Source organism: Lupinus angustifolius, chromosome LG08 (genome assembly GCF_001865875.1).
Source record: "Lupinus angustifolius cultivar Tanjil chromosome LG08, LupAngTanjil_v1.0, whole genome shotgun sequence".
NCBI classification, from domain to species: domain Eukaryota; kingdom Viridiplantae; phylum Streptophyta; class Magnoliopsida; order Fabales; family Fabaceae; genus Lupinus; species Lupinus angustifolius.
Genome location: NC_032016.1, coordinates 12,907,867 through 12,970,949, shown reverse-complemented (window position 1 = coordinate 12,970,949; position 63,083 = coordinate 12,907,867). Strand labels below are relative to the sequence as shown.

The window sequence follows — 63,083 nt, the reverse complement described above, 5'->3', positions numbered from 1 at the left end:
GTGTATGTCAAGCAGCCACCAGGATTTGAAGTAAAAGGCAAAGAGGATAAGGTGTACAGAATGAAAAAAGCATTGTATGGATTGAGACAAGCTCCAAGAGCTTGGAACAAAAGAATAGATGCATTCTTTTTGAATTTTGGGTTCAAGAAGTGTGAGGTAGAGCATGGTGTATATGTGAAGAATCTGAGTAAGCATGACACTCTAATCATCTGTCTTTATGTGGATGATTTACTAATTACAGGTAGCAACTCAGATAGGATTGAAGAGATAAAGTTAGGCCTCAAATCTGAATTCGAAATGTCTGACTTAGGCAAGCTATCTTACTTCCTTGGAATCGAATTCAGGCAAGTCAAGGAAGGAATCTTCATGCATCAAAGGAAGTACACTCAAGATGTACTAAGAAAATTCAATATGTTGAATTGCAACCCTGCTGAGACACCTGCAGAGACCAATCTGAAGCTAGGCAAGCAGGAAGATGAATCTGAGATTGATAGCACACTATTTAGACAGATTGTTGGTTGTCTAAGGTTCCTTTGTCACACAAGACCAGAGGTTGCACACAGTGTTGGTGTTGTGAGTAGATTCATGAATGATCCAAGGAAATCACATCTCATTGCTGCCAAGAGAATTCTAAGATACCTAAGAGGTATTCCTGAGTTTGGAATTCTGTTCCATAAGCAAACAGAGAACAAAGTTCAACTAGTTGCCTACTCTGATTCGGATTGGAGTGGAGATCCACTAGAAAGTAAGAGCACCATGGGCTATGTGTTCTTCCTATCTGGTTCACCAACATCTTGATGCTCCAAGAAGCAAGAGGTAATGGCATTATCTACCTGTGAAGCAGAGTATATTGCAGCATGCCATGCTGCGTGTCAAGCTCTATGGATGACCTCCTTGCTTGATGAATTGGGAGTTGATTTTGATGATAAGGTAGAGATGTTGGTTGATAATAAATCTATTATCAATTTGGCTAAGAATCCTGTATGCCATGGACGCAACAAGCATATAGAAAGGAAATACCATTTCCTTAGAAATCAAGTTGAGAAAGGCAAGATACAATTGAAGCATTGTGGGACAGCTTTGCAAATTGCAGATATTATGACCAAATTATTGAATATAGATAGGTTCAAAGAGCTAAGGAAGATGTTAAATGTAGTTTGCTTGTAGTTGATTTTGAATTAAGGGAGAGTATTGGAAGTTTGTAATTCAATAGGCTATTTTTAGATGGTTGTTATAGTTGGTTATGGTTGTTAAGACTATAAATAGAAACAATGCCTTGTATTCAAAGTAAGTGAATAACAAGCTCATGCATTCTTTGATTCTTTCATTCTTATCTTCATACTTCTTCTCAAACAATTCTTCCATAGTGTGAAGAGTGAGGTGTGTGCAATTCATCTTCTTCCAACAAAATGTAAATGAGAAAAATAATTATTTAAAGTTAATTGATTTTGTATAGGAATCAATAATTATTTTGGGAATCAAATAATATCGTTTGACTAATGTTTATGCATAGGTTAGAAATGGTGTGTGTGGCTTGTATAGCATGGGAAAATTATTGGGATATTTTAAGTAAGGATATTTTTAAAAATAAATATGTTGATTGGGTAATAATTAATGAGAATATTTATACTAATTAAAGAAGGTAGAAAATAATGTATCCAATGCAATGTTTTACATGTGTTAGAAAACTCCATTAAGTAAATGGAGATTAGAAATTGCGTTAATGGAGGGGGAATCATCATTCTAATTCATTTTTAGAAACCTTATAATCTAATTATCAATCAATGGAAAACAATTTTGTTTATTAATGATTTTATAACTCAATTTTATTTTTTTATTATACAAATGGAGAGGGTACTATTATTATTTCAATTTAATATACATGAACTATTAGCATAGAAGTTTTTTTATTCTATAAGCATACTATTCATCATCTATGCATTAAGTATCACTCACTCTCAAATAAAAAAGTAGTATACAAAAAATATATCATTTCATAGATATTAAATTCTCTCTTTTTCAATAAAAAAACATGTCAAATCTTATTTGCTATACTAAATCATATTCATGATAGCAAATCATTAATCTGATCCTAAGATAGAAATTGGCTTGTATTGTTAAAATACAAAAAATGGGTGTACAATAGCTCTCTTATTTTAGAAGAATTATCTTACAATTGAAACTAATGAAAATGGTGTAGCACATTCAAAATCTAATCTTTATATTTTCACTCTTATGTTTCAACCTCATTTTATCTCCAACAAGAGCAAGAATTATATATACTCTACAACAACCAAGGGAATCAAGAAGATTTCAAGGCTCATTTGTATCACAAAACCCCATCAAGTATATATTATGAGATATCCGCATGTTTTATAGACATTGCTAGTATTCAAGGTAGTGTTGAGAATATAAAGTAAATATTTTAATGAAGAAAAAATGTACGCACTAATAGTGTAAAAATTTTATATATTGTCAGACTATTATTCATCATTAACTCTTCAAGAAAGTAATATAAATCAATGATGAATGCCGTACTTTCTGTGTATAAATTTTTGTATTGACAATACATAAAGATTTATGTACAGTGTATTGTCACCCTTTATTTGGATTATTATTTTTTCAAAAGTCAATGTCAATGATGATTGAAAATGAATGATGGATCAGTATAAAAACTCTTACATTATTAGTGTATACATTTTTTTCTCTTACCATATATACTAATACACAAATATACTATACTAATATATATAGAGTAAATTACACTGACACCCGTGAGTTTTAATAAAATTACACAAACTACCCCTCACTTTTTTACACCTACACAAATCTCCCCTGATTTTTATACTTTCATTACACTGACCACCCCTGCATAAGAAATGAGTATAATATTTTAAACAAAAAATGTGATAAACACAATTAAGTTAAACAAAACATGATATATTGTGGAGACAAGTCCAAATAATATATGAGTCAATATTTCTTTATTATTTTTAGTTCATTTCACTATATTATAAGAGCAATTTAAACAATATTTCTTTAGAATTGTTGATGCATTTTGTAACAAAAAACAATATTATTTAGACTTGTATACATAATATATCATGTTTTGTTTAAGTTAATTGCATTTATCACATTTTTTGTTTAAAAGATTACACTTATTTCTTATGGAGGGGTGGTAAGTGTAATGAAAATATAAAATTAGGGGAGGTTTGTGTACGTGTAGAAAAGTGAGAAATGGTTTTGTAATTTCACTAAAACTCAGGGGGTATCAGTGTAATTTACTCATATATATATATATATATATATATATATATATATTATACTAATAAAACTATGAGTATAGTATTTCTAGATTCTAGGTGTGAGCCTTACCCATTGGTCATCATTTTTTCTTTGCCTTCTCAAAGCATCTTTATCTCATTTTGACAGTTAGTGTAAAGTGTAAACTATTTATTCTTCTTACTAAATCTTACTCAACCAAAAGCTAGCTTGAAGCTTCTTTAAGCCTTATTTAAGCATTGGATATCACATTTTTCTTAGAAGTGAAACTTATCTTAACACACTTCTCACGCCTAAGACTGGACTTCTATATGTGACCATCAGAAGGGTCAGATTCTTATTTTCAACTCCAAAAATTAACTCGTAACTTAGTATTGTCTAAATCTTATAAATCTCACACGATATCCTCATGTAGTATTTATTTTTAAAACATGTATAAATCACAACATATTTGAAGATAACTTTGTTTTTAAAGATGCTAGTATTCAAGGTAGTGTTGTGATTTATAAATACTACATGAGGATAAATATGTTGTGATTTATAAATCAAAAGAGAGTTGTGCAAGTTCAAATTTGTTTTTAAAGATGCCACGTGACAATAACTTTGTTTTTTAAACAAGCATATTTGAAATTTTGCATTATAAACAATTCAAATAAGGAAATTTCCAATAATTTTGCAAAATTTAAATCATCTGTGCAATTACGTCGTTAAATCACATTTCCTTTTACTAAAGTATTATACACTAACAAAAATAAACTCACTGAACATAGACATAATTACTAAAAAAACCAATAGAACATAAAACAATTTTATCTTAAACAATATCTTTAAGACACTGAATAGCCGCACACAAAAACGTCTCTCCTAACAAGTGTTACTTTCAGGAATTGAACCAATAATTTTTTAGTATTTCTAGAGTTTTAACAAAACCTTAAACCACTAGATCACTACCTTAAATCCACATCTTGAATGGTCTATTTTGTAATGAAAGTATGCAATATGCACAAACAATATAAGGTTGACCATAATTCAAACTTCAAAGTCCAATGCAAATTAGACCCATGAACTTTGAAGAATGATTAAATTCAACACATTTCTAAACTCAAATTAATCATCCAAAAAAAGAGCACAACATAAATTTCTATTAATTAAAAAAAACATAGATAATGGACAAGTCTCAAGTAAAGGTATACTAATAAATTCTCTCAGCTGTAGATACAGGACATAAAAATACAACAATAACTGTAATGTTATCTTTGCTTCCACGTTCTACTGCTTCAGTAGCTAACCTCTTAGAGCACATTCCAGGCTCTTTAACTGTGTCTTTTATTATATTTATGACTTCTATGCTGCTTAGGACATCCCAAAGTCCATCACTAGCCATAACCTTCAACAATTTTTATTACAAGCTTAATAATAAGGGTAAGAAATTGTTTTGACATAGAAAGAGTTTAATATCTACACATTGGCGTTGTGATTTTTTTACATAGTCAGTGTATCATTAATGTGTATTACTAATATTTAAGAGTAAATGAGAATTAATACATAATGTGTTGACAGTGTAAAAAACTCTTACTTTGTAGGTGCATAAACTATTCTGTCCTACAGCGTATATCACTTCATGTGTCATCGTCATCAGCTATGATTGGTTAGAAAAATACTTAATAATTAAACTTTTAATTTAAATTCATTTTTCAACCAATCACAGTTAATGGCACATAGAGTGACACACATTTGAGACAAAAGATGTGCCTCCTAAATGACTAAGATAACATAAGGATGATGCAAATAACATATACCTATACCAAGTTTTAATGTATATATATATATATATATTTCTTTAAGGGCTTAATCTTTTCATTCATCAAGGAACTTCAACAAAATAGAGGTCAATTATTCAGCTACATTTAATTAGTTAAGGTTAACTTAAAGAATCAGTATTTAATAATGTCCTTCAGTCTTTGCTCACAAATGCAATTGGAAATTTCAGAGGTGTTCAATAAATAGAATTAGTAAGGTTCAATATCTAATGATCTTCTGTTAAATACTTGAAATAGCAACTTATCCAAAGATTCAATGTATGCTACAAAGTTCATGCAAATGATAGTAAACAAGTGTAGCATAAAATTTCTTACAAGATATTCATCCTCTGCAGATAAGGTCCTCTCAGTTATCTCAGGTTCTGCAGTTACAGCTGGCTTAAGATCATCGTCGCCAATAGAACGAGTAACCTGTGTAAAAAAAACTGATTGATTTACATGAATGCAACAAAAAGTAAAATATTAAATCCTCATTAATATCATAGCCAGTGCTTGATTGTGTTCTGCAAATCATTTCTGCCAGAAGTTGAAACTGTTAGAATATAATATGACATAATATTTTGTCTTAGAGTGTTTTGGAGCATCCTAGATACTAAATTCCCACTAACTTCCAGAAACTTGTTAAATGGAAATCCAGAATTATGTTGATTACTCTCTTAAACGGAAATCCAGAATTATTTTTTAATTAAGTATAATACAAACTAGTACAATTTGTGTTAGGGAATGGACTTTAGCCTTGTAATCTTGACTATTTTCTTGGCATACAGGTTAAATTCTTAACCAGTGGCTCTTCATTACTTTCTCCATATAATAAGTATATTAGAGACATGTTATAGAGGGCCAACATGAGTGAAGCCAAACCTATCAATTATCACGTCCCCTATGGTTCATACCGTAAAACTAACTAACGGAGGTTCCAATCACTTTGACAATCCTTCATTGTACAAATCTATAGTAAAAAGGATTCTAAGATACTTAAATGGCACTCGGTCCTACGGAATCCTTCAAGCTCAAAAAGCTTTCCGTGAAGCAGATCCAAGCCAACTTTCAGACTGCAGATATTCTTAAAAGTCATTGTCAAACGAGATTATGTTTTCTTACCAAGAAACAGTTTTTTTTTCATGATGTAAATTCCCACCCTGAGATTCAAGGGGGAATATTAGGGAATAGAGTTTAGTCAGGTTTTATAATTAAGTGTTGTAAACTATCTTGAAAGGATAGTTAGGTAAAGTTGTTAGTAGTTTAGCTAACTGTGTTGGTTAGCTTGTGAGTGAAGCTAACTGTGCTGGTTAGCTTGTCACCGAAGCTAATACTGTTTGTAAGTTAGTCATAGAGTTGGATCTCATTGTAATCATAAGATAATTCAATATATCAAAACAAAAAACTTCAAGTTACTCACTCTCTCTTTCTCTAGGTAGTTACTCTTACTTGTAGCAACAACACTGCTTTCTAAATACCATAGAAGATTAGTATATAGCAGGAGTTGGTATTCATGGGAGCATAAAAGACAGCTCATGGCTAAAGTCCTAGATACATGATTCTTATGTAGGCTAGATACAATTATCATGGGATACATGATTCACATGTGGTTATTCTAACAAGGCTCATGGCTAAAGTCCTTACTGATTTATACAATGGGAAACTATATAAAAATGAAAATGAGGACAGTTAAAGAAAACAGGACCAAGGTGTCAATTTCACAACATGCATGTGAAAGAAACAAGTATAATTAAGCATTTCCAAGTATATGACATACACCATAGCAACCAATTTGAACAAACCTGAAGCGCAGGAAGACCAACCCTCCAAGTATCAACTTGCCAATGTACTTGGCCCCCATGTCGAATAACGCGCTCTCTCTCTTGAGGACAGCTAGCAACATGATCCTAATAATGTTATGATTTGATTAGTCTAAATGGAAATACAAAAAAGTACAGTGTTAAGCAAGTATTTGGAGGAGCTTATTTGTGCAATGAAACAACTTATAAAAATAAACTTCAGAAATAGTTTATCCAAAAAAATCCTGTGACCTTCCTGTAAGCTTTTTTTTAATAAGCTTATCAGAGAAGCTTATGAAAATAAGCACTTTTTAAGTTTATTACGAAACATATATTCAATAAGCACGTAATTAATCTGAAAACAGAAAGGTGTCTTGAGCACCAGCCAACACAGTTTACGATATTTTTTCAGCTTACCTTACTAAGAGCGATGGGATTACCAGCACGACATAAGATTGCTCTGCAATCACCTATGTTAGCAACAAATAGCTTGTTCCTGACTACAAGAGCAGCGATTGCGGTACAACCAGGATGCCAATCCTTCTGGATATATCTGTTCGATTTGCGATGGAAATCAAGCTCTTTTCTGAAGGCAGCATCTGTCCTAATGAACGCTTCAACCAATGCATTAGCAGGACTGCATATATATATTAAACAATTAGTTTCCAAGATATGAGGAAAATGACAGAAAAAGGGTATGAGTGAGAGAAGGGAAATCTAGAGTGACACATACCTGCCTGTAAAACCTAAAGTTTGCAAAAATGCTGGTACAGCTTTTGAAGAAAACTCTGCCGCTGCTGCACCTGTATATGTCACAATCATGTTTATTCAGTTACAGCATTACCAAGAATAGTCATCAAGGTCACTTCATGTATGATGATCATAATTATCCAAGTTATAACAATACCAAGAATTGGCACCGGGATCCATTACCGTAATATGAATGAGTTGTCTAATCCACGACAACATTTTGAGTTTTAACCAAACACTTAAAGAAGTTTTCAATGTCCCATTAGGAAAGGTATTTAACTATACCACCTTCCTAAGTCAAAGAAACTGCACCTCAGATTCTCAATTACTAGTTGGCCACAGAATATTTGTTCAGACAATATTTGTCAAATATTCTGAGGACCATTTTCTCTTGTTTCTCTTCCTTCTACTTTTTATAGGTAGCCAACAATTTGAAATCTAGTTTTATGAAGTAAGATTTTAAGACAGGGTCACATATCGTCTCCCTCACACAAAATTTGAACACAACTTCAAAATAACTTCTGATTCTTCCCTCAAAGTAGGCCAATAAAGGTTCCTAGAATGTATCCTGGTTAGAAAATTGTCTATACAGTAATGTTCACATAAAACGGATTCAAGTAAATATTTGAAAGATTTGGGGGCAATACCAGATTCGGAAAAAATTATGGAAAATTTCTTTTCTTTCCAAATAGAGGCAAAATAACTTCTTTTATTTCCAAATATTCTTTTACAAGAAAAGCAGCATATCAAATCCCCATACTGTTGTACAATAACAGCAACAACCAAGCCTTAATCCCACTATGTGGGGCCGGCTTGTGAGGGTAAGGTTGCATACATCTATCCTCCCCCAACCCTACTAGGTGGGAACCTCATGTACTGGGCCGCCACATACTTAAGTTGTGTTCTATAAAAAAAACTAACTTCTCTGTGATGTTCAGAAGTAGGATAAAGATCCATATAACTAAAATCAAAAGGAGATTTGCATACTTTCCTTGCTACAATACTATTTGCAAATTCTTTTTTATTTTCAAAAACAATTCTACATATTAAGAGATGCATTTTTCTTACACTAAAAGGAAGCCCAAGCGTAGCATAAAGAAAGTCTCACAATAATCAAAATGAATTATTTCCATGCTCCAATAGTAATTATGATCTATTCTTTCTTAAATTTGGTTAAACAAAACATGGATACTTATTAAATCGATAATTCATACCTCTATGACCATCAAAAATACCAAAACCATAGAGATCCTTTTCATTGCACATATGGGGCAGAACAAAATGAGTGTCCTCCATAGTCTCTCTTCGCCCACAGGTAGCATAAGATCCCCAAGAGAGTGTTGGATGGAAGGCCACAGGCTCATCAGAAGACTCATGCCAGGTTCTCAAATCAGAGTCAGTTGCACTAGAGACACTCCTAGCCAAAAGTTCACCTTGAGAGGACCAGTTAATACTCTCTTCATAAGGCTGAAGGGTCTCGTCCTCTAGCTGATCATCACGCAAGTTACGAGTTCTGATATATGTATCTTCGGCATTGTGTATTTTCCTGTCCTCCATTATGAAATCAAGTTCCTTAACAATATCATCAAAGGAAGGCCGTTTTTCAGGATTTTCATCCCAGCACTTCTGTATTATTGATAATAACCGTGATGGTATACCCAACTCCTCAGTAGCAAGGGCTGGCCGTAATCCATCAGAAACAACAGCTGATGTCAGTTGCTGCTCAGTATAGTTCATCTCAAGCACTGTGTGAGCCTGTCCACAGTATACAGACATCAAAGTCACTTTCACAAATATGGAAAACAATTTAGTATGATACAATTATTTGACCCATGCTTCTAACATGCAAGACAAGCAAAAGTCCAACAGTACAATTACGAATCTAACAATCCAACCACAAGCTTGATATTTTATTCGAAGATGACTCTCATGACAACTACACAACATAGATGATAGAAGTCTGATCTTGTCTGACACCAAATCTTAGATAGTTGGTGATCTAAGTAAATAAAATTGTGCTAATGGCTTAATTTAGTTAAGAATAATTTGAAATTCAGAATTATCATTTATATGACAATATTAGATTTCCAGGTTGCTGAGAAAATGAAATAAAGCTGAAGAAAATGATAGAAAGAGTTGAGAAAAATATAGCTTAGAAGAAATTGGATATTATTCTTCTGAATGATAAAGTTGTAACTCTACCTATTATTAACAGAAACAGTTAAACATTATGGTTCATTATAACCGTAACTGTAATAGTACACTGAGCTGGGGGTTACTTTTCTCCATGCTCCAACAGACAAACTCTAACATTATACTTTCCCTCTATCATGTAGAATTATACTGAGCATCATTTTGTTTCTTAGGAAATTGACCCTTTCCTTACAGCTTCAGTCAGTGTAAAACATATGAAATCGATTGAAAGTAGTTCAAGTTCAGCCACAAATAAAATGTGAATATTTCCTCTCATATACAAACAGTTATAGTAGTACTCTATATGCAGTCAATAAACTCAAGCCACCTACAGACAAGATAGATGGACTGACCTGTGCTTCCGCGCGAAGATCAGTATATGGCACAACACCAGTAAGAACTTCACTGCAGCAGTGCAGCAGATTCAATAAAGGATTTTAAATCACAAAGCAAACATTAAATTACAAATTTATATATATACACACATGTATACTACAATAGCATTGAAACACTAGTTTATTTGATAAAGGTAACTAGTATGTATCTTGTGCTTCATGCAGGTTTTTCGCGGTCCAGCTAGAATCTAGGAAGGAATAAATGAAAAGAGATGTTTGACATTGAAAACGAGAATATGGTTAGTTTAAGAAGGACATGTGTCATTCATTCATTACCAAGTAAAGGACTCAAATTTAATTGACATGGGAGGATAACTAGCTTGTGAAGGATTGGTACAAACACCTAGCAAGTTGCCTTCTAGCGTAACTAGGCTTGACAAGTGTTCGATGAAGTGGGTGTCTCATGGTTGGTGTTGCAACTCAGTAAACCTATGTGAACCAAGTTTGTTTATTAGCTTTTTATAATTTATTGGCTTTTATAGTAGCATTTATTTGTTTCCTTATTTTCAGGGAAACTGCTCTTTTATATTAAAGTATTCATTTCAATGAGAAAGTGTGAAGAATATTTCACAACCTTTTCAATTCTTCGACATCCAACAGTTACTTCTAGAAAAACCTGTGTCATGAGTGTTTATGTTTGTACGTATATTCTCGACTTGATTGAAAGGGAAGAAAAAAGAACTAGATGATAATACACCCACTGATTTATCGTAATGTCAACTGCTTTCATACAGAACGACGGTAAAATGTATGTTGGTGCATTTCAAATCTAAAATACCATTTTAAAAATTGAAAACCAAGCTATCTAATGTCAGAAACCAAAAATACGGTAGATGATTAACACCATTAACTGCATAACAGCATTACCTTCATTCCAGTTAACTTTTTCTTACATAATCAAACATTTTCTAGTAAATGGAACAAAACAAATTATCACACATTCTTACTTGATTGAGACCCCAAAACTGTACACATCAGACTTTTCTGTATGTAACTGCTTTCTTAATATTTCAGGTGCCATGTAAATGAGTGTTCCAACCATATTCTTTTTGTGAAAACCACCTGTAGGCTTTCCAGAAGACTTCCAATTCACAAAAGAAACTCCCTTAAGATCACTAATGTATTCGGCCAAACCAAAATCTGTGAGGTGTGGACAAAGATTTTTGTCAAGCTGCGCCACAGATACAAAATATTAGAAAGGTAACGAATACATTGAGTATAATATATTGAATGACAATACTATAAAACTAGAAAATCAAAAGATATGGGAGAGATTTACAAGAATATTTGCTGGTTTCACATCTCTATGTACAATCCCGAGGTTATGCAGATATTGCAAAGCCTTTGCTGGAAAAGGGAATTAGAAGGAAAGGCGAAATCTGTCAATCACTTTTTTTCGTATTGGAAAACAGTCAATCACTTGATATTCTTAATTTCTATATTCCCCATCATGATTAAAGTTGTTAATGAACAATGGTCCAAAAGAAGTTAAACAAAAACATTTACAGTGAATACTTCAAATACTTATAATTTTGCAAATTCTTTCGAGGCATCTTAATTTATTCAATAATTCGCACTAGGAAAGGATTCCTTAATGCCAAAAACGACCATTCGAAATTGCAACAAATAACATTGCAAATCACAGTAAATGCCACAAAAAAAACATTCATATTTATACCTAACTGAATTGTTATCATAAGCGTGTGACTGATAGTCGGGGCCCATTCTTCCACGTGTAACTTATGCGTGAGACTCAGAGATTCATAGAACTTGAAGAAAAACATGTAGTTGGGTGGCTTTGCATGGGCAGCAATAAGTGTAGCGATTCCCGGGTGATCTAGCTTGCTACATTATTTTACAAAAAAATGAAAATTATGAACCTAAACTCTCAAGATTTCACATTTACCCTTCAGCATACTAAAAATGCCACAGAAAATATTAAATTTCATTAGATAATATGCAAAAGAAACAGCCATATTGCTATATAAACAGATAAACATAGGACAAAGAGTAAGAAAGAGACAAACCATAGCAATTGTAATTCTTTATGAAACTTATCAATGTCATCTGAAATTGACAAGATAGGTTTCTTCACAGCAACCTTCTTTCCATCCAGTGTCCCTTCATAAACAACACTCTCTGCCCCTAAGATTACAATTACCAGTAGATGTTATAATACAAATAATCATTAACATTAAAATTACCATGCCACATTAGGTTAAAAAAAAGGCCAACCCGATGCACATCGAATGTTGTAGGGTAGCTATACTCATCTTTAATTCTGCTAGCAGAAATGTTATTTCCAGGATTTGAAATCGTGTTCTTTTAGTCACTAAGAATTAATAAAGTAAAGAGTAAAGACATATTTCCGTCACTTATTGCTTGTAACAATTTGGTCTCACAAAACTTGAAAAGCCCAAAATTATCCCAAAAATATCAAAGATGAGCCAAATAGTCCTTTTAGCATTTTTTTAGCCCTCATATGGATCATTTTGACTCACATTCACCGATTTTATATAACCAAGGGTATTCCTCACATTATGGATAAGTAACGAATTAATTCGGGAGAGTAGTTGTCCCTCCCAATAAATATGGCACCGAGCAATCAAACCTTAAAACTTTTGACCTATCTAGGTATCCAGTGGGCCTAACCACTAAACCAACGAGCACTAGTTTGAATTTATACTTTTCAGAAATGTACAAGTAGAAATTTATAAGAAGCATATTCGATATTCACTCTAAATTAAATAAATAGAACAAATATGTTTAAATTTTCTGGTGCCAAAATAAGTTGTTTGGAAACGGTTATAAGAAAGAAAGAGAATAAATTGAAAAAAAGGGAAGGGTATGTTTGGGTATATGGTTACCTCGAGCAATAGGAGAGAGAAGAGTAAAAGAGGAAGGAGGGAGATGAAGAGGAATAGAGGAACTGGAGCAGCATCCTCTAATACACCTGTTTGGTTCAACAATCTCTATCCCATTCCCCATTCCCCAACAGAACTTTAATGAATATGATTGGATAATATCATGGATACAAATTTCTTCCTTAATTCCTCACAACCCTTTTTCAGTTTTGTTTTTCGCTGTCTCTTCCACACGTTCCGCAAATATGTTTTTGTTTGGTTTGGTTTGGAAAGAAAATGAAGATATTTTTTGGTTGATTGGTCGAAAGAAAATGTACACAAAGGAGACTATATATATTTATAAAGGAAAGGATACAATAAGTCTTACTATCAATGCTAGACAATCAGAATTTAATAGTAATATTATATATACTCACCATTTATTTGTATTATTTTTTTGAAATGTAATTTCTTTTTATAATAATATATGTAGCATAGTCGATAATTTAATTATGAATTTCTAATTTTTTCTCTAAAAGCAACATTTTTTCATCCACAGAAGAACATCTTTTTTTATATTATTAAGGAGATTCCATATATTATGATTAAGGAACTAATTTTTTCTACGGTGTCTAATTGCATCTTCCAACAAGTATCACTCCTAAAAAATGAATCATTGATATTTTGGTCTTTCTAGGAATTTAATGGAGTTTTATATTACCATATTAACCTCTTATTGGTTGGTAGAAAGGAAAACATTTTGGGTGTATACTATCTAATATGTTCAAGAACTTAGTTTAATTTGATCAATGGAGATAATTTGAAAATTTATATATAGAATTAGTGGGTACATGTTTATTAATAAAGACAAGATTTATATATACATCAATTTTTTAGTTTAATTTTACATTTTGAGTAATCACACATTTTGGTTCTTCTTATTTTTGGACTTTACCAAGTTAGTTTCTAATAAATTTAAATTGTTAATTTAATCTCCAACAATTTAAACGTGGATGTTTCAAATACTTAACAAATATCAACATTTGTTTTCTTCTCATGATGAAATAGATAGCAACATTTCTTTCATGGGTTTCTTTTGCATGTGTTTATTTTCATTTTGTTGTTAGTGTACCCGCACGAATTTTGATTTTGATGTTGTTAATGGTCCCAAACATTTAAAATTGTTTAATGTCGTTAACTTTTCTTGTATGTTCGGTTATGTTTTTTTATTTTGCAAACAACATAACATTAAATATCATTTCTATCATGTAGATGTTTGAATTTGTTGTTCTTATTTATCACAATGGTGGTTGTTTTATAAAAGACAATTAGGGCAATTTTCAGCACAAGTATGAAAAGATTGAAAGGTTGCCACCATCGAATATGGATTTTGTCAACATCAAATACATGAAGATATTATTCATTCAACACATGTATCATGAGTTCAAAGTTATGTATTGGCTAAACCCCAAATATTCTTATTTGGAAATTGGGTTGATGCCATTAGAAAATGATAAGGATGTCACTGCCATGGTGACTGTATTGTCAGAGCCTAAGAAAGTGAATGAATTTGGTGATTATAACATGCATATTTATTTTGAACATCCAACATTGGATGTTGAGGATAATGAACTTGTAAGTGATCGCTTATCTGTTGAAGATTCCATTGTCAAAGCTCATCCAATTATTGAAGATAATAGTGATGTTGAAATGCTTAGTATGCCTCAAGAAAATGTACCTGAAGAAAATGTATCTGAATGACATATTGTTGAAGATTCACTTCAATTTGCAGTTGAAGTAGCTGATTTAGCATATGAAGAAGCACCCGAGTAGTTGCTTCTAAAGCACCTGAAGAAGCTGCTGAAGAAGTTGCACCAACTAAAAATAAAGAAGTTGTTGAACAAGGAAGTTGTAACAAAAAAAGAACCCCAAAGAAGACGAAATCAATCAAGAAGAACAAGGCAACTGCAAGAAAAAGGGATAAAACCCCTAAGAAAAAGTCTACAAAACCAAAGAAGAAAAAGGACATAACACCACATAAGAAGGCAACTATATTGGATGAAGGACACGTTGAAACATCTTTTGAGGAACATGGATATGCATCAAACAATGAATATATGCATACTTTTGTTTCTACTAATGATGAAGGAAATGCATTAAGCGCATACCCAACTTTGTTTTGGACATGTGCATTTTGAGATCGGATGAAATTTGTGAACCTCACGTTATTTAAGAATGATGTCAAAGACTTCAATATATTTCTTGGCAGAGAAATAAAGTGGAAGAATAATGATATAGGGAGGGCAAGGGTAGTGTGTGCAAATGAAGATTGTGATTGGCTAGCATACTATTGTTGAGGACACCAAGTTGGATACATATCAAATGAAAACATATAATCTTGAACATACTTGTTGTAGGACATTCCAAAATAAGTCTACAAATAGGGATTAGGATGCAAAAAAGTTGAAAACAAGAATGGATACACAATCAGATTTAAAAAGGAACCAAACTATAAACTTGATGAAGGAGGATTACATTTTGTATTTAGAAAAGAAAAAATGAGGGATGAATATAGATGAAAGAATATCACAAGTCATGTAAGATGAAAAAAATAATGAAGGATTAATACGGATGAGAGAACAAAAGTGAGGGATGAAAAGGAATATTCTTTGTTGGTTTTAGGTGGAAGAAGACACCCCAAAACGACGTCATTTTTGGTTTTTTTATTTATTTATAAAAGACAGAAACCCAAAACGACGTCGTTGTGGGTTTCATTTTTTTTAAATTAACCCAAATGATGTCATTTAGTAACAGGATTCAAGTCAAAAAATTGTGAAAAAAATGAAAACGGTATCATTTTGTTTTAGGAAAAAAAAGACACGTGGACAGAAAACATCTCTCTAAGTTAATAGTTAACGACCAACGTAGACTAATGTGTTAAGGTTAACTAACGGGTATGGTCGGAATGACTAATGTGAGTTCATATTAACATTCTTGGAGACTAAATTGGTAATTTAAATTTATTAGGATCTAACTTCATAAGATTGGAAAATATATAAGATCAAAATGACTAATTACTCTTACATTTTTTAAGTGAGTTGAATTGTTATAGATTGCCTTAGAGTACACATTAAAATCCAAAATAAAAAGCCAAAACTTAATAGACCTCTGACTTATTTTGAAGTTTTAAATTTGTCTAGAATATTGGATAAATAAATCAATTTTGTCACATATCACTTTAATATATAATTAAGTGTATCATAATAGAATTTATATTTTCGTTAAAATTCATAAGACATATTTCTAATGAGAATAATCTTTAAGATCAATTTGAAATCAAAAAATAATTTACTAGACAAATATAGTATTTTCCCAAATAAAAATATAATTTAATATAGTAATTTGGACGGAATGGAATAAAATTATATTGGATTGTCATTAAAAAATACATGCTCTATTTTTTGGATTATCATTAAATAAATGCCATAAGAATAAATAGAAAATAAGAATGCAAGACAATTTGTTAATATGTTATTAGAGATTATGAGACTACCAATATATTATTAGAGATTATGATTATAAACTCTAGCATACTTATGGGGCCCAAATTGTTCTCAACATGTTATAATAATGAACTTGAGTCTAATATATAACATTGGTTTCTCTCCTCCATTCCAACACAAGACAATGTGAAACTTCTTATAATACTATATCCACAGCAATATTCATATTGATTGAAATAGATGAGTATCACACTCCTTATGAAATCTAAGTAGCAATCTTCATCTTAGTGGATATTCTGCTCCTTAGGCTTTGTTTCGGAGTTACGAGGGAAAGGGAAAGAGAGGGATCAAAGAATTAGAAAATGAAAGAATGAGAAATGGAAGGAAATTTTTCCCCTTATTTGGGAGTATAAAATTTAGACGAGGGAGGGTAAACTAATGATAATGTAACAATATTTTTTTATTTTTCCTTTAAAAATTTAATTAACAGTGAGAAATGAACAATAATGTATAATTATATAATATTATTAAAATTATTTAGTTATTTCGACATTTTATCTCCAAAAAACTTCAAATTGAGAGAAATTTCAAAATAGACGCATGGACAGTTTTGGAGGGTTTGAGATAGGAGTGGCAATTGGATGAGTTTGGATTTGGATCCTAGTCGATGAATAGAAAACTATCCATTAATCCATATAAATCATTACATCACATTTTTAAATCATCCAATCTATCAATATCCAATGGATTTCAATCCATCCATGCTATCCATGTATCCATTTAATGGATTAGATAGATGAATATCCAACTCATTTTTTTTTTTAATTTGAACAAAACATTTTTTAATAAAGCAATTTGAAGAAAAAAATTCTTTTAAAATTTATTATTTAATAAAGCATATTTAAATATCAATTTTAAAAAACATTTTTAAAAAGTGTTTTTAAAAAAATTACTTTTAAAAAGTTATTTTTTTTTAAAATAAAATAATTTTCTTAGCAAACACTTTTAAAAAGTGTTTTTTTGGTAAGCACTTTTAGAAAGGTGATTTGATGAAGTTTTTTTTATAAGTACTCTTATTGGCAAGAATCTCTAATGCAACATAATTGGTAGGGGTGAAAAAGTTCGACTCAGATTTTAACACAATTTAGTGACCGAACCGAACACAGAGATATGGTTCGGTTCTACTCGATTAACTGCAAATTTTGTTTAGAAATCGAACTGTACATTAATGGTTCGGTTCAGTTCGGTTCCGCGGTTTTTCAACTTATTTAAATAAAATCGTTTAAGAAATAGTTGAAGAAAATTTGCAAGTACAGAGTCAATGAATACTAAACACATCAATAATAAGATATTTAATACTATTTCCAGTAAAAAAAAAATAATTCAACATTTCAACGCACTACAAACTTGAAATTTTAGTCCACAAAATCTTCGACAATGTCCAACAAATTTTAAGAATGACAAACATGATAACAATATTTTAGTCCAATAGTAACACCTAATACTCCATATCATTAGTAATGTCTTCAAGTTCTTTCTTTATTTTCTTTTAGTTCCTTAATTTCTTTATTTAATTAATTTCATTTGTGAATAGTGACAAAATGTATACTAGTTTTTTAGTTTTCTTTTTATCTTCTCAATAGATAATAGATATTTAGGTTTGTTTACTAATTTATTTTTTCTATTTGCCTCTTATTTATACCATATATATATTAGTAATCCTAAATTCTTAATCATATTTTATCTCCTAACTTTAAAGTTTAACCATCCAAATATAAAAGAAAAATATTTTTTAATATGCGGTTTGGTTCGGTTCTAACAGTTCCAAAATTTACAAAATCATGAACCGAACTGAACTTAAATGGTTCCAACTAAAAAAATGAACCAAACCACGGAACCGAACCGAACTGCATTTTATGATTTGGTTTGATTTAGTTTCATTGGTTTCACGGTTTAAACTAGAACTGCTTACACCTCTAATAATTGGGACTTTCATAAGTTGTATGCAGTCCATCATCCTGAAATATTTCATTTTGTTATTATATTATCACAGTCAATAACCAAAATGATATATTTATACTTTGCATTAAGATGTTGGGATAAAACACTAAGGCCAAAATCGTTTATTGATAAGCACTTTTTAAAATCACAATTGCAATTTTCAACATTTGTAATGTGTGTGGGATTGTGATTAGAAATGTGAGAGATATTTTTTTATAGTAATATTGAATTAATTAGAAAAAATTGTTTTTTTATGGATTGGGTATCCATCCAAATGGATATACTCATGGATATCTATTGAATATAATGGATGAATTTGAATCCATCCATTATCAACACTATCCATTGGATTATATCAATTTAAATCCATTAGTTCTAACTGATGAATTTGGATGAATTTAATTTGGATGAATTTTGGATTTTGGATAATTTTCCACCCCTAGTTTGAGATACCCTCCAAAACCTTCTCTTCTCCTTCATCCAACTCCTAAACAAGGGGGAAACTTTCCAAAGTCATCTCTTCCCTTCCCCTTCAAAAACTCAATCCCAAACAAAGCCTTATGAGGGAAAGGGAATGAGAGGGATCAATGGGTTAGGAAGGGGGGAAGGGAAGGGAAAAGGAAGGAAATCAAAATATTTAGCTATTTTGATATTTTTAGTAATATTATATAATTATCCATTATTGTCTATTTCTCATTGTTAATTACATTTTTAAAGGAAAAATAAAAAATATATTACATTATGATTAGTTTATCATCTTCATCTAAAAATATCAAAATATTTAGCTATTTTGATATTTTATCTCCAAAGAACCCCAAATTAGGGGAACTTTAAAAATACACATATGGAGGATTTTGGAGGATTTAAGAAACCATCCAAAACCTTCCCCTCTCCTTCATCTAACTCCCAAAAAAAAGAAAGACTTTTCAAAGTCATCTCTTCCCTTCTATTCCCCTCCAAAATCCCACTCCAAAACAAAGCCTTAGGAAATATATTTTGCTCAATATGTAACTCTTGTTAACCAGCTCCTCTGTGGGGACTTCCTCCATATGAGAGTATGCTCCCCTTTAGCATACGTCAATCCACATATCATTGATAATGTTACCAAGAGTTGAGCTATCAAACATGTACTGCATCTTCATGTACCACCATCTCACAAAACATACCACATAACTCTCTATTGTTAAAAAATCTTTCGATATTATGAAACCTCTATACCAAAGTTCATCAACAAGTGTCATCTTGAATACTTAGTCAAAGTAAATCATTTAGCTTTCTTAGAAAGCCTCAATATCTATCACCATCGTTTTTATGGATAATCATAGTTCAAAGAACTATCAAAATTCACCTCCGAGAGTATATTCACATGACATACCTTGTGCCATGTAGGGATGACAACAGACGCGGGCGGGCACGAATAATGCTTTCATGTTTCCAAACTCACAATATTTGTGGGTACCTGTGCGGGTACTGGGTATTCGTGGATACCCTATTAATTTTTAATTTTAATTATATACTTATATACTTTGTAATAGTCAATATGTAAAATAATTATTGTGTAAATAATATGACATTTATATGATAAATTTATGATCAAAGTGGAATATGTGTATTTATTATGAAATAATAATGAAGTATATGATATATAATCTTAAAATAATAATAAAAAAACTACAATATATGTTAAAATTTAATTAAAAACTAAATTTATAAGTTTGTGGGTAACCACACGGCGAGTATCATAAAACTCGTCCCACCCATAAGTCATTATTGTGGGTACGTTGCAGATATTTCTACATGTACCCATGGGTTGAGTTTTTTGTCATCCCTAATGTTATGGTCAACCAATGCCCATGTGATCCTCTTGCATTTAAGTCAATGCTCGTGTCAAATCACCCTTCTATATCAATGCTTTTATTATACCCTGCAAACAAGCTAATGCTTGTGGTATACGCTGGATCAAAATCAGCATGCACAAGAATGCTCTTTTCGATCCGCTATAAATTATCACCCTTATGCATGACATCATGGAAACACCATAAGATATAACACTTCTCATCTCAAATGAGATAATCCTCTCTAATAGCTAGAGGGATATTGTGAGTACCTATCAAAGAGTCTAGTGCTATACTAGGTCCAATATGGTTATAGTCCCTACCACAGTCTTGTCATGTCTCCATCAACTAATTTGGTTTATCCTCGTCATGTAGTGCCTTAGATAAGTGTTGTTCCAACACATCATTCACCATTCTTTACAACAATCCAAAAGTTAACATTTTTATTGAACTTATCCATCTTGAATATGGTGTATGAGTTAGGATATATTTACCAATTATCTCTAATAACAATGATGAATGATCATTATCCACTGTTGGTCACAATCAACCAAATAAATGACATAATAATAAATAGAAGAGAAGTAGGCAATAGAATTTGTTAAGGAGTGCAACCAATTATACTTACATCATTAAGAGCATTGAGTAACTATCAATGTATTATTATTATATTGTAGATTAGGATACATGTTCTACCACACCCATGGGTCCAAGGCCAAAATAGTACATCTAATTTATGCAAGTAATAACAATAAACTTGAGTACAATATGACATTGATTTCTCATCTTCACTCAAACACTATGCAATATTGAATTTCTTATAATACTATATTTTAAACATCTCGACATACAAAGATTATATAAAATTTCTAGAAAAATGTGGAAGGAATTGAATATTGAACTCATACATCATATCTTTATCCTTCATACCATACTAGGGTTAATGTGTAGCCATTATAAACCCTTAGTGTATTATAAGTAGAAAATTCACATATCATCCTTCTTACCAACTCTATATTGTGTATAGATATTCCTATAGTAGTTTCTAGACAAGATTGGTTAGCCCTTCAAAGGGGTGGGTACAAACAATATTGATGTGGACTAGATATAGCTATAGGTTAGAATAAATCATGATAAATCATTCTTTTGTATTTTCTTCTTAGGTTATCGTTGATTAATTTGACATCTAACTAAACTATGCATATCCCTCATCCAAATTTCATATTGGTGTATGTTGAGACACTTAATATCTCTTAAGTCTCTATGCTTCTGTATTTAATATGCCTCTCAAGGCTCGAGAGAATTTAAAAAAAATAGAAAAAACACTACTCAACCAATGTGTACTGTATGTTTCGTCAATTTATAGGAGATTGCCCTTATAATTAATAATTATTACAATATTTTTTCATACAATAAAAAATGTAAGTAGAGGTTAGATGAAGTTAGATATATTAAATATATCAAATTGTTAATGTATTTTTTAATAATATCACAATTCATTTTTATATTTTTATCAAAAAAATTATAATATCATGTATAAAAGTAATATAATTCTCTAAGATAAATATATAAAAATTAAATATTTAATAATGAAAAAATAAAAATTCGCCAGACACTGACTACCGGCACGTTAAGTATAATAAACGCAATGAATAAAAATTCTCTATTATTTTCTCACTTCCGCCCCTCAATTTTTTTCTCACTTTAGTTTCCAAACTTTATTTATATGAAGAAGTTATATTTTATTTTCTCCTTTCGCCAGAGTTTTTTGATGTCATCATAAGTCATCCCATGCGTTAGTTAATAGTCATTTTGGCCTTAAAACCAATAATATTTTGAGTCTAACATTTTCTTCAACATGTCTAGATCTTTGTCTTCCTTATTCTCTTATGTTTACAAGATCTTAGATAAAATATATTTTATAAAGAAATTATAATAATGATGTTGACAACATATCACAAAAAACAAAAGATAGATAAATAATCTTTGTTTTTATTTTTTTGAGTGACGTATGCTGGAAAATGATATGCAATATAACATAGGTGACTGAAAATGGATTGGCCAATGCAAATTACTAATTCAAATAAGAAAAAATGATCAACTTAAAATTAAAGTATAACTCAAAAATGTTATTTTGTCAATTTAGTCATTTTGGATAATGATGTTAGTTTTTAATAGCATATTCTAAAATATTGGTTTCTTCATTAGATTTTAATTTTTTGAAATCATTTGTGGAATAATTCATTCTCCCTTTCCCATTCTCCCATCTTTTTTATCTTCTTTTTTCTTATGGTGTTATTTCACACCTACTAATATTTCATTATCTCCTTTCTCTTTTCCTATTAAGAATTATTCCTTATCTAAATCTTTTATAATTATGAAATTGATTTTATACAAGTGTTTAATATTATAGAGTATTCTAAAATTAAAAATTTATTAATAACAAACTTATTCTAGACTATTCCAAAGTAAAAAATCCACTAAAAAAAACTATTCTAAAATATTCCCAAGAAAACAATCCCTAATATGCATGAAATTAAAACAAAAAATTGTTTAAAAAATAAAATACCAAATGAATATATTAATATTTAATATATTATTATAAAGTACCAAAGATATACTATTTTTTAGGAAAAAAATACCAAAAATATAATTAAGAAGAGTAATCATATATTCTTTTATAAAATATTCTTATACCAACATCATAAAAAAGTAAGTAACATATATGATTTGTAAATGAATAAAGTATAATTCCATTTTGTGCCTCACATAATACTTTTATTTTTGAGAAAAAAAAAATGCTTATATGAGATTTATGCACTATTAATGTTTTATTCACCATTCATATTTAATTATCTAGTCAACTCTTTCAACACATAATTAAACACACTATATTTTCTCCCATGATATATGAAACATTTTTATAAAATGATAAAAATTGAAGTAGGTGGGTTAAGATCCATAGAGATATAAAATCAATATATTTTGGTTAGGGTTTAGGTTGAAAACAAGAACAACAACACTCTCGAGCTATGGCTGCAGCACATACTCAGACCCAAGAAGAGCTTCTTGCCACTCATCTCGAACAGCAAAAGATCCACGTACTCTACTTTCTCCATTCTCTCATTTTAATTTCCATTTATATAAGCTTTTCTTCTGTGCCTTTTTACTTTGTATTTGATTTTAAAAGATTAATTTTTTATTGCCTTTCAATTACTGTTTTCGGGGTTTACTGACATGAAAAGCTTGATTCCTTTAATGGATTTATCAATGTATATTTTTTAAATCAAGAGTTGTTGTATAACTAAGAACATTGATTCCCATTTTTGTGTTATGGACAGTGTACAAAAAATATTGTTTGGTTTCATATGATTTTTAATATGGCTTTGAAAATTGGAAGTATAAGTGTGTAAGGGGAAGGGGATATAGTAAAAGCTTGAATTCTCATTGAGGTTTTTGAGTAATAATCTCACTAAAGAAAGGTGATGATGTAAAAAGGGTGGCCCAGTGCACGATGATTCACCATTAGTGTTTGGAGAATATAGATGCACACAGTTTGACCCTCTTGTTTTTTGGTACTACCAATGATATTCTCTCACCTTATGGGTAAGTAATCCTTTCAGGATGTGTGATTGTCCCCTCCCAACAAGTGTCGCTCCCAGAATCTTTCTTGGGATCTAGTGAGACCTTACACCACTAGACCAACACATTGTTGGTCTTTGTGACACTCTTGTTTGGAATAAATAGGAAGTGCAATTTTGATACCTCTTCAATTTAGGATTGCTGTAGGATTTTTGCTTGGAATAAGGAAAAATGACTAGGAATAATGAACACTACTATTTAGATAAGAAAAAACAATTCTTATTGCTAGCCTTTTGACAAGTGAGTGAAAAAGATGCAACTAAGTAACCTAATTGTGAATAACTATATAATGTTCATTTCTCAAGAGATGAAATTTTAAATGTCATGAAAACATCAAGCACATAGGTGCGCGGGTTAATTTGTGTGTAAGCAATCTCCTAAAGAAGATAAATCAACATGTTTCCTGCATTTACTGAAATTGGTTATGGATACTTTTATTACGAAAGATGTAAACTTGCTATTAAGCACCAGCATTGTCTGATTTTAAGTGCATCATTTCGAACTTATGCCCGCGAGAGTAGTTTATTGTGGGCTCAATGTCTTGTCTATAAATTATTTAAACGTTTTTAATAAACCTTGGTCAATTGTTACTACTAATTTTCTCATAATTATTCATTTTTCGTAGTAGTGGGAGTGGCAGCTTAATTACTTAGTAGGTTCTTTGCCTTCTAGTTTTTTGAAATTTTAAGTACTGTCTTTTGTACAGTCTGATGAGCCTGTAATCGAGGATGATGATGAGGACGAAGATGATGATGATGATACCGAGGATGAAGATGTCGATGGTAAGATGACCAATAAAATTAACTGATTTCTGATGTAGACGTCTAGTACTTGTCTATTTTCATTTTTGCATTCGGCAAATGATTTTTAGCATTTCTTTTATAATTTGGTTGCATATATCAGATTCAATCTAATTTGTTTCTTATTAGAAAAAATGAAAATGCATGTAGACTGTTGGCCTCTGTTCTATATGAAGTTAATGCTGCTTTTTATCTTTTTTGCACGATTCAAGATAAAACGATGGATGTTTTATGGCAGGACAAGAAGGTGATGCATCTGGTAGGTCCAAGCAGAGTAGAAGTGAAAAGAAGAGTCGCAAGGCGATGTTGAAGCTTGGAATGAAACCTGTCACGGGTGTTAGCCGTGTGACAGTTAAAAAGAGCAAGAATGTTAGTGTTTCACTTTATATAGATACTCGTTTTTTCCCAAATTGTCTTGTCCATTTTATATGCTGTATATTAAATCGTTGGAGTTATGCTTTCCAGATCTTGTTTGTCATCTCAAAACCAGATGTTTTTAAGAGCCCGACGTCTGACACATACATAATATTTGGGGAGGCTAAGATTGAAGACTTGAGCTCACAGCTACAAACCCAGGCTGCAGAGCAATTCAAGGCTCCCAACATAAGCAATGAGGCATTAAAGCCCGAGTCCTCATCTTCGGCTCAAGAGGATGATGATGCAGATGTGGATGAGACTGGTGTAGATCCCAAGGATGTAGAGTTGGTGGTGACTCAAGCTGGAGTTCCAAGATCAAGAGCTGTTAAAGCTCTTAAAGCCGCCGATGGTGACATTGTTGCTGCCATTATGGAGCTAACTAATTGATGGTCAAAATTGTTAGAATGAGTTTGGAATCTGGAACTGTTTTTCTTCGTTGATCAAAATTTTTGCTGTCCCTGGATTTGAAATAGTGGCCTTTTAATATTTTTCTTTTTTGTGTGTTTTTATTCTCTTTGTTTAGTTGTGTGTTGAAGGTAAACATTTAAGACTTATTTCCTAAAGCCTGAAAAGTCCATGTTTCATGCATTGAATGAGTCATTACTTGAAATTATTTTATAGTGGTTTAATGTGTAATTTGAAGGTCCTATATTGTTGAGATTGACAATCATTTTTCACTCTTCTGAAGGTGAAGTTGGGGGCAACATTGTGTCACTCTTATATAACCTCCCCTACTACAATACTGCATGGATTCTTAGGCTCTGTTTGCGAATTGATTTTTGGAGGAGAATGAAGAGAAAAAGAAAGTTTGAGGGTCATGAAATACATTAGATATATTTTCATCCAAAATTCAATTCACAAACAGACCTTATTATAAATATATTTTGTACTTAAATGCAATGGGTTTTCGTTGCAAATAAAATTGAATGTTGAAGCTACTTCAAAGCTTGTGTCGCTAGGAATAGATACATTATTTTACCTCTCTGATATGTAGTGTTTATATTAGATTCATCAACAAGTAACACCAATAAATATCATTGTGATATGGTTTCACAATGTAATTGAGATGTGTAGTTATAATGATTATTATAACCACAATATTTCAATCATATTAAGTTATCTGGTTTGCAATTTGAAACTATAGTCTCAAACATTTAAAAAGTATTGTGATAGTAGAAACACTTGAACCTTGACATTGAGGGGCATTTGAACTATATGTTATGTTGTATGGGCACTTCAAAGAAGGTGACGTACCAGTATTAGGTATTGGTTCTATTAAGTACTAGTACTCATGTCAATAGGTAATCATTCCATATAAATTGTTTCAAAATTGTTATTCTCCCTGAAACTTACGATTTTTCTCTTTTTTTACTCATATCATAATACTAACGTGATCATTTGTACTTAATTATATTTAAAAAAAATGTTGTATTTCAAACCTGTATTGTTACCGTATCCGTAATCATGCAACATAGAAACATATAATACACTCGTACTCTAGTTTTTAAGAAAATGTCGAATGGCATACCCAGTACTCAGTGCTGGTACTTGTTTCACAACAATAAATGGGGATGAAGGGAATGGACTATTGTAGTTGTTTGAGTGAAACAAAGTATTTATTAGTGACAAAGAGGAAGTATCAATGCTTATATTTAACTGATGTCAAATAAAATGTATCTAGATAAGTAAGTAACTCTTGAATACACTCCATAAAAAGTGGGGCATGGACAACTTAGAGCATAAAAATGTACCAGCTTATAGAATCATAAATTTGACCTCTATAATATGATGCAGAAGGAAAATCAATGAAATTAAATTCATGGAAATAAATTTGTTTAGATTGATTAAGTTGTTATTATCCTAAAATTAAATCTGAAGGTGATATGCAAACAAATTTATTTAGAATTTAGAAACAATTTTTGTGTATATAAACAATGTAGTATTGAGAAATAAAACATTTGAATTCATTCCTTAACATGATATAAGAGCAAACAAAAAAAAACCTTTTAACAAAATGTGTATGGCACGCATGATGATTGAAGGTGAAGGTTCTATGATCTATTCAAGAACCGAATATGCTTAGAAGAAAAAGTCTTCACCTTGGATACTTGATAATGTATATGGCACCCCTATAATTTAATGTGTTTTAGCAATTTGTATACGTCCACAGCTGAAGAACAACAAGAATTATTTCACTATAATAAAAGAGAACTACAAGTGTTTCACTCACTTCCCAAAACCCAAGTACACCCAATCTCACTCTCACTCAAGTATTTCTCACACAATTAGAATAAGAGAACCAGAAGATGAAATATGCACTAAGCTAAGTATTTGACGTGTCTTACAATGGCATGGAGCACTCCTATTTATAGCCAAAGCTCTTAAAGATTATGTGGTCAAAAGAAAAGAACATTAATGTTAATTTCACCATAGTCACTTCCCAAAACCCAAGTATACCCAATCTCACTCTCACTCAAGTATTTCTCACACAATTAGAATAAGAGAACAAGAAAATGAAATATGCACTAAACTAAGTATTTGGTGTGTCTTACAATGGCATGGAGCACTCCTATTTATAGTCAAAGCTCTTAAAGATTATGTGGTCAAAAGAAAATAACATTAATGTTAGTTTCACCATAGCCACTTCTTTTTACTTGGCTAGAAATTCTCCCTTTCTTCAAGGTGGTCTTTAGCCACTTCATTTTTGCTTGGCTCAAGAAAGTCTTTTCATCATCTTTTTCTTTTAGGCAATATTTAATGAATCTCCACCTTGGCTAAAAGCCTATCATAGTTATTCTCCTGCTACTCTTCTTCATGCTCACAGAGATTCTGAACATTAATCAAGTCCAGACAATGTCTGAACTTGGTAGTTGGAACTGGCTTTGCCATCATGTCCGCGAATTATCTGCAATGGGTATTTTCTCCATTCAAACAACTCCTCTCTCCATTATGTTTATGATAAAGTGCATCTGAACATCAATATGCTTAGTTCTTTCATGATATATTGAATTCTTTATAACATGTATAACACTTTGACTATCACAATAGATGGTTGTTTCTTCAAGTTGTATACCCAACTCTTCAATTAGACCTTTCTACCAAATGGCTTCCTTTACAGCTTCTATTACTGCGATGTACTCTGCCTCAGTTGTAGATAAAACAACAATTGATTGTAGTATTGCTTTCCAACTAATAGTACAACCATACAATGTAAAGACATATCCGATGAGCGATCTTCGCTTATCTAGATCTCCAGCATAATCCGAGTCAACATATCCAGTGATCTTGTTTCCAACATCTTTGACTTTACCATACAAAAGCCCTATATTTGTGGTACCTTTCAGGTAGTGCATAATCCACTTCACAGTCTTCCACTGAACTTTACCAAGATTTGTCATATATTTGCTTACCACACTTTATGCATGAGCAATATCTGGTCTAGTGCACACCATGACATACATGAGACTGCCAACCACACTAGCATAATGTACGCTTGACATCTCCTCTTTTTCATTCTCAGTTTGTGGACACAAGGTAATTGAAAGTTTGAAATGAGTCGCCAATGGAGTAGTGACTGGTTTAGCATTTTGCATGCCAAAGCGTTCCAACACTTTCTAAATATACTTCTTTTGTGACAGAAAGAGTGTTCCCTCTTTTCTATCCCTCTAAATATCCATTCCCAGAATTTTATTTCCAGCTCCTAAGTCCTTCATTTCAAACTCTAAGCTCAATTGATCTTTCAAGTTTCTAATTTCTAACATGTTCTTACATGCGATCGACATGTCATCAACATATAAAAGCAAATATATGAATGACTTATTTGCAAGCTTCTTGTAGTAGACACAACTATGATGTTCACTTCTGAAATATCCATTTTCAAGCATGAATGTGTCAAATCGTCAATACCATTGTCTGGAAGATTGCTTTACGCCATATAAAGATTTCTTCAACAAGCAAACACGATCTTTTATCCCTTGAACTTCAAATCCTTCAGGTTGTTTCATGTAGATTTGTTCCTCCAACTCACCATGCAAGAATGCCGTTTTGACATCTAGTTGTTCAAGTTCTAGATCAAAGTGAGTTACAATTGCAAGTAGGATGCGAACAGAGCTATGTTTTACCACAGGAGAGAAAACTTCATTAAAATCAATGCCTTCTCTTTGTGCAAAACTTTGGCTACTAATCGCGTTTTTAATCTTGCATCAGGAATTCCTTCCTTCTTCTTGAAGACCCATTTGCATCCAACAACCTTTTGAGACTTTGGTCGTTTCTCAAGAACCCAAGTATGATTCTTATGAAGAGACTCAATTTCCTATGTCATGGCAGAAAGCCATTTGGAAGCTTCTTTGTTGTTGATAGCTTCTTCATATAATTGTGGTTAACAATTACTAATATCATCAGCAACATTTAGAGCATATAACACTAGATCAGCATAACCATACTTTTCTGGAGGTTTTATATGTCTCATTTGCATGTCCCTAGCCAACTGATAATGTTGTAATTTGGAGATATCAGTATCAGTACATGCATCATGGACTTCTTCTTATTGATCAAGTATTTTTTCTTTTGTTGGCTCCACCTCAAACTCCACCTTCTCCAAGATATTAGGATGTTCATTCTCATTTGATGACTCTGTATGAGGCTTTAGCATTTCAGCTTCATTAAAAGTAACATCTCTACTAATAATGCACTTTCTTTTCTCTGGCCACCATAACTTATATCCTTTCACACCATCAGGATATCCAAGAAAAATGCATTTCAATGCTCTTGCATCAAGTTTTCCTTCTTTGTTATGAGCATATGCAGGACAACCAAATCTCCTCAAATTTTCATAATTTGCCGGAATACTCGACCACATCTCTTCTGGAGTTTTGAAACCAATGGCCGTTGATGGACATTTGTTGATCAAGTAACAAGCTGCACTGACAGCTTCCGCCCAAAATTCTTTTGGCAATCCAGCATTTGACAACGTACATCTTGTCCTTTCAAGTAAAGTTCTGTTCATTTGTTCTGCAAGTCCATTTTGTTGTGGAGTGTGCCTCACGGTATAATGTCTGACAATACCGTGATCCTTGCAAAAATTTCCGAATTTTCTGTTGCGAAATTCTAGACCATTGTCAGTTCTCAGTCTCTTGATCTTTCTTTTGTCCTTTCAAGTAAGGTTCTGTTCATCCGTTCTGCAAGTCCATTTTGTTGAGGAGTGTGCCTCACAGTATAATGTCTGACAATACCATGATCCTTGCAAAAGTTTCCGAATTCTCTGCTACAAAACTCTAGGCCATTGTCAGTTCTCAGTCGCTTGATCTTCCTCCCAGTTTGCTTTTCGATCAAGGTTTTCCACTGCTTGAACTTCACAAATGCTTCACTTTTGTGTTTCAAAATGAAGATCCAAACCTTCCTTGAATAATCATCAATGAAAGTTAGCATATATCTCCTACCACCATGAGAAGGTACTTGGGAAGGACCCCACAAGTCAGAATGTACATAATCCAACGTGCCTCTTGTTCGATGAACTGCAGTATTGAATTTTATCCAACACTGTTTTTCGAAAACACAGTGTTCACAAAAGTCTACCTTCCCGACATGTTGACCGCATAGCAATCCTTGTTTGACCAACTCGGCCAGACCTCTTTCACTGACATGACCCATTCTTAGATGCCATAGTTTGGTGACATCAGAATCAAATGTTGAGGAGACAACAACAACACTCGTGATTGTGTTTCCTTGGAACATATAGAGACTATTCTCTTTCTTTCCTTTCATTACAACCATAGCGCCTTTAGATATTCTTATAGCTCCACCTTCACCTTTGTAGCTATAACCTTTTGAATGTAGTGTTCCCAAGGAAATAAGATTTTTCTTCAATTCTGGAACATGCCTTACAACTGTCAACGTCCTTACGATTCTGTCGAACATCTTGATTCTAATTGTGTCGATGTTGATGACCTTGTAGAGAGCATTATTTTCCAAAAGGACCTTGCCCCCATCAAAGGGTTGGTAAGTGGAAAACCAATCCTTAATGAGACACATGTGATATGAGCATCCAGAATCAAGTATTCATTCATCTTTTGTGTCATGCTCTAAGACTATTAGTACATCTGCACTATCATAGCCATTTGCTATAGCTGCATCTCTATATTCATAAATCTTTTCATTGTCTTTGCGCTCTGGGCAATTCTTTCTTATATGCCCCTCCTTGTGACAGTAAAAGCATTTATACTTTCTAGGTTTTGCTTTAGACTTGGACCTAGATTTCTCTCTTTCACCAAATTGATTTCGCCTCTCTGTTCTTCCTCTGGCAAAAAGACTATCATCTGAGCCTTCAGATCTCGAATTTGATACTATTTTCTTCAGTTCTTTCGAGTGCAATGCCGCTTTTACTTCGTCGAAGGCCAGATCTTCTCGACTATACATTATGGTGTCGTTGAAGTGGTCGTAAGAACTTGGAAGGGAACATAGTAGAAGAATTGATTGGTCTTCATCTTCAATTTTAACATCAATATTATTTTGATCAAGAATAATTTTGTTAAATTCATCCGGATGATCTTTTATGGGCTTTCCTTCCTACATTTGAAGAGTATATATTCTATTCTTCAAATACATCCTGTTGGTGAGTGACTTCGTCATGTACAGGCTTTCCAGCTTCAACCATAATGAAGTAGTTGTAGTTTCAACCATAATTCCAATTTAAAATGGACCGCATATTATAATATTTAAAATTTCATTGTTCAAATTCAATTGTATGAACAACACTTGTTGGTATAGACATTTACACATCCGAAAAAGATTGATTCCATATCCAAAAAAGATGAAGGGATACCTTTGATAGTACCAATAAAATATCCAATTCAGATCCTAGGTGTTCTACAACTAGATTGTAGTGACATGAGATAGTTTAGCTTTCTCTTTATTTTCCTTTTGCTTCTTTTAGTTTTTCATCAAGTACTAAAAAAAATTACATGCCCAATTCTCTGAGTTAAACGAACACAAACATCATTCAAACATGATGATCTAATTTAAAGTTTGATCTAGGTGACCATATTCCATGTCCCTTATAAAATCCCTTATCAACCAGGTGACTTTTGTTTCAAGCTATAAATGAAATTCCATAGGACATGAGAATACTTATTCCTATATTTGGTGTAAGTTTTAAATTTTTGTTCTTTGATAATCTTTTATTCCTTGGTAACTACTAACTACTATACTCATGTGTTTCAATAAACGTTTGTTCCCATGTACGAAGGTAAGAATAGATCCTATTGAGTGGGGATAGATTTATTTTGTGAAAAATACATTTATTGACGATTTTGATTTCTGATCTCAACCATTTTCCTCTAGCTGATAATAAGATTTTCTCATCTTCTACACACACAAAATTATCCTGAAAAACTTCTACATGATATGTTAGTATCATGGATGAAAATCTTCTATACTTACAACTCGATACCAATTTGTTTGTGACTATTAAGAACAACTACTTCATTATTAAAAAAATTGAATTTTTATTTATTTATTGTTTTTAATTATATGAATATTTTTCATTGATGTCAAATAAAATAATATAGAATAGTATGTATAAAAGATTTATGTTGATATACTATGTATTTTCTTAATTGGGACGAACATAGTTTTAAAGGAAAAAAATAGAATATAATTTTTTTATTAATGATAATATGCTTTTATTTCATTAAATATTAATGAGTTTATAATGATATTAAAATATATTTCAATTTTAGCTTCTAAATTTTTATAATTCCAAATACGTATAATGTCTAAATTTAAAGATTTTGTCTAATCTTTACTAAAAAATTAATTACAAATTTAATATTTTTCAATATCATAATTTCTTAGTTTCTTAGCAACCATGTAAGAAAGAAAAGAAGGGAACTGAAAGAGTAAAAGAGAAGAAAATAATTGAATTTTTATTATTGGAATTGAATTATGCATAAAGGTAAAGTGTAAAAAATCTATACAACAGAAAAATTGGTAATTACTTGAAATTCAAGCTACCATTTAAAGTAAAACTAATTCGTCATCTTCATCTTTAGCATAAATGTTATCATAATCATACCATATTAATTATTAAAAATAAGGAAAAAGTAGCAACAATTATTAAATATCTCAAAAATTTTATTCTACTCGTAATAATTATTAGGGATGATAATGAAAACTGAACATGTGGATACTCACCCGAGCCGAACTGAACCCGAATTTAACGGGAAAACCTAATGTGATTGAGTTCGGGTTCAGATTCGGGTTTAGTAGAATAAAGACTCTAACTCGAACTCGCCCCAAAGTAATGTAATTCACTTTAAAATTGAAATTTCTATCATGTGTCCATTGTTTTTAATTTATAATTTTACTTTACATACTATTGGATCTTCAAACATAAAAGAAATAAAATAATGCAAGAGAAAATAGAAATGCTAGAGAAAAATGAAACGAAAATGATATCATACTTTCCTTAGTACTTTTATAATTTTCGGGTTTTTTTCCGAGTTCGGGGATGGTATATTTATTTTCAACCTCATTGAGTTTGAGTTTGTATTTTGAATTTCAGGTTCGGGTTTGGGTATGTGAAAACCCGGCCTCGACCTGCCTTATTGTCATTCATAATAATTATCTTTAGTTTTATATAAGTTTTAATCCATTTTAATCAATCGTGTAAAAAAATTAATGGCAATGGTCAAAATCACCAATGGTTTGAAGTTATAAAACATTAGGAACAAAATAAGAGTTGTGATTTGGATTCATTCATTTATTTATTATTAGTGGTTATAATTGAATCCTAATTGACAAATTTTAAATTTTTGAGAATAGTATAGCTTTAGAGAGTGCTTCTTTGGAGATTATGAGCTAGATGAAGCTTTGGTTGTTAATGGTGCTATTGATCATTCTTATTATTCAAGCTGATGGGTTCCCTTTCACATCTTTCTTCAGTTGGAAAATAGAAATAAGGATAGTGATTATATTTTTACATTGTAGGTGTGTTAGAAGGATGGATTCATAAGAAAAACTTAGGGGGCACTTATTTATGTTTCAATGAGGCAGAAATTCATAAAGAAAAACAAGGAAAACAACTCTTAGACACCATAAGAGAAGATATTTTGATAAGTTTTGGTTTGGTACGCCACAAGGAAAACAACTTGATAAGTTCTCAATTCTATTAGAACTCATGAGAATCACTCATCACACTATGCACTAAGCGAAGATCTAAGCATGATTATTCATGTTCTAGTGATTCAGAAAAGTTCAGGTACATACGTAACTGATCTATACGAGAAGACAACCTCGTAAATAAAAACACAAATCCTAAGAAGTACTTAATGCTGTGTCCCTCCCTAAGTGCCTTTGGTTAAAAATGCATGGTTCATGATAGAAAGGTCTAAAACCACCTATTCAACATGGAAAATTACAATTCTTTTGAAAATTACGAAAAAATACACGATCGTTGGCTCCTACGCAGTCATGTACCATGGTTCAATGACTAACACAACCAAGTCATTTACTCATCAACGGCCGTGTCGTGGCTGGCCACTATCCCTTGTTTCTTCACAACTTCGCACCCTTATGTCCTCTAGGGTCAAATACAAACCCTATATGTTCACCCTTAATTTCAACAATTCTAACCCTATATGTTCACCCTTAATTTCAAAAATTCTAAAAACTATTATGAACCTAATAAGCTTTAATTCTTGGGTTAGTCCGAGCCTTGCTATTCAAGTCGTGGGTTCCCACCCTTAGCACAGATCACAAACTCAGTTACTAAGTTAATGGCAAAAAAGAGGTTTAACTTGCTCTACTAATACATTAAGCACAATTTTGATCTTAAGTCATTTGGAATAATCAACCATGTAACCTATGTTTCCTCTATCCAAATATGAACCAAGCAATGTCAACCATGTACAAAAAGCAAGTGATGGCAACATCAAGAATTGAAGGATTTATCAATCATTGAATCATTGAGGCATAATTAGGATAATGATAGATGAGAGTTAGGATTCTCATATAAGAACAACTAAACATGGATTGAACTAGGAGTAATGTTTAATGCCCCAATTTTGCCAATTATTTCTTTCATTCCTTCCACCTTTTCTAGTTCTGGTCCTTACCCAAGGATAAATATCATGTAAACTTTAGTATTATAGAACATTTCTTCATTAACACCTAAAATAAGAAACGTATTGTTCTCAAAGTAACATCATCTAGAGTTTAAAATATACAAGTGTAACAAGATGAGGATAGCTCTGATGAACACATGATATCACTTATTTTAAACTTTCTAAAGAAGAAAAGAGGCTTCATAAAATTCCAAGCTCAAGCAAAGAGAGATTCAGATAAGAACACTAAAGACAAAGTTACATGTTAGGAGTGTGGCAAGCAAGAACATATGAAGTTTGCTTGTCTTTACTACCTCAAATAGATTGAAAAGGATAAGAAACTTAAGGATAATTTTGCCAAAAAATATTATTGTCTTAAAAGGGAAGGAAGATGGTGGTATCTTTGTTGTCTTTGGATTTGTCTAGAATATAGTTTTAAATTCAACAACTAATAATTCCATAGAAATAATGTTTTTATAGTCCATACAATTGTTGAATCAATAACAAATTGGAACAAAGGTATCAACATAGGATTTTATGCTTTTAAGTTTTAAAAGCTCATGCTTATTTGAGGCCTAGGCATGATGCTTATTTAAATGCCTTAAACTAAAATATACTTTAAACCAAACTTTCAAATCAAATTAAATGTTTTAGATGGCTAAGCTAGGCTCTAAATTTAAAGTCTCAGTAGTGACTATCCTATGAAATTAAGTCTCCATTAACCAAATTCTCTAAACTCCTCAGAGCTGAGCAAATAAGGTATTCAAGGCAAAAAGGACCAGAAATCATCTCCATCATAAAACCCTTTAGTACCATAATGAAAAATACATGTATTTATGGCATTATATCACTAACTAGAAACTAAAATGAACAAAAAGAAAAGGCCACAAAGCACATAAGGTCCTTTCTTTCATAATCTTCAAGTTTTAAAGAAATTTAAATTTGTGAAATCATATAATTCAGCTCATGACTACTACCATATTGGATGCAAGTTTTTACCTTTTCTTGTCAGAGTTCTTCAAATATATTAGTGCCAATTATGTATCATAATGACAGCTTCTTGACAGTACAAGCATTGAAGTGATACCAATTTGCTCAGTTTTTGCAGCTAAAGGTGGACACGATTATTGCACAACAGCATAGCTGGTTTTGCCAATGAAATGCGTTCTTCGCTAACTCGCGGATACTGGAGTAAAATGTATCTGATAGATTTCATCCACTTGGCACAAAAAAGCATGAGCAAAGGATAATATATTTATGCTGAGTAGTGGTCCTAGTCTGCATCACCAAGTCCATCACTCCCATCACCCCTTTTGGATATGGCTGTAAAATGTGAACTTGGTTTCTTTTTCTGAGAAGCAATTTCAGCATTCTTCCGTAAAACAGCTCCCGGAGATGGATATGGTCGTTGTTGAAAGAGAGGACCCTGAAATTTACCAAGAAACAGACGTTGTTCAGCCACGAGGAAGGAGATCGACATAATTATTTTGGTATTTAGGAACAGGAAAATAGGTTGAAGGAATTATTTTGTTGAAAATGCGTAAGAAAAGCAACTGCAATGATAAAAGTAAAATAATTTCTCAGAAGAAAAAAGGAAAGAAAGAATGTTCATACTGTTGCTGTTGTGTCAGCTGCTCGTGGTTGCACACCTTTCAGACCCACAACCCTGAAATTAATTGCAAGTTAATAATTACTAATCAGGGTTTTTTTATTAAAAAAACAATGTTTATCTGCATCAGTAATTCCTTACAATACAAGGATTTTGAATCAGTCCAATTTTATATTAACCAGTTCAAAAAATTGAATACCATATAATATATATGGGATAAAGTGAAAAAGGTGTAAGACATGACACATTGGCGCTACCTAATAACCTTTTTATAGTATCTAACTTTCTATTCATCCAACTGTTTCATTATCCATGATCATTTGTGCCAGATTTTGAAAAAATAAACTGATGAATAAGAATATAATCAAGTAGTTCTTTGTATTTTTTTTCCACAAGAATATATCATGTTTATGTATATTATTGAAGTATTGAACAACTAATTATTGTAAATTTTTATACATGTGATATACATAATCGGAACTAATTATTGGGAACTTTTAAAGAAATAAAAAAAACTGTTAACATACCAGCCACCACGCGGAGCATCAGAATAAGAGCTGGGGTCCATGGGATCCAACTCGTCATCGTCTTCAAGTGCACGCTTCTTACCTCCTTTTTTACCTCCCTTATCAAATGGAGGTTTCCAATTGGACCTGAACAGACAAATTGGGATTAATACTTCCTTCATGGCTTTTGACTATGACCAACTCCTAGCTTATATATATAGCACAGATTTCCATAAAATCCGAAGCAATAAATTTTCGTTGCTTCTGGAGCATGAATTCAGGCAATAATTCAGATTCACAGAGATATAATGTAATCACATTCTATTATTGACGACATAGATTTCATTGACAAACTTACAGGATATAATTGGCAGCAATGTATAGTTTCATTTTAAAAGATCACTTCATTGCTATTTATTTTTCTGTCTTTTTATACAGGAATGTAGTTTTCACTAGTGGACTCTACCCAATATGGAAGATAACTAAAGAAAGTTGTAGTAGAAAACTAGAAATACATTTTTAAATTGTATGCAGACAATAGAGTTTTAAGCTAGTACATTGTAGAAATATAGGTGTTCTGAATGATGGATAGTTACAGTTAAAGTTTAATTATGTTACAGAGGTCATGCCCAATGATAGAAACAACAAAATCAGTTATAGAACAGTCAATTAAACGAACATTTTACAAACAAAAAAATCAATTATACAGATCTTCATACAAATATATACCTCGGTTTGCTGGCCGTTTTATCAGAACTTTCATAGAGATGTGCCGTACTGCTTTGCTGATTATTCAAACTTGAGGACAAATACTGGCATTGTGGAAGATTCAGAGTTCTGCATTTGTTCATTTTGGGATAAGATAGCAACCAAAAGAAATATTAGGGATAAACATTTGCAGCACAGTATGAGAAAATAAAAAAGAGTAAACAAACGTCCAGAATTTCTGAACCTAATTAAACATATGCACACTGCCTTTCCTAGCGAGTGAGAGGGAATTGGAAACGGAGTGCAGTACTATCCCTTGCGGGCTTTAGTATGTATCAGAGTCTAAATGCATGTGGTTAACTGGTTCTGGTTATCCTTAACTTCGTTCCTACTTTTCCTCAGAAGGAAAATATATTAGAACCTTAAAAGTTTTAATTCTGTAGAAAACTGGGTCAACGTTTTAATTCATAGGAAAATATATTAGAACCTTAAAAGTTTTAATGTGCGGATACCATTTTCTGTTATTTAATTCATAGGATACAATGTTTTAATTGTTCTTTAAAATAAAACAACCACTTATGATATGCATCATTAGTATAAAACAAACCAGTTCATTCAGCTATTACGATGTAATGAAGGTATAAATATTATAGGCAGAAGCCATGGAAAAAGAGATCTCCTGAAACTCAGTGCAAAAGAGGCAAGATTCACCACTGTACCTTGTGCAATGTTTGCAGTAACCCCATGCCTGCACAACGCCTACTCCCCATCCACCACATCCTGTGCACCTCTGTAAATTAGATGACTGATCATCCCCACCAGCTACAGACAATTCTTTGTGAGCCGACACAACTTTCCGAGCAGAATTAGGACTCTCCCATTGTGATACATGAGTTTTTGTATTGTAATAATACTTATGACCTTAAACATTAAAAAAAGAGTGGAATAAGATAGGGTATAAAAATTCATAAAATGGGGACAAAAAGATATGAGAGAACTTGACTTTGTACTATACTTCTAACTTCTAATACATGTGTACAGTTAATGAGAAAACTAAAATTAAGCAAGATGGGCTATCAAACAGTCACACCAATGATTACGCTTACACGTGTTTCAAGATTCTATATCTGAGTCGGGAAGAATGTGTACTGAACAACACAGCAAGTTATAAATGGTCGCATAGAAAAAGGGCAGGGTCTTTTTTTGTTGTGTTGCAAAAGTGACTTTGCATGAGGGAACACGTATATTTACTAATTGGGTAAGAGACAAACCCTTCACCTCTCTTCAAAAAATGGGGAAAATTATGTTACTAATTTTGATGTTAGAAATATAAAATAATGAAAATTGTTGAAAGGCTAAATGCAACCATGAGAGATTTTATTTGTGATGAACCTGTTGTTTCATCCAGCGCCTCCACCCAGTTCTCTGGAAGAAGTGAAGATGGTGGTGGTTCCATAACTAAGGAAGTTTTATGAGGTTTTTCCCATTGACTCTTCCCAGTACTTTCATTATAATAATAAGATACACCACTTCCAGGATCTTTTGCCTCCACCTGCATGGAAAATTAGCAAGCCAGACATGAAAATGGGCGAATTAGGACTGAACTGTGTCTTGACTGACCACACAAAATTTCTTATATCACATGATCAGTATTAATTGCAATCACATGCAATCCTAATGAAATAAACGGACAAATCCACCGATTCTATTGTATATATATACAAGGTGTTATTACAATATAATTGGACTTTCTTTTAGGTAGAAGAAAATTGAAAAAGTTGGTTAAGGAAGAGGATTATAAGACAAGATACGATATCCTCCACCAAAAGCTACAGTGATAAAGTTACAGAAAAACTGCCAAAGAAACTCACAAAAATAACACAATAGAGCCTAATCTCTAGGCATATCCTCTTAAGAGAACAAAAATAACACCAAGGGGCTAATCAGAGTTTGGCTTATGTAACAAGTAGGCGAATCTCTTGTCATATCTAACAAAGAAACGTCTCTGAAGTTAAAAGGGCATAACAGATAACAAACAGGCCATCAAAATGACCATACACTAAATGTTATCCACATTCAAACACTCCTTTACAGCTATAGGCACCAAAAACAGCAAACACAATGCAATGCACAGAATTTGAGCATCTTTATAGAAGTCAAAACCTCTAAGTCAACAGGAGGAAATTGATACAAATCTTTCGGAAAAACCTAGTTCTCTCAAAGATCCCAGGAAGCTTATTCCAAAGAAAGTTCATAGCCGGACAATGCAAAAAGACATTAGTCCAGACGTCCAGTTTTATAAACTACGGCAGAACATCACATACATATTAGGGGGCAAAGCATATAAAAAGAATTTCACATCAAAAGGTAAACATTTATAACAAGTTATACGCACCCATCCTGGAGGCAACTTCTCAGTTTCCTTGTGTTCAGCTGAAGTACATTTCTGAAATGCAAAAACAGGCAGTATGTAAGGTAATTGAAGAGAAAAGGTTAAAAATAACTGAATGTAAACTATCTAAGTGAGGATTGAAAATAGAATTCTATATTAAAGGAACTTGCAACACTATATTTTAGAGTGAAGTCTCAGCAATAGATTACACCCACCTAAACAAAAGGAAAAAAATGAACCAACCTAAAAACAGTTGCCGTAGAAGTGAGAGAAAACTAATAATGATAACAAAGATAATCAAAAGTTAAAATTCATACCACATCCTTACTGTGTGTATCATCTTTGAGAATACCCCTAGCTCTCAACTTCTGCTTTAAATACTCAGGCAATTCTTTGGCTGCAGGTTTATGCTCTGAAACTCTATCAACTTTAGGTTCAAGCTGATCTTCTTTATTCTTACCTGCTTTGCAGTTCCAGAAACAACAAAGTTTAAGTATATACTGTCTGGCTTAATTATTGGAATGTTAATAGGGTGCTGCAGCATGACGCAAATATTTATGAAATTAAGTTTACCTTCAGAAGTATTACGCGCTTGAGCATCAAAATATGCACCCCCACCAGGTACACCATATCCATTACCAATTTCAGTGTTACCTAATATACAATTGAAGATATATATTATATAGTCCCAAAGAAAGCAAATGGATTGATTATAAATTATAATTATAAGCTATAAATATAATACAATTATGAGTAAATTACACTGACACCCCTGAGTTTTAGTGAAATCACACAAACCATCCCTCACTTTTCTACACCTACACAAACCTCCCCTAATTTTTATACTTTATTACACTGACCACCCCTGCATAAGAAATAAGTACAATTATAGAACAAGTTAACCAATAATAATCATTTGATGTCTAATAAAAAGAACATCACCATAAAAACAAAGTGCTTTCATGACAAAAACTGAAAACCCCACCCAAAACTCTTTTCATATAAATATATTAAGTTCCTTTCCCCTTAACTATGGTTAGAGCACAAGGATAACTACTACTGTAGACCATATGTTCCCAACCCCTTCATGGTTAAGAATGTTGCACAAACAAACTCTAATGTAAAAAAAAGTCTCAGATAATATATGTAGCACTAAAGAGATATTAACAAAGAAAATGTGCAAAAGATTGGAGTTCTTCTACAGACCCCACTACTTCCACAGCATAGTCACTCCACTTTTGGTCCAGGTTTTGGCTAAGAAAACCTCAAATTCTCCCATTTCTCCTATTATTGGCGATACATTTGCTCCTCTCTCAGAACAATAGTTGTGGCTATCCTCCAGGAGGAAACCCAGGATCTAAGTCTCAGCCTAAATTGATAACTGTCACTGCTTGAGCCACACCATTGATGTGCCAGACTTTGCATGGTTGCTCCGTTGCACTGCTTAAGGTGCACATACTATATATAGGATAGAAATTTATCTCATTACATCCTTCAAACCCCTTTATACTCGATAGAAACCTGACAGCTGACACCCTAGCCTTAAACCAAATTCTTGCTCTTGGAATAAAACTAACCCTTCCCGTCTAAGGAACATGTCATGAACCCAAAAAATAAAAAATATAAACAAAATAAGGAATAACTCTGTCTTAGCTCACGTTCTCTTTATTACATATATAATGTGGAGACTTACTACTGGGTGATATCAAATCAAACGCAAGACCATTTCATCTATAAATCAACAAAACTAATATCAAATAATCTAATTTGCCAGGAAACAGTGAAACACTCATCAATTATCTTCAATTATATTTGCCAATCCAGATATAAATATTTCTAATCCATTAGGGCCACTGATTCTTCACCAAACGAGAGTAGAAAACCGTTCCTTTGATTTAATGCACAAAGATATTAAACATCAACAATTCCTTAGACGGGGAGGAGAAACACTTATATCTCTTAAAACAGCAAGGAACTTATATACTATTGGACACAAACTGATCCCGACATGAGATTTGAGAAAATATAAGACATAGCTTCAAATAGGTTAAAACCTTTAACATGCCGTCAGCAATAATATTAGGAGCAAGGAAGTCTAAAATATCTAAATTAATTTATCAAGGAGACAGTGATAAGCACTGCTGCACCAGGACTGCAAACAGTGAAACAGTGTCATGGGAAAACAGCCTTACTTCTATATGAAATATAAAATAAAAACAAAAAAGAAAGCCATGCAAGTGAAAGTGTGAAACAACACTTATCCAATTATCTACCTCCACTATTCGATAAATTGGGAGGAGTGAGGACACATGATTTTTTTTCTTTCTTAACTTGTAGGATGAAGAAGTTCATTAAGATGAGAAGGCTGAACAGGATGGAGAAATAAGACGTCCTCTTAAATGATGTTAAAAAGGCCATCCACAAAAAGAAAATCATGAACTAGTAATCATCATATTCATGATAAAGAAAAGATAAGCCCAAGACAGTTAAGCCTCCTCCACTCCGAAACATGGAAAGAAGAGGTAGCAAAATACAAATAAATTAAGTCATAAAGGAAGGAAAAAGCTGAGAACAAAAAGAAAAACATAGTAGAGAACTAAAAACATTGTTCAAGAAATTAAGTGACATACCTTCTTCTGGATGTGCAGCTTTCCCACGCTTAACAGCCATTTCAGCCCGGTGCTCTGTGGCCATCTTCAATAGATGATCCTGTATTTTTTTTAAATTTAAAAATATATAAATTAAAGAATAGAAAAATGGGATTGCATCCTATCTATACTTATATTCTTTATAGGATAGAAATAAAACTAAAGCTAATAAATTTTTAATCATACACCTTCAAAGCATGGGGGTCACGACGTTCTGAGAATATGTCTAAATTATCCTTGGTAGGTGGAGCCAAAGTTCTTTCCTCTCTGAAATGGCACAACAAAAACATCTAATTTTGTCATTCTTAATTTCTCAAATCACTAACAACTATTCCAAAGTCAAGGAAGTAATCCACAGAAGAAACAGATCAGTTCATACCTTTGACTCCTAATGATATTTTGGGTGGCAATTTCCTATCAGTGAATACAAATAATTAGAACAATTAAAAGAAAACAACGAAACAATAAGTTAAATACAACAGATACAAACTTGTTCACGTAAGACAGCATCCTGGGCAGCACTATCAATGTCGCTATAGTTTAATTGTACTCTTGAGCAATTGGTAGACACATTAGAAACATTCATTGCAGCAGTATCATCGACTTTCTGCGTAAAATTGGCAACGGACTCTTGTAATGCTTTTGAATTAGTATTGTCAACATTCTGATATCCTCCACCAACATGATTGTTTGAAAACTGATTTTGTTCCTGATTCTCAGTTGAATTTACAGTGGGAGGGGGCTCTGAGGTTACAGTTTGACAAGTAACAAAACCAGACTGAGAGAGGGTTCCTTGTTGAAAGTTACAAGAGGTGTTATTAGCAAAGGTATGAGGAGGAGCATTGGCAGGAGCATACACATTCACATTCGGCGGAAACTGATAGCATCCAGAATAGTTTGAGTGATATTGAGGTCTGATCTCACCAGGCTGTACCTGACCCGGTTGGAGGAGTGAATGCATTGGTTGAGCTGAGTTTGATGAATAGTTAGGCCAAGAGTGAACACCTGGAGGGAGGGGCTGATCTTGGGAATTCTCCATATCCAATGAATGTTCTCAATTAAGGGTATAAGAAAACCTTCGATTTCAATTTAAAGTCTAAGCCTTTGATGGGTATAATGATTGCTCAACTGTTCCTGCAGAACAAACAAGAATTACCATTTATGAGTATCACACTGATGTGTGGGTAACCTGGTATCATTGTCGTACCGATATCAGGTACATACTTGATGCTGGTATATTGAGCACATACGGATAACTACCCAATACACACATGATAAGTAGGCAAATGGTACCACCCAAATACAAATCAATCATGCAATACACCAATTTTTGTTGCTAATTCATTTCACTTCCTTTAGACCATGCTCCTTCTTTATAAATTTGGTTTACTTAATATACCATAAAATTTTGTTGAAACCTTATTAGTGGCCAAAATATTATGAAAATTTTATTTATCTTATGATTTAATCACATTATTCTTCATACATTTATATCTCTATATAATATAATGCATCACATCATATCCCTACCTAGTTTTCTAAAATTATACTAGTACCCCATACCGGTATCAGAAAAACTGAATGCAGAATCAACAACAGTGACGTTTTCAGTCAAAAAAATCAATGGAAAACATGTCAACAAAATTTACATAAGCAATCAATTTGGGCACAGCAAATATCAAATTTTTAATTAAAGTTGAGCATCGGCGCAACTGTAAGGTTATTTGTCTTGTGAACTGAAGGTCCTCTTCGCTTCCAAGGATAACGCTTTATACATCTACCCTTCCCCGGTCAGGTGGTAACCTCGTGCAAGTCACCTTATTTAAATATTGAAATTTTAATTCAGCTCGAAGATTGAAGTATAGGAATGAATTGAAATAAAAAAAAAGAGAAATAGAAAGGAATTGAAATGGTAAGAGTTGGAATTGTGTAGAAGTAATATTAGTGAAGATGAGAAAGTGGGAAGAAGAACATAAGAGCAAATTGGGAACGAAAATTGCATATAAAACATGAAAAATTGAAGATATAGAAAGAACTCTTTCAGTTTTAGCACACACATATATATATATATATATAGAGAGAGAGAGAGAGGCTTACTGTGATGGATGAAGGAAACCACTGCTTCTATGTCTTACGGTGAGGCGAAGGAACCTATCACTCTTTTCTCCACATTTATGTCCTGTTCTTTTTTCCCCAGTTTAATATATATTCGTCAATATTTACCATTACCATTAATCATCCACTACAAATCAAATCATGTATGATTTATTAAAAAAATGTATGTATAAGATTATTCGGTTATTTATTTTTAATTATTATTTACTCTTTAAAAAAATATTATAAATAATATATTGATCTTATAAATCTTTAAACTAATAAGATGTAAAAATTATTATCTTAAAAAAACTTTTATGTTAAATTCTCTATTACTAATAAGAAGTTATCTAGTGGTATAAGGTTTCACTGTATATTAGAAAATTGAGGGTTCCATGGAGCAACACTTGTTGGGAGGAGCAATCACGAATCCAAAAAAGACTAATTTCTTATCCAAAAAGTTAAGGGTCTACTCTTCTTAATAATATAAAAAAGACCTTCTTTTGGCTTGCATCTATCTGCTATTCTCATCACCCAAACATCCAAAGCTTCCTTTTATTTGCTTCACCAATGGTGCTACATGCACCTTACGATATGCATAACCTGAATTAAAAAAAACATGTATATCCTCCTCAACTCATAAGTTGAAAATGTATTATTTTATTGCAAATGATATGACATTTCAAAAATAAATAAATTATTATTATCATGTTGAGATATTGTATAATATTATTGATATGCAACTTAAGGAACCACATGATATTTCTTTGTGATAAATATTGAGTTGGTTGTCTGTATATCTTGTTTGAGTCCAACCAATTTGTTCTCTAGTTTTAATATGAAGATTCTGAAAAATAGGTTATGTAATCGAACGAGTGATACACGAATGATTGTCTTGTGACTTATATTAAGGTAGAAGTTTTCAATAACATTGATAATAAATTGATCATTCAATAATTTCAAAATATGAAGTCACATAAAAGTCGATCATGAAATATATAATTTATTTGATTAAATATATAATTTTTTTTATTTTGACATTAATGTTTTCATCTTTTTATATATAATAATATTTATTATTTAATTTTTGATATATTTTCTACACCTTGACTGTAGATCTTAGATTTGCTGCTGATTTTGTTTATCCATTTCTTTTTCTTTTTTTAAAAATAATCTTATTTTAGTTATATATCAATGGAGAGTGGTTGGTTCAAGGTGTTATATACCTTAGCATTGTTGATGGAGAGAAAAGTTTTGTGGAGAGTATTTGTGATTAGATTAAAAAATGATTTTATTGTTTTTCTTATTTTTTTCCATTTGAATATGTATTTTTTACTTCAATTTAAAAATGACTATCAAACTATATATTCAGAAATTATTTAAAAAAATGTATTTGGACAAAGTAATTTGGGGAGTGAATATATCTTTTTATGGTCAACTTCTATGCACAACCATATTGAATGCCCCAAAATGTCTACACAACTACCACACCACTCTCATACCTAACTCCTAACTAGTTACGTTAGTTGACATGTTAAATGAAGAGTTTCTGATTCCAAGTACAAGCCTTTTTCCCATACTTACTAATGCGGAAAAAATATGGAATGTGACATTTTTTTGTAGAGTATTATAGCTGCAATACCATTATGATAAATGATTGATTCCTCATTTTCACCATTGAAGAAATTTTGGATAAAATAGGAATAGCGACAATTTTCTCAAAAAATGTTCCAATATCAGACTACCAATAGATTAGAGTGAGGCCAAAAGATAGCCATAAAAATCTTTCTACATGTTCGATGACTATTATGATTTTTTAATTATGTCGTTTGGGTTTAATAATGCACCTTCGACTTTTCAATTTACCATGAACAACCTATTATGTCCTTACCTCAGAAAATTTGTAATAGTATTTTTTATGACATTAGTTTATAGACTATCTTTAGAAAATCATATTATTCATCTTAAGTTGATTTTGGAGCTACCATCTATCAATGTGTTATATGTTAAGACATGTAAGTGTGATTTTGGGGTGGAAATAGTGGCCTATCTAAGCCACGTCACATTTACTTAAGGGACGAATCACCTCCCGGACCAATCAAACATCACAAAATAATATTAAAATATTATTTTTTTTATAATTTTTCTTTTTAAATGAATGAAACTCTATGATTGACTTGGTACACCAAGTGAGACATGAATGGAGACATGTGATCCCCATCCTTAACTTAAGGGGTATAACTAGATCCAGAAAAGGTTCAGGTCATTATAGAATATCCAACTCCCTGCATCTATATAGCCTTGCATGGACTTCTTGGACTTATTAACTTTTATTGTTGATTTATTCGACACTATGCATCTTACAATGCTCCCTCGTGCTAAACGACTCAAACAAAATAGTTTTACACGGTTTAGTATGGCTCATTGGACCTTTACAAGATTACAACAATAAGTAGTAAATATCAATTGTTGGTATATATCATATTTTCGTGTAGAAACAAATGCCTCAGTTATAACCATTAGAGCAGTGTTGTCTCAAAAAGGACGTCATGATGCATTCTTCAATAGAAACTTGTCTCCCATAATGTAGGATGCTTTAGTGTATGTATTAAATGTTATAACATAAACAATTATGAAATGACATCATTACTTAATATAACACTATTTCTGTATCTTTATTGATCAACAAAACTTAAGACACATGCTAACTCGAGTATTATAAACCATTGAGCAACAAAATTATATGACTTTTAGTATGACATATTATACAAACCTATAAAATAAAATAGAGTGACATAAGCATATTATCAAGGGGAATTTAGGTGGCTAATGCACTTTACTCAAAATATTACGATCTTAGTACATCTTTTAAGTTTATTATAAAAGTGGTGTACTTTTTGAAAACTAGGCAATGTGATTGCCGAGTTTTATTTTTTTTCCTGGAACACACAAGAATCAACATCAGTAGTGGAGTTTTTGTTCTTTAGTAATATTTTAACAAAAACTCCAATGGGAATAGAGTTTTTGTTTTTTTATTTTTCCAAAGGAAAATCGACAACACCATTAGAGTGTTTTGCCTTTATTATATTTTAACAAAAATTCCAATGAAGTTAGAGTTTTTTTTTAATTTTCCAAAAGAAAGTCCGCTCGGCAACATAGTTAGAGTTTTTTGTCTTTATTATATTTTTAATAAAATCAACCATGAGATTGGAGTTTTTGTTTTTATTTATTTTCTAAACGAAAATCAGCAACATGGTTGGAGTTTTTTGTAAGGTATAAAATTAATTTTTTGCAGTTGTAGCCAACCCATTATATAATCATCTCAAAGGAATCTTCTTTGCTCTGCTCTACACATATAGCATACACATTTTGAGGAGGTATTTTTGTTGAGGGAAAGAAGGATACAGTCTCTTAAGTTATTGATTCAACTACTACGTTTTTATGTGATACACAACATACTCATGATGAAGTTATAGTTAAGGATGTTGATGACAAAGATGAAGAGGATGAGGAGGAGCAACAATTGACAACACGTGGTGGAAGGAGAATCTTGCAACGGAATGAACAACAGTTAAGATATCAACTGCCAAGAAGAAGAAAATTACTTGCATGCGACACTTCATCATAGAGATGTCATTAGAATTTTGGGATTTAATAAATTAAGAAAATGTAATATTGTAATAGTTTTCGCTTTTTAATAATATTTGTATTTGTATTTTAATAAATAAATACAAATTGTATTCCATCAATATATAAAGCTATACTAAACTATCAAAAAAAGTTTAAAACATTTGACTAAATAAATTTATTCATGCAATAATATAAAACAAAAAACTCGGAGTGTTCATTTCAACTTCACAAAAAACAAACAAAAACATAGAAAAACTCCAACTATGTTGTCGAGTTATTTAAATATATTAAAGGCAAAAAAAAACTCTAATTATGTTGCCGATTTTCCTTTGAAAAAATAAAAAAGCCAAAAACTCAAACCCCATGGCCGATTTTATTACAATATAATAATGGTAAAAAACTTCAACTATGTTGCCGATTTTCCTTTGGAAAATTAAAAACAAAAAACATAAACTCCAACCCTATTGGAGTTTTTGTTAAAATATAATAAAGGCAAAACACTCCACCTATGTTGCCGACTTTCCGAAAATTAAAAAAACAAACAAAATCTCCAATCCTATAGGAATTTTTGTTAAAATATTATTAAAGAACATAAACACCACTAGATTTGCTTATTCTTGTGTGTTCTAGGCGAAAAAAATTATAACTCGACAATCACATTACACCACTTCTATAATAAACTTAAAATGTGCTCTAAGACCGTGATATTTCGGTTGAAGTGCACTAGCCACATAAATTTGCCATTATCAAGGTGTGGCACAACTTCAGAGACTCTTCTAACCTTCATCACTTCGTTTTGGTTCCTATATTGATCACTAAATACATATTATGCAACTATTGAAAGAAAAGATTTAACAAAAATATTGGATCGATTTTCAATGGGTAGCTATATTTCAAAGAGAGACTACATGTGTTTAACATCGCAAACATGAGATCAATTTTACTTACCAAATATCATTCCACTCTAATAGTTGGATACTCCGATAATAAACCAATTATGGCTTGTCTTTTCCCTCCATATATTGGCCTAAGCAATATAGAGAAGCAAAAGACACTGCATGGTATATCAACAAAATAATTACATTCCATAGAAAAACAAGGCTTACCGTAACCTTTACCTCTTCCTCAACAAGTGTGGGACAACATATCAATGTATTTTAACACAATTCTATCGTCATCTTTTGGTCAACATTGTTATATGGGTGATAGTAAACCACTTAACAAAATATGGTAATTTGATAGGTCTTCCAACCCGATTCACAACAACTTATCTAGTCGGGTGTTTTGCATTCGAGATTTATAGGTTACATGGAGTCCTAGGTTCATTGTTTCAAATAAAGGCAAGATGTTTCCAAGCATTTTTTGGAAAGAATTTTTTTGCTTGGAAGATACAAATCTCTATTTTAGCTCCACATGAACGTACAACCCTTGATATGACGGCCTGACCCAAATGGTGAACAAAGGGTTAGATGCATATCTCAAATTTTTTACCTTTAAACAATCAAAACAATGTTTCAAATTATATACGTTGCATAATATTGGTATAATACATCCAAGTACTCCTCCACGAAAATGCCTCCATTATAGGCTCTCTATTGTCGAATTTCTTCGTCCATCAAGGTCTATATTCTGAGTCGGGATTGTGAGAACTATATAGGTGTAACCCTACAAGAAAGACATCAACTCTCACAACAACTCAAGGCTAAGCTATGCAAAGCGGAACAAAGAGTAAATGAACAATGATAAACACATACAAGACCATACCTTTGACGTGGGTGTCTAGGTGTGGGTGAATCTTCAAACCTACTAATAACAAACAATGCCTCATCACACTTATCACAAGGTTTCTAAGAAATTTTGGGAGGTATACCAGATTGTGCATCGCATAGGCATCGTGGCTTATGAGCTTGCACTAGCGGATGGATCTCAATGGTTAAGGATCTCCACAAAAATATTGAATGGGTGGAAATAAAAAATGGAATGGATGGAAAAATTCAACTCAGTGAGTTAACAAACAAAAATATAGTTGCCTAATGTGGAGATATTTTTATTGAATGACAAAAATTTAAGACCATGTTAGGAACTACAGTGACATGATTTTGTACTCCAACTAAGGGATAAATACAAACTAAACCGTGTGGGAAAGCTAATTCTTGTTGTCCTAAATTATATTCCAAACCATGTCTTAGACTAATGAAAATATGTCATGTCAATTTAAAATATTAAATATTCATTATTTTTTCTGTTTTTACTTCAATATGATTAGTTTGAGACACAGTTTATGACAGTAGATCATTATCTATTCTGTTGGCTTTATTCAAGTGTGAAATCTCACATTGGATATAAGGAAGATTGAAGGATTTTATAAGTGGGAAGGCCCATGGAACCATTGTCTTAAGGTTTTGGTTCAATACGCGATATCTCACTTATAGCTCTCCACTCTACCCATGTCCCAATAACAATGGAACTCCCCAGTGGTTGGAGGCTCCCTGGTCGTAGTCTGGTTCAACAAGTGGTATCAAAGCTGATGGTTCTACTGAGACATGATGAACTTAAGTGGAAGCAAACTGGTAAGTGGTATCAAAGCTGATGGCACCCATACTTGAGGGGTGGATTGTTGGATTTATTCAAGTGTGAAATCCAACATTAGATATGAGGGGATGAGTGAAATAAATTATAAGTGGAAAAGACACATGAAACTAATGCCTTAAGGTTTTGGTTCAAGACATGGTGTCTCACTTGTGGCTCTCTACTCTTCCCATGCCCTAGTAACAATGGAACTCTCCGGTGGTTGGAGGCTCCTCGGTCACAGTCTGGTCTAACAAATAATATTAGAGTCGATGATTCGACTAGGACATGGTGGATTTAAGTGAGAGCAGACTAGTAAGTGTGAACTACTCACACTTGAGCGGGGGTTGTTGGGTTTATTCAAGTGTGAAGTCTCAAATTAGATATGAGGGGAGAAGTGAAAATGTTTATAAGTTGAAAAGACCCATGAAACTAATGTCTTAAGGTTTTGGATCAAGATGTGGTGTCTTACTTGTGGCTCTCCACTCTTCCCATGTCCTAGTAACAATGGAACTCTCTGGTGGTTGAAAGCTCCTCGGTCCCAGTCTAGTCCAACTAGTGGTATCAAATTCTAATGGTTTTGCTGAGACATGGTGGACTTAAGTAGGAGTAGACTAGTAAGTGTGTGGTACCCACACTTGATGGGGAGATTATTAGGTTTATTCAAGTGTGAAGTCCCACATTAGATATGAGGGGGAAGTGAAAGAGTTTATAAGTGTAAAAGACCCATAGAAATAATGCCTTAAGGTTTTGCCTCCAGTCTAGTAGGATTCTCGGTAATCGGGCATGCTGGTAGACTCTAGGTCATCATTAGGACTATGAATTTTCTAACATATGGTTAGTCGATGTCAACCTTGTCATTATGGCGTCTATGACGCAGGTACTTGAGTGTGGTTCGTCGGTTCATTTCTTGCTACTTTTGCCTTGGTTCTCGGGTCTCCGTTGGATTGAACTCGAGTATTTTTGGACAGGCGGGAAGGGTCGTTCTTTCGTCTTTTGGAACTCCTTCACGCGAATCACCATCTTCACTGATGGATGAATATGGGCTTCCCTTATAAATAAGGAGGGTCTTTCCTTCAGTCATTCTACGTTTGCCTTTTTATTTGAAACCTCTTGCGGGAGAATTTGCTCTCGAGCCGACCAATTGTTCATCTTTGTCTTCTTTAGATTAATTTTGTTAGGTAACTTCTTTCTCTTTACTCTTATAATAATGGTTTCCTCTACCGAGCATGATCTTAGCTCAGATAACATGGAGGTTTTGTCTAAGCCTCCACCTATGTTCACTATCCCTTCCCGACAATGTCGGCGCGTGAGGTCGACCTCTAAGAAGAGGTCGATTAATCTCTCACTCCAAACCTCATTAGCTGAACGGAGAGAGAGAATGGTGAGATGGGAGGAAGCGCTGATCGACCGAGCAACCACACTCGGGAGGTGGTTGTTAGGCGTGAGTAGCGACTTTAGTTCAGGATCTAATGTTTCTTCTGGTCGCAAGTCCTCTATGGCGAGAATATACGCTGCAAAGGCTGGCCACCTAGTCATTCTTGTTGGTTTGGATAGGTCTTGTGGTCGATATTGGTGGGTAGACTGGGAAATATTTGGGCTGAGTAGTCATTTCCCAGCCGACGACCTTCTCAGGCTGACGAGAAGGTTTTGTAGGATCTCATTGTCAAGGTGGGGATCAATTTCGCCTTCTATATGTATGACATCTACTCCTAGAAGCTCGGTTTGCATATTCATCTCGACGACTAGAGTGTGGTCGTGTTGGGTCATCTTCAAGTCGCCCCCTCTCAACTCCTTCCAAACGCTTGAAGATTTATCTGTGCATTCGCCATCTAGTGTAGAGTCAACGAGTATCCCTGCTCGATCAAACTTTTCTTCTGGATGTTCCTACTTACCCATAGTAAAAACTCCAACAAAGAGAAGGAGGGTCGCCATAGATGGGTATGTCTTCAGTCGCGAAACAAGCGGGCCTTGTTCACCCCTTTTGACTAGTCAGTGAAGAACTGGAAAAAAGGATTTTATCGGGTGGAAATAAATGGGGTATCCAATCATCAGTGGGCATATAGCTCGGACAGAAAGAGTCGGTTCCCCTTCGCCTGGAATAGGGAGTTCCATCATAAATCCGTCAAAAGCTTTTCGACAAGTGATGGGAGTTTAACTAGTTGGGAGGCGAAGGCGGCCAAGGAGATGTTGGGCTGGCTGGCGGAAGGTGTGACTGTGCCTTGCTCGTCCTTAGAAAAGGAAGACACGATCTTAGAGAAACTCATAGGTAGGTTGGTCTGGTTATTTGGTGTATGCTCGGTCATTTATTTTCCATATAACTAACCTTTCTTTGATTCTTTTTCAGCCGATATGAGTAGTAACCTGGGCAGGAGTCTTCTACGAGTAAAAATGCCTGAACCTCTTCTCCTTCAAGGGCTTCTTCCGATTCCGGCCAAGGATCGGACAACGCTCCCACTCAGACGTCATGTGAAGTTGCTTGATTTGTTCCTATTGCCTCGCCAGCCCAACCGACGGTCGACCTGACTCGAGAATCTGTGCCTAACCCTCCTTTGAGGCTGGAGGTCCTCGTTGATGCTGATGTTCAACTACTAGGCATCCTGGGCATAAGTCAATCAGGAAAGGGAAAGAGTCAGCCACCTAGTCTAGCCTGATTCTCTCGTCCTTTCGTGTTGCATGAGTAGTGGAATAGAACCTCTTGAGTCCTTCAGTGAGAGAGATTCTGGATGGGATTTCCCTGCTCGACCTGCTAAAGCATCTCTAGATGTTTTCTATCCTCTCGGATGCGATGCCAAAATATTTCGAAGATAAGAGGGTCCTTCTTACCTGGGTGGAGAGTGATGCTCTGGCCACTCTTCAAGAGCAATATTCTACCAATCTATAGAAACTAAAAGAGGCTCACTTTATGGAACTGAAGAGTTTGGAAGCTCAGACTATGACGGCCAATGAGCAGTTGTCGATGATGTCTCATCAGCAAGAGTGTGCCTATCGGGCGGCCATGGAAAACCATGAGAAGTTGATCAAGATGACCACTCGGGTTAAAGAGGAAGAACTCGAAGTCTAATGTTTGAGGGCTAAGTTGGAGCAGTCGGAGGAGAGGGGGTAGACCGCCTAAAGTGAAGTTGACTGCCTTGCTGGGGAGCTGACTGCTTCGCAGGCTCGGGCGGAGGTGCTCAAAGGGGAGAAGGCGATTCTGGCCAAGAAGAAGGCCGACCATGTGACTAACCTAGAAGAGATGGCTGGTTTGCAAGTGAAGTCGCCCATCTGGCCTGAGACAATGTAGTGAGCCAAGTCCGCCTCGTGCACCCTGATGAGGACTTGTTCTGGATGGACATCAAGGCCCTCGCCATTAGAGCTGGTGCTAGAGGGACCAGATGTCACTATTAAGCTGTCGGTTCCAGGTAGAAGTGGGTAATATATAATAGGTTTTTTTGCCAGTATTTGTAATAAGCTATTTTTAATGAAGCATTTACTTTAATTGATCGTCTTTTTCTTTTGTACTTTTTGGTCTGAATTGATAACTACTGATCCTGGATTTGAACAAGGTAATCATGTCCGGAAGTAACCCACGGAACATGAATATAAACAAGATAACTTTGATCGGAGGTGCTATAACCCAATAACTGAACTTGGATTTGAACAAGGCAATCTTGACCGGAAATAATCCAAAGAACCTTGAATATAAACAAGATAACCTTGGCCGAAAATACTAATAACCACGATAACTGAATCTTAAATTTGAACAAGTTAATCTTGGCCAGAAATAATCCAAGGAATTTGAATATAAACAAGGTAACCTTGGCCGAAATACCAATAACCGCGATAACTGTATCTTGAATTTTCCAAGGAATTTGAATATAAGCAAGATAACCTTGGCCATAAATACCAATAACCGCGATAACTGGATCTTGAATTTGAACAAGTTAATCTTTGCCAGAAATAATCCAAGGAATTTGAATATAAACAAGATAACCTTGATCAAAAATAGCAATAACCCAATAATTGAACATGGATTTGAACAAGATGAACAACTGATCTTGGATTTGAACAAGATGAATATCTCAAACTCGGATCCGACCAAAGAGGACTTGAATATGTTGAACTTGGATCCGACCAATGGAGACTTTGTTAATTTGAATAACTTGAACCTGAACAAGATGAATAACTTGAACATGGATCCGACCAAAGAGGACTTGATCCATGCCTTGGGTGAGTGAATTAGACAACCGTTAAAGGGGGACATGGTTCATGCCCTTAAGGGGTGATGTTGGATTGCCGACCAAGGGGAACATAGTCCACGCCTTGGTGATTTATTTGACCGCTGCCAAAGGGGGACACGGTCCACACATTTGGGGTTATAAATATTGGACCACCAGTTAAGGGGGACATGGTTCACGACTTGGGTGATTTATTTGACCGCCTCCAAAGGGGGACATGGTCCATGCTTGGGGGTGTAGATGTTGGATCATCAAGGAAGGGGGACAAGGTCTGTGCCATGGGTGACTTATTTGACCGCCGCCAAAGGGGACATGGTCCGCACATTTGGGGGGTGTAGATTTTAATCATCGGGCAAGGGGGAAAAGGTCCACACCTTGGGTGATTTATTTGACTATCGCCATAGGGGGACATAGATGTTGGATCAATGGGCAAAGGGGACAAGGTCTACGCCTTGGATGCTTTACTTGACCACCACCAATGGGGGACATGGTTCGCGCATTTGGGGGGTGTAGATGTTGGATCACTAGGCAAGGGGGACAAGCTTTACACCTTGGGTGATATACTTGACTGCCGCTAGAGGGGGATATGGTCTACGCATTTGGGGGGTGTAGATGTGAGGGAAATTCATGAGACAAAGACATAAAATGAATAATACCTCGTTAGCATATACATATATTTAGTGTTATAATGGGTTGCCCAACCTCGAAAGGGGTTGACATTACATTTTAAGCGTAAAACGCACGGAGGTTGACAATATTCCAAGTCCAGGGAACTTCTTTCCCGACGAAGTCCTCTAATTTGTAAGCACCCTTACCGGTTTTACTTACAACCCGATAAGGTCCTTTCCAATTAGATGTCTGCTTCCCTTTAACTCTGCCAATATCGGCCCTTCTGAGAACCAGGTACAATCTTCAAAGCTCTGGGCACAATCTCCTTTTTCCTCAACCAAATCTAGATTGTGTCTTAGCAAGGTTGGACTGGCCTCTTCACTAAAGCGCAAGGTCCCCATGTAGGTTCTCCTATTTCCACCAGGATCATAGCCTCAACGCCATACGTAAGGTTTAAAGGGGACTCACCATTGTGGAATGTGCAGTTGTTCGGTAAGCCTATAGCACATTATGAAGTTAGTTGGGCCAAGCTCCTTTAGTCTCTTCCAACCTTTTCTGGACCCCCCTCAAAATGACCTTGTTGGATGCCTCTGCCTGCCCAATTATCTGAGGCTGGTTGATGAATGTGAACTGTTGTTTGATATGCAAGCCAAACAACATTTTTGCTTGATGAATATCGATTAATATTGTTTAAAAATGGTTTTTCCTAACTATATGGCAAACACCCTATATGATGAATGGTCATGCAACATGATTTTTGAAATGTTTAATTCTATCAAAACAATGTTTCAAATTATATACGTTGCATAATATTGGTATAATACATCCAAGTACTCCTCCACGAAAATGCCTCCATTATAGGCTCTCTATTGTCGAATTTCTTCGTCCATCAAGGTCTATATTCTGAGTCGGGATTGTGAGAACTATATAGGTGTAACCCTACAAGAAAGACATCAACTCTCACAACAACTCAAGGCTAAGCTATGCAAAGCGGAACAAAGAGTAAATGAACAATGATAAACACATACAAGACCATACCTTTGACGTGGGTGTCTAGGTGTGGGTGAATCTTCAAACCTACTAATAACAAACAATGCCTCATCACACTTATCACAAGGTTTCTAAGAAATTTTGGGAGGTATACCAGATTGTGCATCGCATAGGCATCGTGGCTTATGAGCTTGCACTAGCGGATGGATCTCAATGGTTAAGGATCTCCACAAAAATATTGAATGGGTGGAAATAAAAAATGGAATGGATGGAAAAATTCAACTCAGTGAGTTAACAAACAAAAATATAGTTGCCTAATGTGGAGATATTTTTATTGAATGACAAAAATTTAAGACCATGTTAGGAACTACAGTGACATGATTTTGTACTCCAACTAAGGGATAAATACAAACTAAACCGTGTGGGAAAGCTAATTCTTGTTGTCCTAAATTATATTCCAAACCATGTCTTAGACTAATGAAAATATGTCATGTCAATTTAAAATATTAAATATTCATTATTTTTTCTGTTTTTACTTCAATATGATTAGTTTGAGACACAGTTTATGACAGTAGATCATTATCTATTCTGTTGGCTTTATTCAAGTGTGAAATCTCACATTGGATATAAGGAAGATTGAAGGATTTTATAAGTGGGAAGGCCCATGGAACCATTGTCTTAAGGTTTTGGTTCAATACGCGATATCTCACTTATAGCTCTCCACTCTACCCATGTCCCAATAACAATGGAACTCCCCAGTGGTTGGAGGCTCCCTGGTCGTAGTCTGGTTCAACAAGTGGTATCAAAGCTGATGGTTCTACTGAGACATGATGAACTTAAGTGGAAGCAAACTGGTAAGTGGTATCAAAGCTGATGGCACCCATACTTGAGGGGTGGATTGTTGGATTTATTCAAGTGTGAAATCCAACATTAGATATGAGGGGATGAGTGAAATAAATTATAAGTGGAAAAGACACATGAAACTAATGCCTTAAGGTTTTGGTTCAAGACATGGTGTCTCACTTGTGGCTCTCTACTCTTCCCATGCCCTAGTAACAATGGAACTCTCCGGTGGTTGGAGGCTCCTCGGTCACAGTCTGGTCTAACAAATAATATTAGAGTCGATGATTCGACTAGGACATGGTGGATTTAAGTGAGAGCAGACTAGTAAGTGTGAACTACTCACACTTGAGCGGGGGTTGTTGGGTTTATTCAAGTGTGAAGTCTCAAATTAGATATGAGGGGAGAAGTGAAAATGTTTATAAGTTGAAAAGACCCATGAAACTAATGTCTTAAGGTTTTGGATCAAGATGTGGTGTCTTACTTGTGGCTCTCCACTCTTCCCATGTCCTAGTAACAATGGAACTCTCTGGTGGTTGAAAGCTCCTCGGTCCCAGTCTAGTCCAACTAGTGGTATCAAATTCTAATGGTTTTGCTGAGACATGGTGGACTTAAGTAGGAGTAGACTAGTAAGTGTGTGGTACCCACACTTGATGGGGAGATTATTAGGTTTATTCAAGTGTGAAGTCCCACATTAGATATGAGGGGGAAGTGAAAGAGTTTATAAGTGTAAAAGACCCATAGAAATAATGCCTTAAGGTTTTGCCTCCAGTCTAGTAGGATTCTCGGTAATCGGGCATGCTGGTAGACTCTAGGTCATCATTAGGACTATGAATTTTCTAACATATGGTTAGTCGATGTCAACCTTGTCATTATGGCGTCTATGACGCAGGTACTTGAGTGTGGTTCGTCGGTTCATTTCTTGCTACTTTTGCCTTGGTTCTCGGGTCTCCGTTGGATTGAACTCGAGTATTTTTGGACAGGCGGGAAGGGTCGTTCTTTCGTCTTTTGGAACTCCTTCACGCGAATCACCATCTTCACTGATGGATGAATATGGGCTTCCCTTATAAATAAGGAGGGTCTTTCCTTCAGTCATTCTACGTTTGCCTTTTTATTTGAAACCTCTTGCGGGAGAATTTGCTCTCGAGCCGACCAATTGTTCATCTTTGTCTTCTTTAGATTAATTTTGTTAGGTAACTTCTTTCTCTTTACTCTTATAATAATGGTTTCCTCTACCGAGCATGATCTTAGCTCAGATAACATGGAGGTTTTGTCTAAGCCTCCACCTATGTTCACTATCCCTTCCCGACAATGTCGGCGCGTGAGGTCGACCTCTAAGAAGAGGTCGATTAATCTCTCACTCCAAACCTCATTAGCTGAACGGAGAGAGAGAATGGTGAGATGGGAGGAAGCGCTGATCGACCGAGCAACCACACTCGGGAGGTGGTTGTTAGGCGTGAGTAGCGACTTTAGTTCAGGATCTAATGTTTCTTCTGGTCGCAAGTCCTCTATGGCGAGAATATACGCTGCAAAGGCTGGCCACCTAGTCATTCTTGTTGGTTTGGATAGGTCTTGTGGTCGATATTGGTGGGTAGACTGGGAAATATTTGGGCTGAGTAGTCATTTCCCAGCCGACGACCTTCTCAGGCTGACGAGAAGGTTTTGTAGGATCTCATTGTCAAGGTGGGGATCAATTTCGCCTTCTATATGTATGACATCTACTCCTAGAAGCTCGGTTTGCATATTCATCTCGACGACTAGAGTGTGGTCGTGTTGGGTCATCTTCAAGTCGCCCCCTCTCAACTCCTTCCAAACGCTTGAAGATTTATCTGTGCATTCGCCATCTAGTGTAGAGTCAACGAGTATCCCTGCTCGATCAAACTTTTCTTCTGGATGTTCCTACTTACCCATAGTAAAAACTCCAACAAAGAGAAGGAGGGTCGCCATAGATGGGTATGTCTTCAGTCGCGAAACAAGCGGGCCTTGTTCACCCCTTTTGACTAGTCAGTGAAGAACTGGAAAAAAGGATTTTATCGGGTGGAAATAAATGGGGTATCCAATCATCAGTGGGCATATAGCTCGGACAGAAAGAGTCGGTTCCCCTTCGCCTGGAATAGGGAGTTCCATCATAAATCCGTCAAAAGCTTTTCGACAAGTGATGGGAGTTTAACTAGTTGGGAGGCGAAGGCGGCCAAGGAGATGTTGGGCTGGCTGGCGGAAGGTGTGACTGTGCCTTGCTCGTCCTTAGAAAAGGAAGACACGATCTTAGAGAAACTCATAGGTAGGTTGGTCTGGTTATTTGGTGTATGCTCGGTCATTTATTTTCCATATAACTAACCTTTCTTTGATTCTTTTTCAGCCGATATGAGTAGTAACCTGGGCAGGAGTCTTCTACGAGTAAAAATGCCTGAACCTCTTCTCCTTCAAGGGCTTCTTCCGATTCCGGCCAAGGATCGGACAACGCTCCCACTCAGACGTCATGTGAAGTTGCTTGATTTGTTCCTATTGCCTCGCCAGCCCAACCGACGGTCGACCTGACTCGAGAATCTGTGCCTAACCCTCCTTTGAGGCTGGAGGTCCTCGTTGATGCTGATGTTCAACTACTAGGCATCCTGGGCATAAGTCAATCAGGAAAGGGAAAGAGTCAGCCACCTAGTCTAGCCTGATTCTCTCGTCCTTTCGTGTTGCATGAGTAGTGGAATAGAACCTCTTGAGTCCTTCAGTGAGAGAGATTCTGGATGGGATTTCCCTGCTCGACCTGCTAAAGCATCTCTAGATGTTTTCTATCCTCTCGGATGCGATGCCAAAATATTTCGAAGATAAGAGGGTCCTTCTTACCTGGGTGGAGAGTGATGCTCTGGCCACTCTTCAAGAGCAATATTCTACCAATCTATAGAAACTAAAAGAGGCTCACTTTATGGAACTGAAGAGTTTGGAAGCTCAGACTATGACGGCCAATGAGCAGTTGTCGATGATGTCTCATCAGCAAGAGTGTGCCTATCGGGCGGCCATGGAAAACCATGAGAAGTTGATCAAGATGACCACTCGGGTTAAAGAGGAAGAACTCGAAGTCTAATGTTTGAGGGCTAAGTTGGAGCAGTCGGAGGAGAGGGGGTAGACCGCCTAAAGTGAAGTTGACTGCCTTGCTGGGGAGCTGACTGCTTCGCAGGCTCGGGCGGAGGTGCTCAAAGGGGAGAAGGCGATTCTGGCCAAGAAGAAGGCCGACCATGTGACTAACCTAGAAGAGATGGCTGGTTTGCAAGTGAAGTCGCCCATCTGGCCTGAGACAATGTAGTGAGCCAAGTCCGCCTCGTGCACCCTGATGAGGACTTGTTCTGGATGGACATCAAGGCCCTCGCCATTAGAGCTGGTGCTAGAGGGACCAGATGTCACTATTAAGCTGTCGGTTCCAGGTAGAAGTGGGTAATATATAATAGGTTTTTTTGCCAGTATTTGTAATAAGCTATTTTTAATGAAGCATTTACTTTAATTGATCGTCTTTTTCTTTTGTACTTTTTGGTCTGAATTGATAACTACTGATCCTGGATTTGAACAAGGTAATCATGTCCGGAAGTAACCCACGGAACATGAATATAAACAAGATAACTTTGATCGGAGGTGCTATAACCCAATAACTGAACTTGGATTTGAACAAGGCAATCTTGACCGGAAATAATCCAAAGAACCTTGAATATAAACAAGATAACCTTGGCCGAAAATACTAATAACCACGATAACTGAATCTTAAATTTGAACAAGTTAATCTTGGCCAGAAATAATCCAAGGAATTTGAATATAAACAAGGTAACCTTGGCCGAAATACCAATAACCGCGATAACTGTATCTTGAATTTTCCAAGGAATTTGAATATAAGCAAGATAACCTTGGCCATAAATACCAATAACCGCGATAACTGGATCTTGAATTTGAACAAGTTAATCTTTGCCAGAAATAATCCAAGGAATTTGAATATAAACAAGATAACCTTGATCAAAAATAGCAATAACCCAATAATTGAACATGGATTTGAACAAGATGAACAACTGATCTTGGATTTGAACAAGATGAATATCTCAAACTCGGATCCGACCAAAGAGGACTTGAATATGTTGAACTTGGATCCGACCAATGGAGACTTTGTTAATTTGAATAACTTGAACCTGAACAAGATGAATAACTTGAACATGGATCCGACCAAAGAGGACTTGATCCATGCCTTGGGTGAGTGAATTAGACAACCGTTAAAGGGGGACATGGTTCATGCCCTTAAGGGGTGATGTTGGATTGCCGACCAAGGGGAACATAGTCCACGCCTTGGTGATTTATTTGACCGCTGCCAAAGGGGGACACGGTCCACACATTTGGGGTTATAAATATTGGACCACCAGTTAAGGGGGACATGGTTCACGACTTGGGTGATTTATTTGACCGCCTCCAAAGGGGGACATGGTCCATGCTTGGGGGTGTAGATGTTGGATCATCAAGGAAGGGGGACAAGGTCTGTGCCATGGGTGACTTATTTGACCGCCGCCAAAGGGGACATGGTCCGCACATTTGGGGGGTGTAGATTTTAATCATCGGGCAAGGGGGAAAAGGTCCACACCTTGGGTGATTTATTTGACTATCGCCATAGGGGGACATAGATGTTGGATCAATGGGCAAAGGGGACAAGGTCTACGCCTTGGATGCTTTACTTGACCACCACCAATGGGGGACATGGTTCGCGCATTTGGGGGGTGTAGATGTTGGATCACTAGGCAAGGGGGACAAGCTTTACACCTTGGGTGATATACTTGACTGCCGCTAGAGGGGGATATGGTCTACGCATTTGGGGGGTGTAGATGTGAGGGAAATTCATGAGACAAAGACATAAAATGAATAATACCTCGTTAGCATATACATATATTTAGTGT

At 34.2% G+C, this 63,083-nt stretch overlaps 3 protein-coding genes across 4 annotated transcripts; 1 reads left to right on the top strand and 2 right to left on the bottom strand.

Moving 5' to 3' along the window:
* Nucleotides 4,411–13,343, bottom strand: LOC109355050 (protein kinase and PP2C-like domain-containing protein). Of its 2 annotated transcripts, XM_019597959.1 has the most exons (12): nt 13,086–13,343; nt 12,246–12,363; nt 11,897–12,063; nt 11,498–11,565; nt 11,166–11,389; nt 10,177–10,228; nt 8,845–9,385; nt 7,614–7,683; nt 7,298–7,517; nt 6,884–6,988; nt 5,418–5,513; nt 4,411–4,669 (listed from the first exon to the last, which is right to left on the bottom strand). In XM_019597959.1, exons 1-12 carry the CDS (start codon nt 13,204–13,206, stop codon nt 4,475–4,477), a joined length of 1,977 nt encoding a protein of 658 aa, XP_019453504.1. In that variant the 5' UTR covers nt 13,207–13,343; the 3' UTR covers nt 4,411–4,474. The 2 variants fall into 2 exon arrangements, with proteins under 2 accessions (XP_019453504.1, XP_019453505.1); XM_019597960.1 differs by lacking the exon at nt 11,897–12,063 and having other exon boundaries at nt 13,086–13,200.
* Nucleotides 23,366–25,844, top strand: LOC109355532 (nascent polypeptide-associated complex subunit alpha-like protein 1). Its single transcript, XM_019598736.1, has 4 exons — nt 23,366–23,501; nt 24,749–24,824; nt 25,081–25,211; nt 25,308–25,844. Exons 1-4 carry the CDS (start codon nt 23,433–23,435, stop codon nt 25,644–25,646), a joined length of 615 nt encoding a protein of 204 aa, XP_019454281.1. The 5' UTR covers nt 23,366–23,432; the 3' UTR covers nt 25,647–25,844.
* LOC109354810 lies at nt 36,025–45,408 on the bottom strand. The gene is made up of 14 exons (XM_019597555.1): nt 45,320–45,408; nt 43,713–44,356; nt 43,602–43,636; nt 43,411–43,489; nt 43,205–43,283; nt 41,148–41,228; nt 40,892–41,034; nt 40,578–40,628; nt 39,575–39,734; nt 38,902–39,103; nt 38,204–38,311; nt 37,496–37,621; nt 36,974–37,025; nt 36,025–36,785 (listed from the first exon to the last, which is right to left on the bottom strand). Exons 2-14 carry the CDS (start codon nt 44,259–44,261, stop codon nt 36,633–36,635), a joined length of 1,818 nt encoding a protein of 605 aa, XP_019453100.1. The 5' UTR covers nt 44,262–44,356; nt 45,320–45,408; the 3' UTR covers nt 36,025–36,632.

Excerpts from the sequence above, each read along its gene's own strand:
- LOC109355532 (XM_019598736.1), top strand. The coding sequence starts at position 23,433 with ATGGCTGCAGCACATACTCAGACCCAAGAAGAGCTTCTTGCCACTCAT. Across the intron at positions 24,825-25,080 it reads CGAGGATGAAGATGTCGATG|GACAAGAAGGTGATGCATCT; the intron begins GTAAGATGACCA and ends GTTTTATGGCAG. Across the intron at positions 25,212-25,307 it reads CAGTTAAAAAGAGCAAGAAT|ATCTTGTTTGTCATCTCAAA; the intron begins GTTAGTGTTTCA and ends TATGCTTTCCAG.
- LOC109354810 (XM_019597555.1), bottom strand. The coding sequence starts at position 44,261 with ATGGAGAATTCCCAAGATCAGCCCCTCCCTCCAGGTGTTCACTCTTGG. Across the intron at positions 40,629-40,891 it reads ATACACACAGTAAGGATGTG|AAATGTACTTCAGCTGAACA; the intron begins GTATGAATTTTA and ends TTTGCATTTCAG. Across the intron at positions 39,735-40,577 it reads AGAAGTTGCCTCCAGGATGG|GTGGAGGCAAAAGATCCTGG; the intron begins GTGCGTATAACT and ends TTTTCCATGCAG.
- LOC109355050 (XM_019597959.1), bottom strand. The coding sequence starts at position 13,206 with ATGGGGAATGGGATAGAGATTGTTGAACCAAACAGGTGTATTAGAGGA. Across the intron at positions 12,364-13,085 it reads TCTCTCTCCTATTGCTCGAG|GGGCAGAGAGTGTTGTTTAT; the intron begins GTAACCATATAC and ends TTGTAATCTTAG. Across the intron at positions 10,229-11,165 it reads AGTTTTGGGGTCTCAATCAA|TGAAGTTCTTACTGGTGTTG; the intron begins GTAAGAATGTGT and ends GCACTGCTGCAG.